The sequence below is a fragment of the Saimiri boliviensis genome, chromosome 18 (assembly GCF_048565385.1).
Source record: "Saimiri boliviensis isolate mSaiBol1 chromosome 18, mSaiBol1.pri, whole genome shotgun sequence".
Classification (NCBI taxonomy): Eukaryota; Metazoa; Chordata; class Mammalia; order Primates; family Cebidae; genus Saimiri; species Saimiri boliviensis.
The window spans coordinates 22181235-22253323 of record NC_133466.1 but is presented as its reverse complement, the minus strand read 5'-3'; positions in this window follow the sequence as shown (position 1 = coordinate 22253323).

The following is a 72089-nucleotide window of genomic DNA, read 5'->3' as shown; positions in this document are numbered from 1 at the left end:
CTACTACTTCCTTTTTCCCCCCTCTCAGCTGCATACACGTGTATGTAACCATGATATATTTTCCCCACAGTATTTCACAAGTGTTACTGGAATTTAAAAGTCTTACTTTGTATATGATAGAGACTGACTGTATTAATGTGAAGTAGACAATAATTTCCTCTCATTTTTCTTGCTCAAAAATATCTCAAGATCAAATTCCTTCTCTAGCTGGATTTTATAATGAGGTACGACTTTTAAATCTGATTTTATCATAGCCTACAAAATAAATCTTAAACCCACAGGGCTAGAAAATGTCATTCGTATTCATCAGATCTATTATTTTGCCTTTAGTCATAATCTTACCCAAACCATCACCTGTAGTGTAGATAGGAGAATATTTCACTTTTCTAAAGTCCTTCAGTTCTACAAACTTCTTTAGGAACTTATTCACATATTTAACAATCTCTCCAGTCAAGAAATTCATTTTCCTATTTCTCCTTTTTTAACCTTGGTTATTTGCCCTTTAAAAATCTCTATAAAACTTTAGCTTAGCCATTTTTTTTTTTTACTCTTTTAGTTGAACTACACATATATTGAACAGAATTAAGTGGAAGAAGGAACTACAGTATCAATTTTAAATTCCTTGAGATTTGATTTGATAATACTAACCTGAATAAAAATGAAAAGATAAATCCAGCATATGGGATAAAATATTTAGAAGGTTTCTTCTCTCCTTTAATTATCCTTCTTTTGAATACAAAAATCATATGAAATTGCTGCAATAATGTAACATGAAGGTTGCATTGCAGTTTCAGACTACATAATTATTAAACCATGAAAAATTATAATGTATCTAAGGTAAGCTAAAATGTATAATTATTTTACTTGTTATGTGCAAAAATGTTGTATCTTCATCTTACATGTCTAAGTTCTATAATAATAATATTTTCTGATTTTCCCTCAATTAAAATGGACACAATCTATTCCAAATAAAAAAGATTAAGTAAATATATGTTAACTGTTTAGGTTTATCTCATACTGAAGGTAAATGAATAGGAAGTTTCCATGTCCAATGGTCTAATTTCATAAAAAAAAAATAACTTGAGATGTCATGTGATTTGCATACTAAAATTTATGTGCAATTTAAATCAGGCAAAAAAAGTCTCATGCTTCCTTGCTGACACAGCAAATCCAATTATTTGTAAATATATTCACATAAATTAAAAAAAAATCCCTGGATTTCATGGAAAGAGCATGAAATACTCAGTCTTCTTTGTTTCACAGCATTATTTGCTTGTATAAATATTTTATGACCATGTAATTCTTGTGTCATTCCTAGAAGAGCCAGTATGGCATTGGAATATTTGGGTAAGCGGTAGGAAATTTAAAGTCGCTAGGGTGAAAAGGCAGAGCTGGAAAACAGCAATGGGCTGTGTGAGAAAGATGACCAGAGAGGGACAGTGATCAGGCAAGTGGTATATCTGCCCTGGTCTACTCCTCACAGTATTGCCCAGAATGCTGACATCTTGTGTACACTGAGGAAGATGGGAAATAAACACGACTTCCACACGCATGGACTTGTCAATTACCAAATCACTAAGAATAATGATTAGCAACATGACATACTGATTATAATGTTTCATGTTATGAAAAAAAAGAGTTTTTTTTCTTATAATAACTAAGTGCTGCAAGTAAATATTTTGTTACCGTTTCAACATTTCATTCTACTGGGTCCCTACTCCAAACTCCGCCACCACCGCATGTACACATATGGAAAATAAATAAAAATTAAAACAACAGAAATTTTAAGCTTATGAGAGGCTACTGTCAGAATACTCTCAATTTCCTAGAACAAGGTATTTGCATAAACGGGATTTCCTATTTTTGCCATAGAAATAATTTTACAGTTAGAGATGAGAAATGAACAATAAATAGACTAAAATAATATTTAACTGGAGAGCTGTGAGTCAGGTTTCCAGGAGTTGTGTATTCCTAGTCACATGGAATGGACTATATTGTTAAGACTATATTGAACCAGACTCAATGTGCTTACCCTGTCATTAGAGCATTGGACAAGATTGAATTTTATTTTTATTGCTCTTGTGGTTTTTCGGTCTATACAGTTTTCTTCTCTTCTCACTTTCCTATGAATGTTAAAAGAAGGTAGGAAGAACATAAACAGAAGCAGAGGGTATGATGAAAACTGTGTCTTAGCCCATCTGGGCTGCTATAACAAAATACCACAAACTCAGTGGCTTATAAACAACAAAAAATTATTTCTCACAGTTCCTAAGGCTGAGAAGTCTATAATCCGGACCCAGTAGATTCAGTATCTGATGAAAGCCTGTTCCTGTTCATAGATGACACCCTCTCTCTGTGTTCTCACATGATGGAAGGAGCCATTTTTTAGAGAAGAAAGTAGTGGCTTTACAGAGATAAGCAACTTGACCATCTTTACACAGCTAAGACATAGTATAGTATGGAACTCATGTCTCTATTACTTCAAAACTTCAGTTTACATGACTTATAATCCAACTCCAGCTAGGGAGGAAGTTAAGATTTATTTACAAATAATAGGTCACATGGAATAGAAAAATGTGGGAAAACTGCTGTGAAAAAGAGGAAATTAAAAAAAAATGAATGTAAAGGAACAAGTACGTTAATTGTTTCCAAGGTAAAAACATTGTAACAGGTTGACAGTTACTATGGAAATGGGACAATCTCGGAGTGGAATCTTACTACTTTGAGACTCAGAGTATGTGAGAATGGTGCTTTCCTGCTTCCCCTCTGCCTCCACCAACCCCATGTACTCATAAGCATCAAAAAGGAGATGTAATAAGAGTTTGTTCCATATGGTCGTTCAGGAATCCAGGATTCTTCCATCTTCTGTGTGTGTGTTTTCTCCTCCTTGGACTCCTTTAATTATTTTTCATCTAATCACTTAATTAGACATGAGAGTACAGTTTGGGTGAGGGAAGCTTTTGTGATCTAAGCCTGCAAATGTCACACTTCATTCACAGTCCATTCCCCACACCAATTTCATGTGAGGCTAAGGTAAGTAGATTAGCTGTGTGTCTGTTTCTACCACTATACTTATAATGTAAGATATCATTTATCATCTAGATCACTTCAACAGCTTACTCACCATACTCCACTCCTCAAATCTTTCCTCTCTCCAACGACACCTTCTCCAAAGGGTATTAAGGTTTGGAAACTTTAACATTGGCCTGTGATTCCCTCTAGGTTCTCTCCTTTTTAATCTCATTTCTTACGACATTGCGCCTGCTTTCCAGAACTTACGACTCTGTGCCCTTCTTGCACATGCTCTTCTTCCACCACAAGTCCTCTATTTCATTGCTTAACTTCTACTAACACTCAAATCACATAAACTAATAATTAGCAAAATTAGGTTATTAATAGTAATAATATATTTGTGGTGCATATACTATTATAATACATGCCAATGCTATATATTTTACAAATATTAACTCATTCGATCCTCACAATAACTCTATGGGCAGGTACTGTTATTCTCCTCATTTGTTGAATGAGTTACCTGAATATTAGTAAAACGAAAAAACTACCAAGGTCACTATACTCATACGGGACAGATCTAGATTCTTGAACACAGGAATTCTGCTCCCTGATTCCAAACTTGCAATAATTATGCCATATTGTCCAAAGGATGATTTTCTTGGGGGAAGTCTTCCTAATACTCCAGTTCAGGACAGATTTCCGTGGTATACATCCTTATGATGCTATACACTTTTGCTTTGTAGCACTAAAGCAAGTCAAATTTTTACTTAGTTGTTTGATTATTTGCTTATTGCCAATCTAACCTCCTAAAGAGTAATTTTTATGGCATCTAAAACCATTAAACACTTTGGCTAACTGGTACTTTCCTGACACATTAGCACAGTGGCTGACACATATAATATATGCACAATAAATCTATCTATACCATAAAAGTAAATCAATTTTCCTATGTTCAAGGTGGGTATCATTTCACTGATTATCAAATTTTAGAATTTTTAAAATTAAAATAACATGTCAGTCAATGAATAATATACAAGAATCACTTGGAAGTCCTGCCTCACTAACCTTTAAAAATATGTCTAAGAATGTATTGTTAAGAACATAACTTTTTATAATTTTATTTAATTTTTATAGTATGGATTGCCATAATTTGTTATTTTATTTATTTATTTTTTTAGGGGGTGCTTGTGCAGGTTTGTTACATGAACATATTGTATAATGGTGAGGTTCTAGTTTGCATTTCTAGTGTACCTCTGATCATAAAAGAGAACATTATACCCAATAGGAAGTTTTTCAACCCTCATTTCCCTTTCTTCCTCTCTTTTTAAGAGTCCCCAGTATCTGTTATTCTCCTCTGTATGTCCATGTGTACCTATTATTCAGTGCCCACTTAGAAGTGAGAACATACACTATTTTATTTTCTGTTCAGAGTTATTTTACTTAGAATAACTGCCTCCAGATCCAACTGTGTGGCTGCACAAGACATAATTTCAGTCGTTTTTATGACTGTATAGTATTCCACAGTGTATATATATATACCACATATTTTTTATCCAGTCATCTGTTGATAGACAGTTGATTCTGGGACTTAGCTATCATGAAATGTGCTGCAATAAACATATGAGTGCAGGTGTCTTTCTGGTATAATGGTTTCCTTTTTGGTGGGGTATGGGGGATACCTAGTAATAGAATTACTGAATTGAAGAATAATTCTATTTTTAGTTTTTGAGAAATTTTTATATTGTTTTTCATAGAGTTTGTACTAATTTACATTCACACCAAGAGTGTGTTTGTTTTCTCTTTTCTCTACATCTTCACCAACACCTGTTGTTTTTTTGACTTTTTAATAGTAGCCATTCTGATTGATGTGAAATGGTATCTCACTGTGGTTTTATTTGCATTTTGTGATGGTTAGTGATGTTGATCATTTTTTCATATGTTTGTTAAGCACTTTTATGTTTTCTTTTGAGAAATGTCTGCTCATGTCCTTTGCCCTCTTTCTAATGTGGTTTGCTTTTATTTGCAGAGTTGTTTCACTTCCTTGTGGATTCTTGATATTAGTATTTTGTTGGATGCATAGGTTGCAAAAATTTGCATAGCAGACACTTTAGTTAAATGGATTTTTCTTATATAATTTTCATAGGAAATTACGATATAGATACAAATTCTTGTTAACCCTTTTTTCCTGATTAGAAAATATGGTTAGTTAGAGTGATTAAATTGTTTAAGTTCACATAGACACTAAGGTAAGAGAGGAAACACAATCAGTATAGCCAAAATCAATGAGGTATTTGCTGCCTATCAGCCTTTACTTGCAAAGATCTAGGAGAGAAGACTGGGTCTCTGGGAACACTTAAAATACAAACAAGGATTTGAGAGTGAAACTTTTGTGGGAGTTAGAACCCACATCACCTAGAACCTAAGCACAATTTCCTCTTCATCCAAGCACACCCCATTTCTTACCACTACTCCTAACCCTGTTTGAAGAGCATTTCCACCTGGGAAGAGGCAGATATTGATACTTGTCAGAACTGGGATAAGAACAGTTTCCCCTTCTACTGGGTTTTGGGGGACTTTTTAAAGCCTCTCACTAATCATACTCATATGCATTCAAGATCTGATCAAATCAAAGTGTAAACAGGAGATTTGTTTCCAGGTCAAGAAGAAAGCACAGGAAAAGCATAAAGATATTTCTCACCCCCTGAATAACATGTATGGTTTGGGTACTCTATTCCACTACTATCCAAGTAGAGAGACATCTCTGGGAAGACTAACAGCTTAAAGACGCTGTCCACTCTGAATATACTGACCACACAGACATGCTTAGAACATAGACTGACAGTCAGACTTGTCTCAGGAAGACCAACCTTTCCTGAAGCATCTCTCTAGAAGCTTTCCTAAAGTTCTCTCCAGAAATTTTAAATGTACTGATTCTAATACATAAACGTTGAAAACTTCATAAAATTCATCATAGCCTTCTCAGATTCATGAACATCTCTGGTATATTGACTCTTTCCTCAATCCCAAAAATCTACATGATGGTGTAGATGGAGGAAACCCTTACCTAATCCTAATGGGTAACTTCTCCATGTTGAAAAATTTAGCATCCCTACTTAGGAGAAGAATAGCATAGGATTACAAAGTTTGGTTCATTTACAAAGTCTCATACTACTTCATCAGTGGAAGTTTTGGGGTATTTACATTTTTGCTGTCCAAAAAAGCATAGCAATTGGCTATGATAAATTAAACTGACTAAATCATACAGATACGTACACACCGAATGTCTTGCACATATTTTCACATTTTATATGAATTCAGCTTACACTCTAAAAATTAAAAAAAAATAGGGTCTCTACTTTAGATTTTTACTTGATTTTTTTGTTTAATACCTCAATATTTAGCTCATCGTTTTATATGAATATTATTTTTTTCATCTTTTTTTAATACAGATACAAATTTTGGCTCCTGACAGATATATATAGTCAAAGTGCCCCATCAGAAGAGATACTTTAACATAATGCCTCAAGGATATTAATTTAGTGAAAACTCACAGGGTCTCATTATTTCTTAGATTTTTAAATGACACATTTGACCTAAAAAAAAAAGACTTTCTTTATATAGAGTTTTAAAACACATATAATTTTACAATAATGTCATTTCTAAATATATATCTAGAACACTTAGTCATCGGATGTACAGTTAATATAGCTCTCTCACATGGATCTTAGAAAGAACTGAAATTGTACGGATTTGCCTAATCTTAAAAATACTCACTGGGTAGCTTTGAGATATGTACAATATCTCAGCTCAAATTTTTACCAGTTCTAAATCGTTAATAGGATTTTTAAACCTACCTTCTTAAATATACACAATTATTGAGGATACATTTATCTAAAATAAGACAGTAATTCTTTAAGGTTAAAAATATTTAAATGTGCAAAAATTAAGCCTCATTTGAGAACAAATTTGAAAAGTTTACAGTGAAAGTTCAAAACCATGTCCTCTCTCTGGTAATGTCTCTCAGAAGGTGAAAGAAATCTCAGAGGCTTTGACTAGATGATGTTCATTGTGTGTGAAAAATGGAAAAAATAGGGAGTGTCATTGCCCCTGAAGAAACTCTACCATTTTTCCTGTATTCAAAAGCAAGAACCAAAGCTGCACAAATACAAGTATAGTTTTCAGTTCATCAGAAGTAATGATTTTCTCTGAACTTTGCAATGGGTTTTTTGCCAAACAAAAATGAGTCATGCAAAGTTTTGTTTTAAAAAGTTTAGGAAAAAAAAAAAAAACAAAACAAAAAACAAAAAGAAACCAAAAAAAACGATAGTCAAAGTAATCATAGGACGTTACTTTGGGTTGGTGGGCAAAGGACCAACATATCTGTGAAGTAGTATTACTTTGAAACTCTATTTTCTCTTGATTACTAAGAGAATTTATATATTACAGTATTATTACTACTCAACCTCTGATGTTCCTCAAATTTTTTCTAGCCAAATATTTCTCAAATGTATCTGCTTATTTTATTCTTCTATTTTCTTGTTTACAATGTTCCTTCTGCCTGAAATACTTTATCTCCTAAAAACCTCACTTTTCTTCTGACATTTTCTATTTAGTGTCTTGTCCTTCTTCCCTAGCCTTTTTAGGAACTTTTTAATTCTTATGAATACAAAAATAGTTATACATATTTATGGAGTCATAGAGCACATGTGATATATTGGTACAAGCACACAATGTGTAATGATAAAATCAGGGTAATTGGGATATCTGGGATCTCAAGCATTTATCATTTCTTTGTGTTTGGAATGTTGCAATTCTATTCTCTTTACCATTTTTGAAATACACAATAAGTTGTTGTTAGCTATAGTCATTCTACTGTGCTGCTGAACACCACACCTTATTTCTTCTAACTGTGTTTTTGTACCCATTGACCAACCGCTCCTTACCCCTGCTTTCCCATTACCTTTCCAAGCCTCTGGTAGCTGTCATTTTATTCTCTATCTCCACGAGTTTGACTTTTTATTTTTTGGCTTCCACATGTGAGTGAGAACATGCAATATTTGTCTTCCGGTGCCTGGATTATTTCACTTAACATGTCTTCCAGTTCTATTAATGTTGCTACAAATGGCGGGATTTTCTTTTCTATGGGTGAATAATATTTCATTGTGGAGGTGTACTGCATTTTCTTTACCCTTTTGTCTGTTGATAGACACTTAGGTTGATTCCATATCTTGGTTATTTGAATAGTGCTGCAATAAACATGGAAGTGCCGACATTTCTTTGATACATTGATTTCCTTTTTTCTTGATATATACACAGTAGTGAAATTGCTGGATCATATGGTAGATCTGTTTTTAGTTTTTTTGAGGAAACTCCATGCTATTTACCATAGTGGCCATAATAATTTACATTTCCACCCATAGTCTATGAGGATTTCCCTTTTCCATATCCTCACCAGTATTCGTTTATTGCCTGTCTTCTGGATAAAAGCCATTTTAAAAGGGATAAATTGATATGACATTCCTTTTTTTATTTGCATTTCTCAGATTGTTAGTAATGTTGAGCATTTTTGCACACACCTGGCCTCTTGGAATGGCTTATGCTTACATTTTCTAAAAAGTCTCTTAATTATGATTAGACTTGTGAATCTTAACTCTCCATGTTGCATTTTGTGTAATCTTTTACAATCTGAATATCCAACTTAACTTTTTATCATTTATTTAAATATTTTGTTTAAGTTATTCTAGGCCTGGGAATATTTTACTTATCTTTATACTCCCACCCAATCCCCATTCCTATAACTCCAAACATACGGTGCACATATTCAATATTTGGTAAATATTTGTTTCCATTTATAGACTAAGTAACAGTTCCTTTTTATTGTCTCTTTTTCATGTGCTGTTTTCTTTTCCTTTCTCTTGTTCCATCACAGTAATTAATATTTTTAATATAAATGTCATATTTAAGGAATGCAAATAACATAGAGACTCTAAGAAGGAAGAGTACTAATTATTAATATGAAAGTTTCAGAAGCAGCGAAGTGACGGGAGTACATTCCCCTTATCAAACAGGGCTGAGATTACAACCAGCAGTTTCCAACTCATCTTGTTCAGATTTACATTTTCATTACATGACTGTGGAAATTTGGTAAGAATAAGTTACTATTCCTTTCTTTCCCTTCATTAGCATGTTCACTCAATACAGTTATGCATACTTCTCTATTAAGCTTGGTATTTGAAACCAATTGTCCCCTGCAGAATCTCAAGTGGACAGACATTTCCCAACAAATACTTTTTATGAAAAGATCAATGTTCTACTATGCTGTACAGAGAAGAAGGATCTAAGTACATTCTGGTTTTTAACAAGCAGTGGGAAAATTACAAACTAAATCAATATGTCCAACAGAAGCCTGCTCATTTGCCACTGACTCAGGCTATTCCTGGAGATTCTTGTGCAGCTGTCTTTTTTCTACATTTTGTTTTCGGAACTGACACATGGAAACTTGAGGACTGAAATACTAAGACTTCAAAGCTCCCACTCTGTGTGGGCAACATCTTTCACTGGCAGCAGGGATGACACAAACACTTTCATCATTGGACTGAATAATAAGCCTTCCTTCAGGGGATAACTGTGGGGAAAGCTTCCTGCACCCATTATGTCAGACTACAATTGAGCAACTTGAGGAATCCTGGTTCACTTGCACATACGATATTTGTATATTTTGCAGGCTTTTGTCCCCGTGATTATCGTAAGGCTGTATTTTGAGGTTAAAAAAAACATAGTCATTGAAATTTCTGTTCTGGGCACTTAAAAAATACTCTGAGTCCTAAAAAATGAAATTATTGTTTTTGTGCTAAAATATGACTCTTAATTTAGATTTTCCTACAGCGACTATTACAACCATAGAAAAATCTATTTCCCAAGCCTTTGAAGCTGAAATATTTAGTTTGTTTTTTCCTTTTATAAAGCATCAGTTTGGTGAAAAACAGATATTTTTAATGCAAATACAACAGCAAAAATGATGCACTACTTCCCATAAACATTTATGTTTATATCACAAATGACAATTAGGGTAATAAGAATTTTCAAGTTGTTATATTGTGTTCACATTTTTGTATTATGCAAATATAGGCACTGCTTTTAAAGAACTACATTCAAATACATTATTCACAAATTTCTCAATAATGTAGCTTTCTATGGACATGGTAAATGCTTTCATTTAAACATTTTGCAGTCACTCTTCAACATTACAATCTTTTATATAAACCTAAGTCTCCAAGGCAGTGGTTTCTGCTACCTTCTTGCCACATAAGCCAATTGCCTGCAAACTCATCATATCTTTGATTCAAGATTGAAAGTATAATCTTGAATTACAATACATAGTCAGTCGCCCTATAGCAGGTGAAGGCTTACCCTTTTACACAAGTCTATCTTATAGATTTATTTACTTGATTTTTTTTTAATCTGAAAGAGAATCAAAAACGGTCCTGGAAGTTCTGGGGCTTGTTTTCTGCAGCAAATATAAGGCTTTTGTAAAACTAGCAAGAGATGAGAAGAGTGCCTGTAATTCTAGTATCATATAAATATTTGATTTACTAACACATTCCTGTTTTAAAAACCACAGAACCATTTCAACGATCTATCAAACTGGAAAACCTTATGGAAACAGTCACTATAGAAAAATAATGCACAAAAGTGAAGAAGTCACTCACCACCTAGAATGAATGAATTAGTGTTTATGAATGGATACAATACAAAATACAAAATTTAAAAATAATAATTCATGTGTTTTGGCTGTTGGATATGATTTGAATGTGACATAATTGGGAACAAATTGATGAAGAGAATGAGTTTTTGGTTGCTGTAAGCAGTAGCAACTGTATACACACACACACACACACACACACACACACATATATATATATATATATATATATATATATGAGAATGGTTTTTCTCCCTGGCTGGAGTACAGTGGCACAATCACAACTCACTACAGCCTTGACCCTCCCTGGTAGTTGCCAAGGGTAAACTTCTCTTTCACCTTTGGAAGTTTTGCTGAAAAATCAATTCACAAAGACAGATTAATAGAAGAAAAGGCATTCAAATGTATTCATGGGAGGGAATTACAGAGTGATTACCCCACCATACAATAGGGGATATATGGTTATATAGCCTCCTTCTTAGAGAATAAGAGGTGGAGCAGTATGGATAATTTTAGGGGGTAGTAAATAATTTTCAGGGGAATTCAATGGGTTTAAACAACATACAGTGGTGTGGGATAAAGTCTGCTGAACTCCATGAGCAGGAAATGATTTGTAACAAAAGTCCATCCAGTTGTTTTAACAGACTTTGGTCTTTCTTCCCTCCATATGATTTCAGTAAATGAAAATTCAGGGAAGAGACCAAAGGTAATTGTTTCCTTATTTAGAATTCCAAACTTGAGGCAGACAAGGAAACTTCAGAGAATAATTTGATCCTGTGATTTGCGAGACACAGAGAATTGAGAACCAGGAAGTGGGGTGTGGTCAGAGAGATCTTGAATGTTTTTCAGTTGAGAATGTCAAATAACTCTATTTTGGGGTATTGTTTTTTGAGCCTCAGCACTAAAAATGGAACTTATTTGAAAATAGGATCTTTACTTTCCTCTTCAAATATAATTAGTTAAGGATCTCAAGATGATATCATACTGGATTTAGGGTTATCCCTGAAGTCAAAAGTTACTTTCAACTACCAGATGCCAGGAGAAAGAGGCTTGGAACGATTTCTCCCTCGGAAACTCCAGAAGGAACCAACCTTGCCAACAGTTTACCTTCAGAATGCCACCTTCTGACCTGTGAGTAAATGTATTTCCTCTTTCGTAAGTCGTCTAGTTTGTGGTAATGTTTTGATGGAAGCCTTAGGAAACTAATACATCATGTAAGTAAAATGAATGCTAATAAAAACTATATTATTCGGTTCTCATGCTGCTATAAAGAACTGCCCAAGGCTGGGTAATTTATAAAGAAAAGATGTTTAATTGATTCACAGTTCCACATTGCCAAGAGGCCTCAGGAAACTTACAGTCAGGGCCAAAGGCATAAGAGAAGCCAGCACCTTCTTCACAGGGTGGCAGGATGGAGTGAGGGTCGAGGGAAATCCCCTTTAAAAGCCATTAGATCTCTTGAGAACTCACTATCACAAGAAAAGCATGGGGGATTCTGATAATTCTGATACAATTATCTCCACCTAGTCCTGCCCTTGACATACAGGGATTATTAAAACTACCATTCAAGATGAGATTTGGATGGGGACACAGCCAAACCATATCAAGAACCAATTAGAGAACCCAGGTAAATATAAAGAAATAAATTTAAATATTAAAAAAGTAGAGCTGTCTATAAGGAACATCAAAATCCATCATTCAGTAATGCAGTAATGTTTTATTTATTTTATATTTTTAAATATTCAACACTAGAATTATATTTCTTAATTAAGGTTTTTAAGTGCAAAAATTATATGTTATTCCAAGCATAAACTATGATGTTTGTTGATAGGTTTTCATAGGTTCATAGAATTTTTGAGTAATAAGATATTTTGTAGTTATCCTCAACTCATAATTTTGGAGAAAGTTCTGTGACTTATTTTTAAATCACACATCTAGACAGTTATAGTACCTAGTTATGAATTCTTACCCTCAATTTCCAGTCCCATAACCATATCATCAATTAAAATAAGCCTGAAAAATTATTCAAGTCTAGCTAGTAAGCAATAACTGTGGTTCTGGTTCTGTTTATATACTAAGGAAGAGCATTTATTTTTTTTACTTTGGGAAAAATAAAATTCATTGGATATTTTTAAGTTTCCATGTTTATTAGTCCATTCATATTCTGCTAATAAAGACATACCAGAGACTGGGTAATTTATAAAGAAAAGAAATTTAAATGGAAACTTATACTCGTGAAAAGCCTCAGGAAACGTGTACTCATGGTGGAAGAGGAAACAAACACGTCCTTCTTCACATGGCAGCAGCAAGGAAAAGTGCAGGGTGAAGGGGGTGGAGAGAAGCCTCTTATAAAACTATCAGATTTTGTGAGAACTCACTATCAGAAGAAAAAGATGGAGGTAACCACCCCCATGATTCAATTACCTTCTGCTGGGTCCCTCTCACAACACATGGGGATGATGGGAACTACAATTCAAAGATAAGATTTGGGTGGGGACACAGCTCAATTATATCACAATGTTTTGTTACTTTTTCCGTGTTTTTTTGTTTGTTTGTTTGTTTGTTTCTCTCTCTCTCTCTCTCTCCCTTTCCTTCTTTCTCTCTTCTATTAAAAAAAAAATCTTTTTACTTCACAGGAAAAACATTTTTCATATTTTTTTAGGACTGCTGAGATTATTATGTTAGTTTGCCTGCTTGGTGGGCCCTTAATCAAAGAGATTTAGGAAGAATAAAGCGACAGCAGGAGACAGTAAAATTACAGGCACAACAATAGATTAGATGGCTACCAATAAGCATGGAATCTGAACTACACAGACGTTTTGCAATCTGATAGACAGTAGTCTGAAGAGGCACAACATCTCAGTTCTAAAGACAAAATACTATGGGCATTACCACAGGTTTTCATTCTCACTCTGTGTAAGTCTGTTCTCATGCTGCTAATAAAGACACACCCAAGACTGGTAATTTATATATAAAAATAAAAAAGCTTTAATGCACTCACAGTTCCACATGGCAGGGGAGGCCTTACAATCATGGTGGAAGAAGAAAGGCATGTATTATATGGGAGCAGGCAAGAGAGTATGAAAGCAAAGAGAAATAAGTTTCTACTTACAAAACCGTCAGAACTCGTGAGACTTGCTACCATAAGAACAGTATGTAGGAACCCTCCCCCATGAGTAAATTATCTCTCACTGGGTCCCTCCCACAATACATGGGAGTTATGGGAGCTGCAGTTCAAGATGAGATTTGGGTGAGGACACAGGCAAACCATATCACACTCAAATTGAAAACATGGATATATAAATTTTCTAGAGAATTGTTTATTGTAATGGCTATACAAAATACACTTCCACTAATTAAGTTTAAATAGGCCCAACCAAATGTGATTCTGCCCTCCTCCTTCAGCCCTATCATTAAAGAAAAGGAAAGATATTGGCGGTCTTGACTGGCATTAACTTTTATGTATTTTTATCTATGAGAATATGCATTCTTCTTGTAGTAATTCTTTTCTGTTGTTATTTAGTTTTTATGTCACAATCACAAACTTAATTCTGCAATCCAGCTAGGCATGGAAGGGAACAAGGAAAACATGGAACCCAAAGGGAACTACAGTGAGAACATAAAGATTATAGACTACTGTGAGCAAATGGGGGTGGAGGAGTGCTTTCCTGAGCTTCAGATGGAAGGGTCTGGTGGTTAAGATTAACACAAGTAAGAGTCTTAAGACACAAGTCAAACTTATTGGAGTTTTCCACAGTTCGCAGTGGTGATATTCTTGCTAGTCTTGCCATTTCTGGATCCAAAGCCCTCCTTGCTCTTCTTTCATCTTGCCAAAGACCATGTCTGCCATTCAACCACTCAGTCTTGGCAGTGCAGATGAAAAACTGGGAACCATTTGTGTTGGCTCCAGCATTTGCTATGGACAAGATGCTGGGACCTGTATTCTTCAGAATGAAGTTCTCATCATCAAATTTCCTCCTGTAGCTGGACTAGCCAACTGCGCCATTATGGTGTGTGAAGTCACCACCCTGACATGTAAACAAATCCTGGAATAATTCTGTGAAAGCAGAAACCCTCACAACGAAATGCTTTCTCTCTGATGCTCAAATCAGGAAAGTTTTCTGCTGTCTTTGGAATCTTGTCTGCAAACAGCTCAAAGGAGATCCAGCCCAAGGCCTCGCCATTGACAGGGACGTCTAAGAACATCATGGGGGTTGACTGTGGGTGATCGTACAGGGCTACTGGCAGCAGTAGCATCTGCAAAGCCATAGCAAATGTTTTAATTTGTCAGCAATAATTAAGTAAAGGTAAACTTGGCATCATTTCTGTTTTATAGGAGAAAACAGAAGCAAAGTTAGGAGGTCGTTTATTTTAATTTTTAAAGATTTTCTAGCCACCATATTTATGGATTGTTTTGCTGTTAATTCAGTCTAAAATATGCTTTGTAGGTTTTATATTCACCATATTATACAGAAATTGCATTGACTGCTGTTTCAAATTAATCACTAAGGTTTTAGAAAACAGATTGTTGCATGAACGTTATTCATATTTAATATTTTAGATAAGCCTCGTTTTGTCTACAAGATGATAAGTAGGAAAGTTATTATTAGAATATTGCAAAATATGGTCTGAAAATTCAGGTTGAGCTGTCCTTTGAATTCATCTCCACAATATCTGCTATATTCATTAACTTCAGATGTAATTGGAAGGCACATAATTAATGCAATGGTTATGAATGTTTATCAAATTACCACCAATCATCACAGTTTCTTGATGATGCTCGGCAACACGGTGCATGGACATCAATAAAATTATAATTATGAATTACTAATTGTGATGACTCCAGGCCTAAAAAAAAGCATCACTGATAAAATTAAATTAAGTTAGTTTTATTGACTTAATTATTGAAAGATGAGCTGTTTCAGGAAGTAAAATTTTCAGCTGACATTTTAAATGATTTCTACTATTATAATGAATGTCAATTCTTCTGAAAGAGAGTACCATAAACAGAAAGATGCTGAGGATAATAGGTCACATGAATGAATACATGTTTGCTTATCAAATGCCATGAAGTGACAGAACTGTTAAAATATGTTCATTCATTTTTATTTTAGCTGTTAATTTTAAAAACAAGAAACATGAAACTATAGAAGCAATGACCTATCATGAATTTCTAGACAAACTTTTTTTACATTCCATGAATGTAAATATACGTAAAATTTATAAAACCAACAACAAAGACTACCACACATTTTCTACAGGTATTGTGTATGGCACTGTTATGCTGAATCTGTGTCTCCCCAGGCTTGAAGTCCTTTGCTTTCCAGTGGTGGGGTGATCATTCTCCAGTAAGTCTATTCATATTATAAACTCTATAAGGGCAATCTTGTAATCAATTAAATTATGAATTTAAGAAACAATTCAAAATTAATTAATTTCAGAGATCACATTGAAACTTGCTTCAGAAACACAGGCAAATCCAAATTGTTTCCAATTTCAAAATATTACTCTTAGTTGGTAACACATGTTAATTATTTAGGTATACCAAAATTAATATCTTAATTAAACTTTTTACATTCTTTCTGACAAGTAGAGTACATTTGCCATAGAAGACATTATCTGTGTTAACAGATACCTTCTGTCTGATGTTCACATACTCAGCTCTCTTCAGAGGTTATTTACTCATGTTGTCTCCAGCTATGAAGCTTTGGGAAGAAATAAGAACAAAACAAACAAGCAATAACTTCAGTACTGACCAGTCTTTGTGGTTTTATTCTTGGCAGTTTCACCACTATCAAAATTAAATAAATATCTTCTAGACCTTGTAAAATTGAAAAAGGCCTCCTAGTTTATATGACAGATGCTAACACCTCCTTCCTCATCTAAATAGTTTTCACATCGCAACAAAGCTACAGTATTTACTGCCTGTATGTGTTCTTAGTGGTGAAATCAGTCTGAGAATAAGAATGTTTGATCTTTCAGATTGAAGTAATCTACTCCTAAAGCTGAACCCATTAGAATTCTGGATCATAGTCTTGGTGATTTCTTAAAGCTTCATTGCAAATTTTTCAAGGCAAGAATTTTGTCTATAGTAAATGTCAGCTGGTATCATCTTTAAAAGCATAAAATTCTTAAACTTCTCAAATATCATATGTCATTTAAAATCTACATTACCCTATTTGCTAATTTGTTACTTCTCTCTTTTGTTGCATCATCTTGGGAGAGAAAGGGAACTCAAATATCCCAAACACAATTGATATCATTATCCCCGACCCTGCTTTTTTTTTTTTTCTCCTTTGTTCACAGAAGGCAATGGGTAAGCTCATGCATATGTCACAACTCCAAAGTAGCCAACCAATCATTGACTCTTGTGTTTCTCTCAACATGTATCATTCCTTACCAATTCTTGTGTTGCAAAGCTTCTAACTATTATTTCTTCTGATCTTTTCTTACAAAAGAGGCTATAATGGTACAAGTTTGCAGAATATCTTAAGCCGTTTGGAAAGATAGGGTTTTCCTGAAGCTTTCTTGAACAGTACTTTACAAGGAGTCCTAGATATTCTTTATTTTAATCTAGGATAGCTTTGGTGTTCTCTCTGAGAGTGGCTTAGGGTGAATTACATTGACTAAGATGGCTTTAAAATTCTGCTTAGCTTGACTGAACTTTATACAGGCTCCTTTCTGCCTCTAGGTAACTGACCTCCCTCTCACTCTGCACCAAACGGGCTAACCACAAAGGATCCTGATCTTTCTTCTCCCTATCCCTTACATAATCCAAGTTGCCAAATCACAGTGGAAAATATTCCAAGCAAGAGGCCTTAATCACAAACTTAGTATATAATTTAATGTACTTGACATACCCCATTGGTCAACCTCCCTGCAACATCCTTCATTACTTTTCCACTAACTTATCACAGCCCTTAAAAACCCTACCATTCTTCCTTAAAGCAGAGATAAGTCCAGACTTAGTTATTGCCTCTCTCCCCATTGCTATAGTCTTGAATAAAATATGATTGCCTATTTAATATTGTCTGTTGGAATTTTCTTTGACAACCATGAGCAAAGGCAATGGTGTTACCATACGTGTTGCATGCAATGCTTGAACAAGGACATACAATATGAAAATTTGAGTGAAACCTTGCCTGTGATCACTTCAACAAATATGAACAATGGTGACTTATTTGGAATAATTTTAATTCATTTTAACAGATAATTGGAAGTTGTATTAATTGCTAGCATTAAAAGATAGAGACTGAGAAAAATACAATAAAGAATAATGGAAATGAGCCAGAAAATAATAAATTTGCCAATTAATAGAAATTATCTATATTAAACTCTCAGAGAATTCTTTAAAAATGTTGAAATGGGAGCTGCAACAACGGAGATGCATGTCAAATAGAATGTCCTGCTGTAAATTTTATTAACTGATCTCTGCAGTTTTGCTCTGCACTATATTGTTCATAATAGGACATCTGTATTCTAATTATTTTTGAAGTTAGAGACATGTCTAATGTAGCCTTTCAACAAACCAGCATACTCTGCGTGGACATGTTCCCTCTGCCTTACTCTACAGTGTTTATAAAATAGGCTTACAACTGAGATTTATTTTTCTCTGTTCAAGTGAAAGACATGTTGTATTCTGATACTAATACTAATGAAGGCTTTGGCTCTATTCACTCTGCAAATGATGCCTCCAGGGTAGACGAGGAAGAATCTTCAATCAATGTATGCCTAGTTTTGCATTTGCTTATTTATTTTACTTTCAGTGGTGTCCATAACTCCTGGCACTATCAGAATATTAAATTATAATTTAGTCCAAAGTGCTATAAAAATAATTTTCTCTAAACTACACTGCATCCTTTGATCTGCACATTATTTTTACAAAATAATTCAATATGTTCCTCTTATGGTTAAGTTGAAAAACAATATGACTTTTTGAGTCTTTGGCAAGTCAATGTATATTTTCTAAAGAAATCTTAATGTATTATTATTTCAAATATAAGTATAATATCCCACAGAAACCCAGGAAGGAATTGGAATAAACTATCAATGAGAAAATGTCAAGGAAAGTACACACTAAAATATTCTAATAAATAAAATATAATCAAATTGTCAAACTGGACAGTCTGACTCCAGAGCCCTTGCTGTTAATCGTTTCATTCAGCAGATACGTTAAGAAAATGGGCTTTCCTTCAAAAAACTCACAGATGGGTAGATAATAAAGATAATGCGTGGTAACAATGAATGGTGGTAAGTGACTATGGGACATTTACATTTGGTAAGCATTATACTAGTTAACTAACAGTAATACTAACATCAAGACTAATAATAGTTCTGGGAATAGTTAAAACTAACATGTGATTAGCACTAATCATGTGCTGGACCTTTTTCTAAATGCTTTCTCTAAAGTATTTTTATGAAATTTTTATTTAATACTTTTTAAAGGCTACGTGAGATTTATGGATGAAAAAATGGAGAAAAGATATGTACTTTGTCCAAGGTCATTTGTAGTCCAAGGAGGCATCTCCTAGATTTTCCATTTATTATTACTACTTTTTGACAGAATATCGATCTCAGGTAGGGCAAAATTTTTACCACACTTTTGTTTCTTTTCCAAAAGTTCTTAATTTGGTGTACAACCACCACCTGGTGTGTGTCTGAAATAATCTTTAAGAATTTCCTCTAGTAAGGAAAAACAAGAATTCACTTGCTGAATTCTATGAAAACATGTTACTGTAAAAAGTTTAAGGAGATTCTTCCTAACAATCTGCTCACATAAAGACACACACACACACACACACACACACACACACACACACACAACATACACCACAACACAAACATACAAACATTTGGCATTCTTCTATCTTTGCATTTAACATAATAGATTGAGCTATTATTTTTATTTTTAAAAGCATTTTTAATATGTAGCATCTAACACAGGGGCACTAAATACATTTACTGGGCCAGGTGCAGCGGCTGATGCCTGTAATCCCAGCACTTTGGGAGGCCGAGGTGGGTTGATCATGAAGTCAGGAGTTCAAGACTAGCCTGGCCAATATGGTAAAATCCCATCTCTACTTAAAATACAAAAATTAGCTGGGTGTGATGGCATGTACCTGCAGTCCCAGCTACTCGGAAGGCTGAGGCAGAAGAATCGCTTGAACCCAGGAGGCAGAGGTTGCAGTGGGCAGAGATTGCACCACTACATTCCAGCCTAGGCAACAGAGCAAGACTCTATCTCAAATAAATAAATAAATACATAAATTTTCTGGACTGAAAAATTGAACTAAAGCTTAGGTGTATTTCACTCAGACTAGAATATCCTCAATGACCCAATGAATTTTGTGGTTGTGCCACTCATCACTTACCATTTTTCTTTAAATGTTTTGGAATCCACTCTAAAAATATACAGATATCATATGCTACAGTAATTTATTCAGCAGATAAGTTTTTAACTTGATCCAACACATTTTAGTTTTAGTGGTTGTTGTCTTGTATAATTTTGGTAAAGGAGTTACCATGAGAATTTATTAGACATTTTTTCTTCTTTTCAGAATTGTTGCAAGCCAGGTTCTCTCATGCTGGCTTATGTTAGTTTTCTCATATTAGGAGAGATCCATAACAGATGTGTTCTGAATTGTATCTTCCCTACTAGCTAGAAATACTTTTGTATCTTAAAGGGGAACAATAACGTTTGCTTTCACAGTATCTATTAAGTCTCTTCTGTGGATGTTACAGGTATTCTAAAGGTACACATTTTGATGCACCATATTAAGGCTAACCTCTCAGAAGCGGAGTTTTATTTTCAAGAAAGCACAGTTTGAAAAGGCAAAGAAATATACCTTCAGTCAAAATGGTTTGATAAAGAGCCAATGATTTTCCTTTTAGTGAAACAATCTGCAAATCTTAGAAAACCACATTCCGAACGTTGACTTGTTATGTTACTATTTATCTCACTCTAATCAACAGACTTTTAAGAATATTTATACTATCCTCTCTACCAGTTTAAACCAATCAGACCTCATTAGTTCCATATATCTAGAGAAATATTAAGCAATGATATGTACGTACACACACACACACACACACAAACACACACACCCATATTTAACTTTTAGGTTCAGGGGTACATGTGAAGGTTTGTTACGTAAAACTCATGTCATGGGGGTTTGTTGTGCAGGTTATTTCATCACACAGGAATTAAGCCCAGTACCCAATAGTTATATTTTCTACTCTTCTCCCTCCTCCTACACGCCACCCTCAAGTACTTGAGGAGATTCCAGTGTCTGTGGCTTTATGTTCATACATTCTCATCATTAACTCCCACTTTTAAGTGAGAACAATGAGCAGGTGCATTTTATCAAACTTAAGATGAAAACTTCTTGTTTTAAAGTATATGCAAACAGTAACTGCATTAATTAATTATGATTAGACCTAAACAGAATCTTTTTATAATTTTCTCTCTGTTTTAATTTGCATTGCCACTTTAAAAATAATTGTTGTTCTCCGTATCCTCGTGTCTGATAGCAAAATTTTTTCTCTTACACTAAAGAAGAGCATATAGAGAATATCCTGCATTTCCAAATGTGTTACTCCATCTTGGGTTCTCAACACCATACCCTCTTGTCACCTTTGTCAAGTGAGAGAGCTGTTAACAGCAGTGGTCTAATAAATGCTGACTGAAATTAAACTTCAAGTACATTTCACAGCTCTTTGTGGTGACAAGTCATTTTTTTTTTTATTTGATGTGCTTGGAAACTGTCAGAGGCCAAAAAGGTAAAGGTTCATTATCTTTTGGATAAAAACTCCTTAATTATTAAACAAAGTGAACAACACCTAGAAATTCATGGCAAGAAGGGAGAGGAAAAGAAAAAAATAAGAACTCTAAATAGAAGAATCTAATGTGGGGTTTTAATTTGAAAGCAAATGACAGGCCAGCATTTTCAATTAGTAAATAATTTTATAACAATAATTCTTTTCTTATAGTATTTGTTTTGGTTGGTCTTACTTGATTGGGAAACAGGAACCTAATAATTATATAAAAATTAAGAACACCTGAAAATGTACACTCCTATTTCACAAGCGGATTTGAGAATTTTGTACATACAGGATTTTTAAAATATATTACATATTTGGGCCCTGTAGCTCGTGCCTGTAATCCCAGCACTTTGGGTGGCTGAGGTGGGTGGATCACCTGAGGTCAGAAGTTTGAGACCAGCCTGACCAACATGGTGAAATCCCATCTCTATTAAACATACAAAAATCAGCCAGGCCTGGTGATGGGCCCCAGTAGTCTTAGCTACTCCAGAGGCTGAGGCAGGAGAATTGTTTGAACCCAGGAGGTGAAGGTTGCAGTGAGCCGAGATTTTGCCATTGCACTCCAGTCTGGGAAATAAGAGAGGAACTCTGTCTAGATAGATAGATAGATAGATAGACAGATAGATAGATAGATATAGATATAGATATATTTAGATATATATGTATTATATGCATATATATGCATAGAAGCTAATTTATCTTTTATAGCTTCTCATTGAATATTCTTCATATTTTTGTCCAAATTATGTCCCATTTAAAAACAAAAAGTATTAAAATCTTTTGAGGTTGCCATATAGATTTATAATTTGAGTTTACACATGTTATAAAGTGATTATTTTGTTTATTTGTTTTGTTTTGGTTTGATGGCCAGTCATGCAGAATATTCTGTGTAGGAAATACCTCTTATAAATTGAGGCTTACTAGGAAATAATATAATCTTAGCACAATAGGCTTAGAATACATGTTTACTTTTCCATCAAGGTCAGTTTTCTCAAGGCCTTGCTAACAAGGGAGATTCAGCCTACAATTGCATAGACAGAAAGCTATCTGTCCTTTTTCATGACATTTTATTATTCAATATTTGAACAGGTAGAAATGCACACGGAATAAATATCAAAAGGCACAAGCAGGGCTATATCAACATGCTGGGGTCTCTTCATCGGTATCCCACAGCTTCTGGATTCCAGTATCATAGATAACTTTTATTATCAATTCCTTTCTATTTTTCCTGACATATGGTACACTTTTACAAACATATGCATAAGTACTGTAATATTTAATACTTTTTAAGTATCATAGCCTAGATATAATATATTATCAGTATGTAGAAAGCTCTGTCATTTATTTTAAAGGGAGCATACTATTTCATTTAAAGAATCAATTTTAATGTGTTCATCATTTTTTTTTTTTTTTTTTTTTTTTTGAGATGGAGTCTCTCTTTGTTGCCCAGGCTAGAGTGCAGTGGAGGGATCTCAGCTCACTGCAACCTCTGCCTGCCAGGTTCAAGCGATTCTCCTGCCTCAGCCTCCTGATTAGCTGGGATTATAGGCACATGCCACCATGCCCTGCTAATTTTTTTTTTTTTGGATTTTTAATAGAGATGGGATTTTGCCATGTTGATCAGGCTGTTCTGGAGCTCCCGACCTCGTGATCTGCAAACCTCCACCTCCCAAAGTACTGGGATTACACTCGTGAGCCATCGTGCCTGGCCCATTAATCTTTATAAATAAATATGTAAATATTTTTTCCCTCAGGAGGCTGAGGCAGGAGAATTACCTGAGCCCAGAAGTTTGAGACCAGCCTGGGCAACATAGAAAGACCCCCATTTATAAATAAAATTAAATAACATGAAATATTTTTGCCAAAATTTTCCTTTTACAGGCAACAGTGAAATAGATAATTGCAAGCTCTACTTTATCTTGGGTACTACCAGAACCTGATAAAAGGGCTAGGGTACAAATAATATATTTGGTGGTCATCCCAGAATCACGTGAAAGGGATTGAGGAAGAGACACAGGGAAATGAGAGAATCTAATAAAGAGTGCAGTTTCAGGACACTTACCACTGTGGGAAACCAAAGCTCAGTCTTGCTGCGGGACTCTGGCAGACAAGGTAGAACATGTATAAGAGTTATTTCAACTCCATGACCAATAAGCTAAGCAGTTATCCAATGATTCCCCATCCGGTCCATCATTAATTAAAGGCTGCCTATAGAAGGTTTGCTCTCTAGTAGCTTAGGATTATGGGACCATGCTCAGACCTTACGCAAATTATTATTTGTTTTTATTTATGGTCTGAGCATGCTCTCATAGCCAGAAAAAAATCCTCAGACATGAAATTCAGACTCTCACATGAAGTGGCCTTCTTCCTGTGAAGATGTATAGAGAATATAAATAGGGCCATTGAAACTATCACCTACATTATTCTTATTGATATCTCTTTTTACAGCGGTAGGTTATGTCTGTTTTTGGTTTTGCAAATGATCCTATGTACTCCCACCAGCAATGTGTGAATCTTTCCATTTATTTTCCAACCATAGAAATTTGATACATTTTTTGATATTTGTTAATCTAATAACTGAAACAAATATTCTTTTACTTTGATTTTAATTTTCAGTAATTTCATTAAGGTTGTGATCAAGCTATTTTTTTTTTTAAGTCTGAGTCACTTTGCTTTTCTATGAACTATCCTGCTCCCATATGTGACAATTTTAAAAATAGGATGGTTGGTCTGTTCCTTACAATTTTTACAAGTTCCTCCCATATTGAATAAATAAAATACTTACAATATAAGAGGAATTACAGTTAACTAGCTTCATTCAAGTGTTTTAGGTGTTTAAGACTGCAGAAAAAGAGCATGGGTTTTCACAAACTGATTGGTAAACGGTTATTATGCAGCTCAGGGGAAAATTTTCAAATTTGTAATATAGAAAGTTCTATCAGTTTGCATTATCTTGAGCAATTTGCATGATTCTAAAAATTATCTCATACTATTTTCCATGTCCTAATTTTTAGAATTTTGTTTTTTAATTGACATATAATAATTGTCCATATTTATGGGATACATAGTGGTATTTTCATACTACTTATATACACGTAAGGATTAGATCAGAGTAATTACTATATTCATCATCTCAAACATTTATCATTTATTTGTGTTGGGAATATTTAATATCCTCCTTCTAGCTATTTAAAACTATATACATCATTGTTAACTATAGTCATATGATAGTGCTATGAAAATTAGAACTATTTCTCCTATCTAACTATAACAGATCTTTCCCTAATCCCGTTTTTCCCTATCTTTCCAGACTCTAGCATATTGTGTTTTACTTTTTACTTCTACAAAATCAACTTTATTTAGCTGCTACATGAGTGAGAATATGAAGTGTTCATTGTGTTCTTGGCTTTTGTATTTAACACAATGTTCTCCAGTTCCATTTCTCTTGTCTCAAATGATAGAATTTTGTTTTTATGGCTACATGGTCTTCATATGTGTTGGATAAATCACATATGTTTCATCTGTTGTTGGATACCTAGGTTGATTCCATATCTCAACTATTGTGACTAGTGCTGCAGTAAACACAGGTGCAGAAATCTCTTTGTTATACTGATTTCCTTTTCTTTGAACCAATGTTCAGTACTTTGGTAGTGGGTGATATGATAGTTCTATTTGTAGCTTGCAGAGGAACCTCCATACTTTTCACCATAGTGGCTGTCTTTATTAGTTTATATTTCCAACCATTGCGTATAAGAGTTCCCTATTCACCACATCCTCACCGGCATTTGTTATTTTTTTTTTCTTTTTATAATATCAATCTTAATTGGGGTGGGTTTATAGCTCATTGTGATTTTGATTTCCATGTCTCTGAAGACTAGTGAAGTTGAGCACTTTGTAATATATTTGTTGGCCGTTCGTGTGTCTTCTTTTGAGACATGTCTGTTCAGATCATTTACCTGTTTTTTAATTGGATGCCTGGTTTGTTTGTATTTTCTTCTTTGAGATGATTGAGTTTCTTGTATGTTCTGGATATTAAATTCTATCAGATTAGTAGTCTGCAAATATTTTATCCCGTTCTGTAAGTTGTCATTTCACTCTGTTGATTGTTTTCCAGGCTTTACAGAAGCTTGTTAGTTTGATATACTCCCATTTGTTTAATTTTGCTTTTGTTGCCTGTGTTTTTGAGGTCTTATTCATAAAATATTTCCCCAGACTGATGTTTTGAAGCCCTAATTAATAATATAAAAAATATTTGACAATTTAATAGACTGCTTACTATTACAATAAAGTGATACTAAAGAATAAATATCATTGCAGAACAACTCAATACAACAGAGACAGGGAGAATAAATAGAGGTTTGTGGCCTGCAAAAGTCTTAGAAGACACTGTGGAAACAGTAAGAATTCAAACACAACTTGAAATAAATAAGATTTAAATGGGAAAATAAAAGTATTTAGAGCATGTCTGTTTTAAGAATAGCACAAGAAAAATCATGACTATAGGAATAAGTATGTTGTACTAGTGAGAAGATTAGTCAGGCATCTATTAAAAATATTGACGAATGATAATTAATTCTGAAGACTTTGACTATATTAATGCTTTGGGTAATGGAAGGTCATTGGAGATTCTTGAATTATGCAGGAGAAAGGTGTTTCAAAGGATGTTCTCCAAAACTAACCTGGGATATCAATGTAATTTGTATTGAAAAAAAGGTGAAATAGGAAATAGAGACACCAGATAAAATAATGTATCATAAAATATCTAGCTTAAAGAATTGTTAAAAAACCAGGTGAGGTAGTGCATGCCTGTAGTCCCAGCTACTTGGCAGGCTGAGGCAGGAGAATTGCTTGAAGTCCAGTCTGGGCAACATAGTGAGACTCAATCTCTTGAAAAAATAATTTTAAAATAAATAATGTACTATATAACTTAATTTTACACTTAAAAATTGTAAAGATGGTAAATGTTATAAGTGTATTTTACCTTAATTAAAACATTGGCTGGGAGTGTAGCTCATGCCTGTAATCCTAGCACTTTGGGAGCCTGAAGAGGGTGGATCACCAGAGCTCAGGAGTTCAAGACCAACCAGGCCAACATGGAAAAACTCCATCTCTACTAAAAATATAAAAAATAACAGAATGTGGTAGCATATACCTGTAATCCCAGTTACTCAAGAGGCTAAGGAAAGAGAATAGCTTGAACTCAGGAAGTGGAGGTTGCAGTGAGCCAGGATGATGGAGTTGTACTCCAGTCTGGGTGACAGAATGAGACTCTATCTCAGAACATACGTACATACACACACACACACACACACACACACACACACACACACACACACACACAAAATAAATAAAAATACCTAAAGATAGTGAAAAGAAAAAAGAGTTGGTAAAGTTCAAGTGGATCCATGATTTGCATATAAAACAATAAACTGGATGTCTTTTAAAATACACATTTAAGAATGATTAGAAAAGATCACATCTTGAGATAATCATTGAATAATTATTAATTTAAACTTTCAGTCAAAAGCCAAAGGATTATTCTAAGAGTATAATTATAGAAAAGCACTAAATATATATTTGTCAGTACCCTTAATATTCCAATATCTCATTGTAAGCATCAAACACTGTTGAAATTTAATACCCAAACTGAGATTTTAGTACCTTTATGCTGATTTGTTTAGGCAGATAAAAATATGTAAACCTTTATAATGCAAATTTTGAGAAGAAGTTTTCTAACCTAATTTTGCCTCTACAACATTCACTCTGCATAGAATTTTGGAATGATTTCAGTAACCTCTTTCTCATTACAGATTGAAATATTCAGTTAACTAGAACATTAAAAGAAAGTACTGTACAACCATTCTGATTTGAGCTGGATTAATGAACAGATCCCCTTTTTCTTATTGAAGTAGCTATGATTGACCCTAACTTTTCTTGCCCTAATAAGAAATCATGGAGATGTGATTTTCAGGACATCTCAATTTGCTGTCTCATTAATTCTCATTTTTACTTGATGGGTTCCTAGGCACTGGTGCCTCTGCTTCTTTTACCGATACTACTCTCTCTTTGACTTGCTCTTGGTGTTGGACACTTGAAATTTCATACCACATGAGTGTTGATGAAAGCTCATGGAAATAAATCAATTCAACAGAACTGTTGTAATCAGATATTCAGCATCAATTTGCTTTTCATGAAAAACTAGTGGATTTGGTAACAAAGTGGTTATGAAAGGCAATGGAATGAGATTTGCAGTTCATATTTCTCATATTTAGCTGAGTGCTTTTTTAAAAGTATGTGTCATTATTGAAAGACCGTGTTCAATTTAAAATTGTCTTTATCATAACTTTGAATATGTGTACCCAGAGACAATGTTCTATTGATGGTGTAATAATTTGTTTAGATGTTAACTTTATGTTTGAGAAAAATAGTAAGAATATTTATATATTTATAGATAATAATACATTATCAACTTGAATAAATAAATATTACAAAGCCACTAGAAAGAATAAAAAATTAAACAGTTGTAGGGGATTTGTTTAATATCAAGTAAGATCCAAGAACTTTGACACAATTCTTTCTGGTGTGGCTAAGATTGCTAGCTAACTTTCAAACCCATTTTTCTTCATTTTTGGTACACGGGCTATATTTTTCATCTTCTCTTATAGTTAAGAGAAGTAATATGTTTAAGTTTTAGCCAATTACTTCTGGCACTGGCAGCTTCCATGTGGTGTAAGCCTTTCAATGCAGACTGCGAAAATTGAGGCTTGGAAGGCTCCACCTAGGTTTCAGAGGGTGTGTGGAAAAGCCTGGATGTCCAGGGGGAATCCTGGAGAATATCTATTAGGGCAGTGCAGAGGGGGAAGCTGTGGTTGGGACACCCACACAAAGTTGATACTGAGGCACTCCCTAGTGGAGCTGTGAAAGAAGGCCATGGTCCTCCAGACTCCAGAATGATAGATTCACCAGCAGCTTGCACCCTGCACCTGGAATAAAATGTAACATGACACACACCAAAAAACTTCCCACAAACCATAATCCACCTCCACCACCACTTAGTGACCTTGGAAGCCAGGCTTTAAAGATGAGAGGGCCAAAAATACAGAGAGTGAACATAAGCCTTAATTTGTCACTGGAAGTCAATCTGCCTGTCGATGCTTATTAATTTTGAGCTCTCCATGAGTGAGAGTTTACATTGTTCTAAACTATTGGGATTTTGCAATTTATGTGTTAAAACAGTTAGTTTAACTTTAATTAAAATACTTAGAAGGAGTAATTAGAAAAGCTGTCATAATATATTTAGGCTGCTTTAACAAAATATCTTGGATGGGGTAATTTGTCAATAATAGAAATGTATTTCTCTTGAGGCTGGGGTGTTCAAGAACAAAGCCCCAGTAGATTTGGTGTCTGGTGAGGGCTTGATCCCGACTTCATAGATGACACCTCTTACTTCATCCTCACATTATAGAAGCGATGAACAGCTCCTTAGTTTCTCTTTTATAAAGTTGTTAATCCCATTCATGAGAGCTTCAGTCCTGTGAAGAGGTCTGCTCCTGCTCTGCCTTCTACCATGAATAAAATCTCTCTGAGACACCCCCAGTCATGCTTCCTGGACAGCCTGTGGAGCTGTGAGCCAATTAAACCTTTTTATTTTTTTATCAGGTACCTGGTCTAAAGACTTTCTTTATAGCAACATAAGAACAGACTAATACAGAAAATTGGTGCCAAGAGTGGGGCGTTACTATAAAGATACTTGAACCTCTTAAGACTATTACATTGGTGATTAAATTTTACACGAAATTTGAGGGGTACATTCAGACCATGGTAAGGTAGAAAAGATGGAGACAAACTTTAAGGGTTAGTAAAGTTGCATTTTCCATCAACCTGGAAAATAGGTGATATGGTTTGAATTTGTGCCCCTGTCCAAATTTCATGTTGAATTGTAATCTCCAATGTTGGAAGCGAGGCCTGGTGGGAAGGGACTGGATCATGGGGCAACACAATAATGAAAAACTGGTACCAAGAGCGGGATGTTGCTCTAAAGATACTTGAAAATGTGGAATCAGCTTTAGAATTTGGTAGCAGGCCGAGGTGGGAAGAGTGTGGAGGGCTCAGAAGAAGATAGGAAAATGAAAACGCACTTGGAAGTTCCTAGAGAATTGTTAAACTGTTGTGATGAAAATTCTGTGATATGGACAATGAAGGCCAGGCTGGGGAGGAGGTCTCATATGGAAATGAGATAATTGTTGGGAACTGGAGAAAGGTCATTTTTGTTATGCATTAGCAAAGAACCTGGCAGCATTGTGCCCCTGCTCTGGGGATCTGATGAATGTCAAGCTGGCCCTGAACATGGAGATCGCCGCCTACGCTTAGCTGCTAGGGGGTGAGCAGAGCTGGCTGGAGTCTGGGATGCAGAATATGAATATTCATACAAAGACCACCAGTGGCTATGCAGGTGGTCTGAGCTCGGCCCATGGCCTCACAAACCTCCATCGCAGCTGGGGCCTGAGCTCTAGCTTTGGCTCTGGTGCAGGCCCTAGCTCCTTCAGCCGCATCAGCTCCACTAGGGCAGTGGTTGTGAGGAAGATTGAGACCCATGATGGGAAACTGGTATCCGAGTCCTCTGAGGTCCTGCCCAGGTGAACAGCTGCAGCAACGCCTCCCAGCCTCCCGCCACTGTGACTGTTCCAGAGCCTGGGAGAGAGGCTGCTATCCAGGGGAGCACAGGAAATTGCAGACCCTCTTGAGGCTCGGACCTAGCCCTCAGCCTACCCGTGGGGGAGTTTACTGCCTAGGGACCTCCCCTTGCTCATGCCTCCACTCCAGCTGCAAAACAATTTAATTGCTTTTTTTCCCATTTTTTTTTTTTCTAAAGCAAAACCTCAGCTAGCTCTGAGAAAAGAAATGTGAAAAATGTGTGGCACTTCAGTCCCTCTCTTCGTCTTGCGCTGGCCACGTGAAGATGTCTGCTCTGGCTTTGCTTTCTGGCATGAGTAAAATTTCCCCGAAACTTCTCAAACTGTGATTCCTGTACAGCCTGCAGAACTGTGAGTCAATTAAACCCTTTTCTTCTAAATTACCCAGCCTCAGGCATTTCTTCATAGCAATGCAAAAAATGGAATAATGCAATAGGTAACTTTAGAATGAAAATGTAGTTAAATGTTAGAACTAAAGGGTTACTGAACGTTAGTTTAAGGAAATGGATTTATGGAATTCACTTTCTGGAGCAATGCTCTTCCTTACTTTTGAGTGTGTTCGACTCTGGGTCAATATGTAAGAAGAAAAAGAAGGAAGACAGGAAGAGAGGAAGGAACGGAGAGAAAGGGAGGGAAACACAGAGTAAGAAAAAGAGAGAGAAGGAAAAGAGGGTAAATAAGAGAAGGAAGATTGTGAGATCAAGAAAAACCAGAACCTTGTATTTCCTTTCATTCTTCTAATCATGATTTATACGGGAAAATAAATTAATTAAGTCTTCCTTCTCAGATTGCTTATAGTCAATGTTTGACATTTTTCCTACTTTTTAAATATAAAATTTTAGTTTATAGCCTTCATGCCTCTATATATGAAATTGGAATTTGAGAGGTTCAGTTGAAGTGAGAAATAGCAAATTCTCTTCACTACCTTAGGTAGGTAAACGCACAATTTCAGGTAAGGATGGCACAGTAAACAAATCTATTTATTCTCATATCCTTTTGGATCTTAAAGAAAAAGAGAATTTAGGCATGTACTTAGGGACATAATATCTTAAGGACAGTCGACATTAGAAAGAACAAGGCATGATCTTGAACTTTGAAAAGAGATAGAGATTAGTAAAGTCAGAGCATACAAGATTCACGAGTGTGCAACCAGTTCAGTCACCAACATCCCACGCATAACAGTGCCCAGTAGTTGGCTTACTGGTCTGTTGTAGCTGTCTTAACATTCTTAGTGATTTTTGAACAAGAGTGCCACATTTTCATTTTGCATTATGTCCTGAAAATTATGAAATTGTAACTTACCATATAATTTGGCAAATCTAGGAAAATTGAATCATATATCCAAAGTGCAGACTGTGAGAAACATATAGATAAATTTTGCATAACCCCAAGGGTTGAGGCATTAGGGTCAACAGAGACCCCAGGTTGGAGGTTGGTTGGTATAAGGTGATAAAAATGTGTAGAAATTGTGTTAAAGAAGCCACCCGAACCCTGATTTCCCTCTTCCATCCAATGCAGAGAGCCACATCCATAGATTGCCTCTTTCTAACATAGGGTATGATTATGGTGTTATTTTCTGGAGAGTAAAAAATAAGATTTGAAGACTGAGAAAACTAGCAAGTTAGTGGGTAAAAGGTAGAAGTATCATATTCCAAGTGCGGGTATGTCAGTTATCCATTCATTGCCTTCAGCTCTAAATGTACACTTCAAGACCTATTCTGCGATAGTGGAGCTGAATCCTGTACACATTTGTTCTTTGCAGTAGGCACAACATTAGACTTTAGCAATAGAGGCTGCTAGAGGTTACACTGAAGCTAAAAAGAGTTTTCTTTTTTGGTTCTGCTGAGCTTCAATTTGATTTTCTTTTTCTCCAAAGCCATAAGCAGCTCAGAAGGGAGATGTCTAGTGATACTCACCCTCAATCAAATCTTAGCAGCATCACACGATGGATGGCTTCTTGGGAAGCTTCAGTATCATCTCCTTATGTGAATTTCTAGTGAATCAACTACAGTGGTCCCCAAAAATCATTTTTGCTGCTTCCCTCTCCTGCACATTAAACGGGTATTTCTTGCTTGTCTAAGCTTCAATATCCTCCCATCTCTATCGTGAATGGGTATTATTGCTAGTTTGGCCGGTGGTTCCCTGCCCACCAGCCTCAACCACCTATACCTCACAGGTGTGTTCTGTTTACCCAGCAACTGTAAACTAGATCTGGCCTATGAAAACCCAGCTTCTCCAGTGATATTGGAACTCCAACCTTGATACACAGGCCTCTCTTCCAAGTTTGTTTCTTTCTTGGGGACAAGATATATTATTTAGAAGTTTCCACCAAGGTGTATTCTTTAGAATTTACCACCATAAAATATTCTTTAGAATTTTCTTTGCCTCTTTATGCTTAACAATGTGTTATAGCTAATATTTTTATATACACACATTTCCTGCTCAAATTACCATGTGCTTTCTGTCTCCTAATTAGACCCTTATTGAAACAATAGGATTAAGTGGATGTTCTCTAAGATACTCACACATAATTCTACAGGATTCCCTAATTGGCAGCAACCATAACTATTCTCTACAGACAGGAAATATCTGAAAGCTCTGCTGGGATATCTAATCAGCCCAGTGACACTGATAGCTAAGTTTCTCAAACTAAATAGTTGAACATTACCCTAAAGTGAGGCACACAGGAGACAAATTACATTCACAAGCCCAGGGTTTAAACTCAGCTTTTCATTCTTCACTTAAAATATAAACAGACAACAAAGGATTACCAAACATCCTAGGAAAACATCCAAAAAAAAAAGAACAAAACAAAGAGAAGACAATTTGAATAAAGTGAAAATTACGTAAAATGGTGAAAAGTTAAAACTAAACTAACATTAATACTATGAGAGATAATAATAGATTGCAACCATGAAAAAAATGTTGCTATCTAAGACATCAAAGGACGTTTTGGTAATTGAATCATAAAACCATAAAGCAAGAGTGAATTAATAAATTAAATGAACAGACTGGAATATGAAGTTGACAAAATTTCCTTGAAAGAGAAAAAAATTTTAAATAACAAAAATTGGGGAGAAAATATTTGATATCAGAAGTCTGCTCCAGGCAACCCACTATTTAAGCATGTGCCATTTCAGAAAGAGAATAGAGAGGGGAGAATAAAATACATAGAATAATTAAAAGATTGTCTCCATAATATAAGAACATAATTTGATATGTCCTGCATAACGTTTGAAAGTAGAACTGCACCAAGGCACATGAAATTCTAGGACATTTTGGACAAAGAGAAAGAAAAAATGCCGTAAGAGATGAGGGGAAAAATAGTCATGTACCAATGATAAAGGATCATAATGCCCTCGAACTCCTCAGCAGTGACACTGGAAGCTACAAGCAGTGAGACAATACCTTCAGAATGTTGGATCAAATTCGCTTTCAATTTTAAATATTACTCCAAAACTAGCCGGGCACGGTGGCTCAAGCCTGTAATCCCAGCACTTTGGGAGGCCGAGGCGGGTGGATCATGAGGTCAAGAGATCGAGACCATCCTGGTCAACATGGTGAAACCCCGTCTCTGCTAAAAATACAAAAATTAGCTGGGCATGGTGGCACGTGCCTGTAATCCCAGCTACTCAGGAGGCTGAGGCAGGAGAATTGCCTGAACCCAGGAGGCGGAGGTTGCAGTGAGCCGAGATCGCGCCATTGCACTCCAGCCTGGGGAACAAGAGCGAAACTCCATCTCAAAAAAAAAAAGAAAAAAATTACTCCGAAACTAAACACTCAGGAAAAAAATAATTATTTGTTTATTTCACATTTCGAAATATTTTTCTCCCATTTGTTCTTTTAGATGGTTCTGGTGTATGTGGTCCAGTAAAACAAAACAGCTAAAGAGAAAGGAGCAATCCTTGGGATATATGAACTAGACATTAAGTCCCCAGGACAATTCTTAAAGGAAATCTCAAGATTTCCTCTGTGCAACAATCATGGAGAGCAACCAATTCAGAATCCATCAGCCCCAAGTGTTCCCAGAGACATCTTTAGAAAGATGAACCTGATGAAATATCTGATGGGTAGGAATGTTGTAAGAAGAGATTTAGGATCTTGTGCAGTGGAGCATATACATTACAAACTAAGCAAATCACCACCAGTAACAACACAAAAGACAACTATGAATTACAGAAATAATAGAAAAAAGTTAGGAAAAAATAAAATCATTTATAATTTACTTCATCACTAGTCATGAATAGTGTTTGCATTGTTTTCATAATATAAACATTGGTCCCACTGTGACCAGGTTACAGAATGCTCTTCCAGGCTCTTGGTCTCTCACTAGCCCAAGAATGTGCAGGAAGACCCCACAGAATGCAGTGCGCTCACAAGTCAATACTGAACCGCAGAGAGTTTTGCAGAAAGTCATTTATTTAGGCAGAGAAAAAGAAAAAGGAGAAAGATAAAGATAATAAAGAGTAGCTTCCGCAATGTTGTGGAAGGGGATCCAGACATGGAGTCCAAAGAGGAGGGAAAGAAGGGGACGTCTAACGTGGGAGAAATTTCTGCCCCTTCAGGTCTTCCGGGCCTATGAAAGGAATCCCGTTAAACATCCTCTGGAGTGATTGATCTTTGATTCCTTCCCTCACATGAAAGTTGAACAAGGACTCAAGGTCCTGGATGGAGAGGTGGGTGGGGTGGGAGGCGCTGGGAAGTTCTTGCCTTTGAAACTACGCCCTCTTGTGGACCCGGGAAGAGAATATCTTCCCTCACAACCAAAATTGCCATGTAACAGAATTAGTAAATCGGGGACCTTTAAGTAAATAAAGGGTGAGGAAAACAAAACAAAAACAAAACAAAAAATATTGATTCTTCTATGTCAAAAATCAATAATGGTTCAAACTTAAAAAATCAAAACTTACCAACCCAATCACAACATTTAGCAGGGAAGAGGTAAATCGAAAGACTGAGCTGATGGAGAAGGAACCATAGAAGAGAAAGGAAAGGAAAAAGAAGTGGAGAAACAGAAGCCATTGTGGTTTTTTTTTTTTTCCTTTCCTTTTCTTTCTTTCTTTTTTTTTTTTTTTTTTTTTTTTTTTTTGAGACAGAATTTTACTCTCGTCACCCAGGCTGGAGTGCAGTGGCTCAATTTCGGCTCACTGCAGCCTCTGCCTCCTAGGTTCAAGCCACCCACGTAGCTGGGATTACAGGCATCCAACACCATGCCTGGCTACTTTTTGTAGATTTAGTAGAGATGGGGTTTCACCATGTTGATGAGGGTGATTTTGAACTCCTGACTTTAAGTGATCCACCCACCTTGGCCTCCCAAAGTGCCGTGATCACAGGTGTGAGCCACCACACCCAGCCACCACTGTTTTCATGAGAAGCCTTCAGGAGTTATTTTACTCTTTAAATTAGGCATACATTAATGTCATAAAAACACTTTAAAATACTAATGTCACTGTATTTGTGGATTAAATTTGAAACATGTGGTTTTAACCATGTCTTAGTTTGTTTCACATTTGTCATGCACTGTGTAGTAGCAGTTGGAAGAAATGAAACATTGATTATGTTGACTAACGAAATATCATATGATATAAAATAATGAAAGAAAAATATACATGTAGTATAGAAATATATTTACCACTTACTGTAAACACATTTTTCTCTACAATTCAATGATAGCTTGGTCATCATTTAGCCAGAATGTTAGGTTCCTTAAAATGTAATGACAGAAAAATATATTTAGCTAATCTTCATAGAATATGGTCATCTTTACTAGAGTTTTACTTTTTGTAAAAAAGAAGGTTCATTTTATTATTAATGTAATACAATTTCATGATAAAATAGGTGATGTTTTCAAGTAGTATGCTTTTCATTTTGATTTTTTAATTTTAATTTTTTTTTTTTTTTTTTTTTTTTTTTTTTTTTTTTTTTTTTGTGATGGAACCTTGGTCTGTGGCTCAGGCTGGAGTGCAGTGGTACAGTGTTGGCTCACTGCAAACTCCACCTCCCAGGTACAAGCAATTCTCCTGCCACAGCCTCCCAAGTAGCTGGGATTACAGGTACCTGCCACTATGCCTGGCTAACTTTTCTATTTTTAGTAGAGACAGGTTTTGCCATGTTAACCAGGCTGGTCTCGAACTCCTTACCTCAAATGATTGACCTGCCTTGGCCTCCCAAAGTGCTAGGATTACAGGAGTGAGCCACCACGCCTGGCCAGGGTATGCTTTTAAATGCCCTTGTTTCAGTCAAATGTTGATGGTATTACATAAATTGGAGACACAAATTTTTTTAAGAGCTGGATATAGTGTGTTTTCATGCCCATTACATAGGTCGGTCATTAATAATTCTGTGGGAGATTAGTGGGTCCAGTGGGTATACCAGCATAGTGGATATATCAGCACACAATTTGTGAATCTCCTCAAACTACTGGTCTGGAATCCACTTATAAATTGCCTCTTTATCTATGGCTGTTTGTGTTTTAAACTTGTTGTCTGGCCAATGAATTAGTAGTCTCTAGTTAAAGATACATACTTTTAATTTGTGCATATGTGGAGACAATGACTGCAGGTAGTAAGTTACTTTAAGATTACAGACGTAAATGCTAAATTTGCTAGGATACTATTTATTATTGCATTTCTTCTGTTTCTTTCTATTTTCTTTTTTCTTTTTGAGCTGGATCTCTGTCACCAGGCTGGAGTGCAGTAGCGCGATCTTGGCTCACTGCAAGCCCAGCCTTCAGGTTCAAGAGATTCTCCTGCCTCAGCCTCCCGAGTGGCTAGGATTACAGGAATGTGCCACCACACCTGGCTACTTTTTGTATTTTTAGTAGAGAAGGGATTTCATCATATTGGCCATGATGGTCTCGATCTCTTGACCTTGTGATCTGCCCAAGTTGGCCTCGCAAAGTGCTGGGATTACAGGCATGAGCCAGTGAGCCCAGCCCTGTTTCTTTTAAACACAACAAAACCTCTATCAATGTGTTGCCTCAAATTAAATTTGGTTGCAGACTAAAATAATTTTTACCAATTAAGTAATGTAAATAGTTTTTGTTTTGTTTTGTTTTGTTTTGTTTCTGTTTAAGAGGAAAGAAAAGACAGTTTTATTGCTCTCTCTTTATCCAGTCACACTTTATCTAGGAAATGGATTTCATGAAAAATACTTCTAGGAAAATAACAGGGGCTTGTTGCCAGTTGTCCCCTTTATAGCTCCTCCTGAATCCAAACTTTTTTTGTCTGCTCCACAGCTATTTCTATTCTGTCCCATTTCTGGCTTCCAGATTTTAAATTAGTAAAAAAAAAAATGATTTTAGCAATTTGGGTTTTTGAGCAATTTAATAAGCTGGCTTAAATATTCTTTATCTCCTTTGCATGGGACTTATTCAAGTAAACATTGGATAATTTTTTTTTTTGGGGGGGGGCGTCAGGAATCTTTAAGGAAGAGTTCCCATATTTGAAAGGTAACCAGATCACAGTAGCTCCAAAATTCCTTCTAATTCCACATTATTATGGTTTTGAAGTTACCAACATTCTTAGAAATATTTCCATATATCAGATGAACCTAACATGATGAGTTCAGGGTGGCCATAAAATCTAGAATTGATGAATATACACAAATGGTTATATTACAAAATGTACACTACAATATAGCTACAATACAGGATAATATTATATGCTCTAGGTTTTCAGACTTTATACTACATCATTTCAATAATAATGACCTTTTAATTTTGTTCGATTAGTACTGTGCAGGATATAGAATAATTGAAAATTCTCAGCCATTATACTTAAGGCTCATTCTACATGAATTTTAGATAATTATGCTGTTTAACTAATTACAACTGTGATCATTGAATTTTGGACATCATTGTCCATGTAAAGCATTTTATAAAGATATAATGGGTCCTAAGATCTTGAGAGCTGTTGGACAAAATCACTGTGGAAAATTCAGTATTTAATCTCACTACAAGCAAAAGCTGGAGGTACAGAATTCCACTGAAAGAACAGCAATATTTAGAGGTTTGTCTGAATAGAGAATCAAACATGATTTTGACCCAAGTTGTGTACATGTAAATGTAACAAGGTCTTGCCACTAACTAGAGACTGGGCAAAATAAATACACATAGTAGGTGAGATTAAATCTCATGTTTGCATTGAGATATGAGCATCTTGGCCTGGAGAAGTTTCAGCAGGACTCGTACTGTTCTGATATCATACAAAGCCTGTGTTCACCTGTTAATCCGCCTGAATATGTCATGGCTTGGTTTTCTTTGTTTATTTGTGTTTTTATGGTGAAGGAAATATGTGAGTTGTTCCCTTTATCTTTCCCTTTTTTTAAAAAAAAGCTAATCAATAGGCCTATCATTTGGTATTTAAACCCTCTCTGTTTTATTAGTCCACAATTTCTTTTTTGTTTGTTTTTTGTTTTTTGAAATGGAGTTTCACTCTTGTTGCCCAGGCTGGAGTGCAATGGCTCTCGGCTCACCTCAACCTCTGCCTCCCAGGTTCAAGCGATTCTCCTGCCTCAGGCTCCTGAGTAGCTGGGATTACAGACATGCAGCTCCGTGCCTGGTTAATTTTGTATTTTTGGTAGAGACAGGGTTTCTCCATGTTGGTCAGGCTGGTCTCAAACTCCCAACCTCAGGTGATGCGCCCCTGCCTAGGCCTCCCAAAGTGCTGGGATTGCAGGTGTGAGCCACTGCACCTGGCCTTCTTTTTTAATATTACAGATGTTTTTGTTTTTCTGTAATGTTCCTTTCAGGGCTATTTCCCCCATTTCATTCATTTCTTACTCCCTCAACCCTCATATTGACGCTGACCATTCTCAAAGGTAAATCACCTGACATCTAAAACTTCTTGGCAGCAAAGACAGCGTTTCTAAAATCTATAAGAACAACATTTTAAATCTTAGAGGATATTCCCCTTCTTTTTGCATAGCAGGAAATCTGGCTGATGTCAGTTTTGGGCTGCTAGTGTCAAAGTAACTTGAAAGACTGCATTCATTAAGTAGTTTTGTTGAGAACAGAGTTCTCTTAATGCATTTTCAAAATGGATAATTGCAACATGCTCAAACAGCAGAAACTAAGTATTATTCTACAGAGAAAATGAACTATTTAGGTAGGAAGAACATGTAAAAATATTGGAGCAAAACAGGTTTAAAAATAAACAATGATGATGCATTCAAACTTTACAGTGGGTCTAGAATGAACTTTGAATATGGGAAATTCTATTGAATTTTCTAACCTTTAGTATTTTGACCAAAGAACTAAGAAGTAGATCTGATAATAAGCAAAGTTTCTTCCAATTCAAGAAGTCGAAAATTCTAAGAATGCTCTCATCTAATAAATCTCATGATATTGAGTCATTATTGGAAGTGTTGAAAATTGTTAACTCTCCTTTTTTACAGATATGCATTATGTTTTGTTAGAAATAAGAAGACGGAAAGACACAAATTTATCTGTAATTCAGCAGATGCTGAGTAACTTATGTGTATCTTCAAGTATCCATGGAAAAGTAGCCCTCCAATAAATCATTAGCAAGGAAAAGAGACAAAAGGTATTTCAAGGTACTTTTTTGTGGCAATGTTGAATATTACAGAGTCAAAAGAATGTTTGGTAGATTTATATTTTAGTTCCTTATTGACAAAAAATATATTAAATAATTTTGAAACCTCTTTTAGTTGAAAGCGAAATGACAGTGGAATATTTAAACCTGTAACTACTCGTATAAATGGTGCTTTAAAAATACCTGATTGCAAAGATATATTTCAAATAAAAGGGATGCCAAATGTTAACTTTATCGAAATGGAGAATAACTGTTAATTTTGTTACATTATTTGTGACATTTATAGTCCAAAATATTTTCTGTGAATTTAGATGTAAAACATTGAGAAGTCCCACTGGAAATTCACACTTAATAATTTGCACCCAAACTCCATATATCTAAAGTTTCCACTAAAGCCACTGAGTTCATTTGTGTTGCTATAAAGGAATACCCATACTAGGTAATTTCTAAAGAAGAAAGGTTTATTTGACTCATGGTCCTACAGGTTGTACAAGAAGCATGGCGCTGATGTCTGCATGTGGTGAGGGCGTCAGACTTCTTCCACCCATGGTAAAGGGAAAGGGGAGCTGGTATGCAGAGATTATATGGCAGGAGCAGAAGCAAGAGAGGGAAGGGAGGTGTCGGCATCTTTTTAACAATCAGTTCTTGTGGTAACAAATAGAGTGATAACTCACTCATTACCACAAGTACAACACCAAGCGATGCATTAGAAATTCACTCCCATGACCTATATACCTCCCCTCTGATACCACTTTTAACATTGGAAATTAGATTTCAACATGAGATTGGAGGTGACAAGTTTCCAAACTATATAACCAACCTTACTTATACTGATATTTGTTTAATTAGAGTCATATTTGTGCCTCTCTTTTAAAGTATATTTGCTTAGTTAAACTGCAGATATTACCTCTGAGATACAAATGTTACTTCTGAGGTCTTAAGTCACTTGTTCAAGGTCATGCAACTAGCACATCATCAAAGTGAGGATATAAGTCCAGGTATCTACCTGATGTTTATGCTCTTAATCACTTAGCTGTACTGTCTCTAATGCATGGATTTAAGAAAAGGAAGTTCAGAGTTTTCAGCCTACATAAACATATCTCAGTATCAAAGTATAATTTGATAATGCACGATTTTATAAATGTAACTATACATCCGGTGAAAAATAACTCACTTTAGAGTAGAAAATCCAAATGCTCAGAAAATATGGGAGGCATTCCAAGGACAATTTAAAACAAAATTAAATACAGATCAAAGTAAATGTTACCTTTAAAGTAAAATTGAAGGTGAATCATCCCTCAAATGAAATGCAAGAATGAAGAAATAATTAGTGATATTCATAAGGTTTAGTCAGGGGTTCTCACTATAGCTGAAGACTTTACTCACAATTCTACAAATAGTGTTAGAAATTTGTCTCTTGGGGAAAAGGTATAGCCAGGTTGTGATTTTTTTTTCTTCAATTTAGAATAAGGCAATGGATGAGGTATTAAAAGTAAAATTAAAAAAAAAAAAAGAATAATTGATGACAGAATTTCCCAGAGCAGGCATTAGCATCAAGAACCTAGGATTCTGGATTATATTTTCAAAGAGTAATAATGAAGAAAAGAAGAATAAGTAAGGGTTGATGAGATAAAGGGGAGCAAATTATAAACTGCTCATGCTTAATATGTGTATGTTCAATTAGTTAAAGCAATGTCTTTCATCCTGTGAAATTGTCATGACAGTGAATTGAGTAATCCTTCACAAAAAAAGAAAAGCCTCTCAATGAATATTCAATTTTTCTCTTGAAAAATGTAAAATCCTTCTGATGTACAATGTTATGGTTAAACCAATAAGTAAGAACAACAAGTGAGAAAGGAATATCAAATTTCCATTCGATGATTGCTTTTAAAAATGTGTGTGAACTATCATATAATAGTTCACTGCTGTCATAGGCATCACTTTGTTCCTATGATTATTTTAAGCAGGTTAAATAAGGTCATCTCTTTACTTGATAATTACCAGCAGTAGACATGACATAGTTATTAAAGAGTCAGCAAGGTTATGTATGAAATCTGACCTCTGTGGAATCCCAAGAGTATTTCCACTCTATTTTTTAAAGTTTGTTTAGCTTCTATTATATAAAAACGTTTTAGAAAAAACTGCTTAATCATTTTTAAAACAACAAATCATGTATGTCATATGACAGAAAAATACATTTCTCACTTTTCCTTGATTTAAGAATAAAAGTATTTATGCAGCATGAGTCAGCGGCATGCTGTAATATAGTAACTATCTGATCAGAGTGAAGTACAGGTGTTTTCATCCTAAGAGCTTGCTCTGTCTGAGCAAAGTGGACTTATATGGTTTTCACTCCTGTGTTGTGGCCATCATTATTAGCCACCATAATTTATAATATGAGCAATTATAATATTTATAATATGTTTGATTTGTTTATATTACCATAACCTTTTAATAGGTTCATTTTGTCACTGCCCAGATACAGCTGATTTATCAAGACAGAGAAATTGCAATGGAGAGTTTAATTGACATAAAGCCAGCTGAACAGGGGACCAGAATTTTACTATTACTCATGTCGGTCTCCCTCAAAATTTAGAGAGTGGAGATTTTAAGAATAATTTGGTTGGTATGGGGCCAGGGAATGAGTGGGGAGTGTAACTGATGGGGTTGGATATAAAATCACAGGAAGTCAAAGCGGTCCTCAAGCACCAAATCAGTTGCTGGGTGGGACCCCAAGACCTCATGAGCCAGTTTAAAGTGTAGTATCCGGAAAAATACCTCAAGCACCAATTCTAGGTTTTGCAATAGTGACTTTTACCCTAGGAGCCATTGAGGAGGTTTTGAATCTTGTGGCCTCTGGCTGCATGACTTCTAAACCATAATATCTACTGTTGTAGCTAATTTGTTAGTCCTACAAAAGCAGTCTGGTCCCCAGGCAAGAATGGGGATTGTTTCAGGAAAGGACACTCATCATCTTTGTTTCAAAGTTAAACTACAAATTAAGTTCCTCCCAAAGTTAGTTCGGTAAGCCCAGCAATGAACAAGGACAGCTTGGAGGTTAGAAGTAAGATAGAGTTGGTTAGGTCAGAGCTTTTTCACTGTCATAATTTTTCACTGTTACAATTTTTGCAAAGGCAATTTCATGACCATCTCTATTTCTTTTTTTTTTTTTTTTTTTTATTTATTTATTTATTTTTTTTAATTTGAGATGGAGTTTCGCTCTTGTTGCCCAGGCTGGAGTGCAATGGCGCGATCTCGGCTCACCGCAACCTCCGCCTCCTGGGTTCAGGCAATTCTCCTGCCTCAGCCTCCTGAGTAGCTGGGATTACAGGCACGCGCCACCATGCCCAGCTAATTTTTTGTATTTTTAGCAGAGACGGGGTTTCACCATGTTGACCAGGATGGTCTCGGTCTCTTGACCTCGTGATCCACCCGTCTCGGCCTCCCAAAGTGCTGGGATTACAGGCTTGAGCCACCGCGCCCGGCGACCATCTCTATTTTTGAAACACAAAACTACATTTTTTAAAAGAGAACATTCTCAAAAATAACTTCTAGTCAGTATTTTTAAGTAAAGATAAGAATCTACATATAGAGTTCAATCTTGTTTGAAATTAAGAATCCAATATTATAAATAGCATGTTTTGTTAATAAATATATGCTCTTGATTAGGTAAGCCCCTACATCTCTAACTTATACAATAGCTTCCCAATTCTTCACATGAAAACTTTATTTTCATTCAAATGAAAAGAGAGCTTACTATAGTTTGGATCAACATTTTCCCCAATCTTGGAAGCTCTGAGGCTACTGTGTCATGAAGCATAGAATCATGCACTCTTTATGTATGCCTCCAAGCAAATTACTGATATTTATTTTTTGAGAAACTATTAGAGAAAGTGTTAATAATGATAAATTACTTAAAATTGTGATTTAAAGGCATACAACATATTATGGATAATAAGAGCTAACACATATCGATTCTTCCTGTGTGACAACTATTCTTTCAAATACATTACATTCATACCTCATGTAATGCCCACAGCAACCCTGTAAGATAAAGTGTTAGTTCCTGTTGTTGCTGTAACAGATTACCATAATATTAATGGCCCAAAATAACACAAATTAATTTTCTTATAGTTTTGGGAGGTCAGAAGTCTAAAATGATTCGTATGGGGCTAAAATCAGGGTGTTGAGAAAGATGCTTTCTTTCTGGAGGCTTCTCTAGAGAATCTGTGACAGGCCTCTTTCAGTTTCCAGACGCTGCCAGCATTCCTTGGCTTCTGGCCACGTACCCAATACTCTGCTACTGTCACATTGCCTTCTCCTCTTTTGTAGTGCAGTCTCCCTCTGTCTCCCTCTTATAAGGACACTGTTGTTGCAATAGGCCCATCCAGATAATCCAGTATAACGTCCCTCTCTCAAGAACCTTAATTTAATCACACCTGGAAAGTCCCTTTTACCATGCAAGGTAGCATATTTACAGATTCTAGGGATTCTGATGTAGACATCTTTGGGGCCCTATTATTCTGTCTATCACAGGTAATTATTATTCTCATTTTACAAGTGAGAAAACTGAAGTTTGGAAAAAGATCAAATAACTTGTTTAAGATTATACGACTAGTGAACTAGTGGAGCCTGAAATCAAATACAGTGAGTCTTCTACCCTTGGCCACTATATCATTCTGCCTTTATGTTAGTTGGAGGAGAATAAAAGCACCAAATATAAAATATTGGATTATCTAGTGTAGCCCTTATTTCCAGAAAAAAAAAAAAAAAAAAAAAAAAGGGTGTCTATCCTAATACAGAGCCCAGCCTGAAATGGACTCACTAGGTGTGAATGACCTGCCACCCTCATTAGTGTGTGCGTTAATAGTAATGTTAATCATGTCTGTGTCAGTTGTCCAAGGCTTCTTTGGTGATACAAACATCTCCCTGGCTCAGGTGTCCTTGATAATGTGCAGCAACGAAGGCCAACATCCTGTGAAACCTTTATTGCTGAGAATCTACTTTGTGTTCCTCTAATAGCAGAGCTGCCTGTTCCCTCTTCTCTTCTCTGCGGTGGCCTTTTCAGCCTCCTGTGTGTGCCCAAATCACCTGGGGGACTTAGTACAAAAGTGACTGTCTGGACCCATAGCAGACCTACTCATTCAGAACATTCATAATCTCCCAATATGGAGCCCAGACAGGGGTGTTATAGCAAGGTTTTCATGTTTATTCTGACGCATACCAAATTTTGATTGTCACTCTAGGATTATGTCTTGATTCCTAATCTAAAGCAGCTGTTCACAATATTTTTCCCAGAGAACATTTGCCAAAATTTTTTGGAGATAATTTTTGCTCTCTCAGATGGGAACATGCTATTGGCACCTAGTGAGTAGAGGCCGGGAATCTTTCTAAACATCGTTCAACACACTGACAAGCCCCTGACAACAAATAGTTACCCTGGCCAAAGGGAACCTTCTTAAAGCATGTGAAGAGATGAGGAGATATTTTATTCTTTAAACTAAATCCAGTATTCTCTGTGTAGATGTGTTTCTTCACATCGATAACCATTTAGTTTTGAAGTCTGAAATGAAAAAAAGGAAAAAAGCAGGGTAAAAATTGAGAAACTTTCTACATGTATGGGGCTAGGGGATAGTAAGCTTCCCAGGCTAATACTTTTTAAATGTTTTATTAAAAGTAGCCCGGTAGTTTACTGTCATCCAAAATTGACTCTAGGAAATAGTTGAGAAATCTTTGCTCCTCTAATTGTGCTTCACTGCCTCTGTATGAATGGTTTCAGGTCTCCGACATAATAAGCAGCAGATTGAGAGTGAGGAAACTTGTATCATTAGTCATCGCCAGAGTACCCCAGTTTGACCCCAACAAGCTGTGTGTCCATGGACAAAATTAATTAACTTCTGCAATCTCAGTTCCCTTATCTACAAAATGAGTGTCAACTCAGGAACTCAAATATCACACAGATTCTTGCACATGTAAATGAAAAAGGTCGGTAATATATATATGGAATGCTATCTCTTTTATTGGGAAGTCTTTATATGTATATATATATGTGTGTGTGTATGTATATGTATATGTATATATTATTGCATTTTAGGTTTTGGGGTACATGTGAAGAACATGCAAGATTGTTGCATAGGTACATGTATGGCAATGTGGTTTGCTGCCTCCGTCTCCATCACCTATATCTGGCATTTCTCCCCATGTTATCCCTCCCCAACTCCCCACCCTGCACTGTCTCTCCCCTAGTCCCCCACAGACCCCAGTATATGATGCTCCCCTCCCTGTGTCCATGTGTTCTCACTGTTCAACACACACCTATGAGTGAGAACATGTGGTGTTTGATTTTTCTGTTCTTGTGTCAGTTTGCTGAGAATGATGGTTTCCATGTTCATCCATGTCCCTAGAAAGAACACAAACTCATCGTTTTTTATTGCTGCATAGTATTCCATGGTGTATATGTGCCTAGTGTTTTTATTGAGAACTTACCATGCACCTAGCACTGTGTTTAAGAATGCACAAGGCCAGGCACTGTGGCTCACACCTGTAATCCTAGATCTCTGGGAGGCCAAGGTGGGTGGATCACAAGGTCAGGAGTTTGGGACCAGCCTGGCCAACATGATGAAACCCTGTCTCTGCAAAAAATACAAAAATGAGCTGGGCATGGTGGTGTGCACCTGTAATCCCAGCTACTTGGGGAGATGAGGCAAGAGAATGGCTTGAATCCAGGAGGTGGAGGTTGCAGGGAGCCGAGATCATGCCACTGCACTCCAGCCTGGGTGACAGAGCAAGACTCCATCTTAGAAAAAAAAAAAGAATGCATAAACATTCCTCTTCCATTTTTCCCCCAGCCTCACTCATTTTTTAAAACAACAAACCTAAGTGAAAGACAGTATTTTTTAAACTAATTCTGAGAAGCTCTACACATGCTCTTGCTTTCAAGAGGTAAAGAGGTATAACATGAAACAGAAAAATATATCTCTGTGCTGCTGACTTTCTGTAGGCAGGACAAGAGAAGACGTTAGCATTTTATATCCTTTGCCACTATCTTACAATACTAAAAACTGAGATCTTCAGTAATGAATATTTACATTTTGAACAGATAAGAGACTAAAGAATCTAGATATATAAAGAAAGTTCATTCATTTAATTAACCAACAACATTTCTATTATTGATTTACATTGTTCTAGACCACTGGAATGTTCGGTTCAGTTTCTCATCTGAGGTAACTAATCTTTTTTCTGAACACCCACAAAAGTACCAGAAGGAAGACAGTAATCCAGGTCTATAGTTTGTGAAAGATAAGAAGAGAGAATTTTGGATTTTGAAATATATATGTTTAAAATCTGTGTATTTTAGCCAGTGTTGCCCTTTTCAATCTAAGGGAACAAAAATAATAATAATAAACTTTTGTTATTCAAAACATATACTAGGTGAATGTACATTAAATAACAACTTTCAGTTTTTTTAAGGTTTTAGTATTTATACTTCTGAAGTTATTCAAACTTAAATCTGCACTAAGACATTTGAAACATGGATGTTACTGTTTTACCCTACTGGCCAGAGTAATCTACTGATAATCAAGTATTGTTCTTGATGGAAGTAGAGTAAAGAAAAGTAGTAGAATGTACTGACATGTATCCAAGCAACCTGGTCACTTAAGCTCGCTATGGATTCCTTCTTATCTGTGACTTTATTTTGACACTTGACTCTAAATAATTTTTTTAAAGCGTAGCATTACCTGTTGTGTCTTTAATAGAAGTAATTATAAGTGATTCTCATCTTTAATTATTTTAGGCTCACAGAAAACCCAAGTACCTGATATACCTAACATTTTATTTATTTTAATTAGGCAGAAGCTGCAATTCATCCTTTGCAAAACTATTCCATAAGCAAAAGCTATTAAAAATCTCTGCAACTCTGCACACCCTACTCTTGTTTGTAAAGGTAGACTATTAAAAGGCAATTTGCTACATGTGGGTTGAATTGCAAGGCACATAATATTTACAAATATGAGCAATTAAATTGAAAACCACTCATTTCTAATATTCAGCCATATGACATTCAGTCTATAAATATAAAACTTAAATTGTATTTAAAGTGCAGTCAAATTTTAGGGTGAAGGGGCAATTGCCCAGAATCCAATTTGAAAGCAAAATTTAGAAAAGTAAACGGGAAAACAGATAAGAAAAACTATTTCTTAAGAAAAATATTCTGCAATTTAAAGTAGGAAATACAGTTATAGTTTACTGTGTGGACCTCAGTGGATTTCAAATACTCTCAGCATAAACGTAAACAGAAGTCATATCCTTATGTTTTAAACACCAGACTGTGGAGAAGAAACTTCAATTTAAGAAATCACAGGAAATTCTTCAGTGCAGCTTTCTTGGTATGGAATCATCCCTTCAAAGTAAAAGACATATTTCTTTTTGTATACTGGTTACAATTATTTAATAATTTTGATAAATTTAATAAGCACTGTGTCTTAATAACTGACAAAAAAAATTCTTATTGAAAAATGTTATCTCATTCTTCCCATCTCATCCTGAATCATACTGGTTGTTAGTTCCAACTCTTAATGTTCACGCTTTTATTTTAATAGAAAATGTTCCTCTTCTTTAAGATGGTGGCGTGTATTATCAAAATTATTGTTGGTAAGATGAAAACCGAGAGATGCTGGAGGTGGAGTAAAGCATCTGCTTCCAAGAATGACTATTATCTTATTTGCACAGTGCTCTCCAAACATCACAATCCCCATGCAGCTCCTGATTGCTCTGTCTTTGCAGAGACGTTCGTTTTACATGTTGAAATATCTGTTGTGTGTGTTTCTCTATCTCCTGTTTGCAATTAAAGGCCATCTCAACAGCATCGACTTTGGAAATGTTGCCTCTTCCACTTTCTCCCGCATCAGACCTGTTAAATGACTGCTACAGGAAATTTTAAAACACTCAGTATTTACCTATATGATAATGGTAATTACACTGTGCTATAAGTAAATATTTATTTATAAACTATTATAAATAATTTTTAAAGTATCGGAATTAAAATTAAATACATTTTAAAATTAAAATAATCTTGAAGGTGAATATTGTTTATGTTTATTAGAATCATTAGCAGTCTATCATAATAGTTGATGCTTGGAAATTTAAGATTAATGATGACATTTTTATTTTTTGCCTTCAATGTTGTTGCATTGCCCAGACATTTAATAATATGCAAATAGGTGTCCATGTAGATAGACGTATCAATGTATATCTGTCTACATAGACACCAATTGTATATGCATATATATATATATATATATGCATAGCCATGTATAGCTACACGCATATATCAGTAAATACATATATATGTCTATTTGTGCCGATATAAAATTATGTATTAAGTAGGCTTTCTTCTGTGCTCAATATTTCTTTTTTGTTCATGTTAAATCAGGATATCTATAGCTAGAAGAATTGTGATGTTGCCAACACAAGGAAAAAATAAATGTTTAAGATGATAGAGACCTCAGCTACCCTGCTTTGATCATTAAGCATTGTATACATACATCAAAATATAACACATGTACCCCCAAAATATGTACAACTATTACATAGCAATGAAAGACCTTGAAGAAATTCAGAATACCTAGCTTATGCTTGATCTTTGAATGTACTTGACAAAAGAAATCAAAAGTATGATTGGAACTCATTTTTAAAATATTAAATAAATTTTAGAAATGTACCATACTGCATATAAAAATTGAATATTCACCTAGATGAGCACATGAATTATTATTTTTCTGCCAGTGAACAAATTTATTCAGTAGGATGAGATGTGTGGGAAATTGCCATTCACTATAAAATTAATGAAACAGAAAAAATTTCCGTTTACAATCTAATGCTTTTTTAACTTAACACAGACATTGAGATTCAAGTTTTTATTAAGTACAGCTTGATCAAGTTTCAGCATGCATACATCACTGCTGTTCATCAATAACTGAAGAATATTTTGTTTACTACATTATTATCAGAGATTTTATGCGAACATGAAAACAGGGAGAATGAGTGTGAGTTGAAATAATACCTCTAGAGGGTGCCAAGCTTTTCATTCTCATAAGCACTTATTTTCAGATGCTTTGAGAAGGTTAAACGATTTTCAAAACTTCATTATAATTGGATTTCAGAAAGCCTAGCCTAGAAATAAACGTTTAAAGTAAATCTTTCTTTTTTTAATTGCATTTGGGCTCTGGGGTACATGTGCACATCCTGCATCCTGCATAGGTACATACATGCCGTGGTGGTTTGCTGTCTCCATTCCCCACTCCCCTCATCACCTACATCAGGCATTTCTCCCAGTGTTATCCCTCCCCATTCTCCCCACTCCTCCTTGCTGTCCCTCCCCTCTCCTGCCCTCCAACACCCCCCACCCAACCCTGTGATTGGTGTTCCCTCCCTGTGCCCAAGTGTTCTCATTATTCATCACCAGCCTATGAGTGAAAACATGTGGTGTTTGGTTTTCTGTTCTTGTGTCAGTTTTCTGATAATGACGGTTTCTAGATTCATCCATGTCTCTATAAAGTTCACAAACTCATCATTTTTTATGGCTGCATAGTATTCCGTGGTGTGTATGTGCCATATATTTTTTGTCCAGTATATCATTGGTGGGCATTTGGGTTGGTTCCAGGTCTTTGCTATTGTAAACAGTGTCACAATGAACATACATGTGCATGTGTCCTTACAATAGAACAATTTATAATCCTTTGGGTATATACTCAGTAATGGGATTGCTTGGTCAAATGGAATTTCTATTTCTAGATCCCTGAGGAATCACCACACTGTCTTCCATAAGGGTTGAACTAATTTATACTCCCATCAACAGTGTAAAAGTGTTCCTTTTTCTCCACATCTTCTCCATCATCTGTTGTCTCCAGATTTTTTAATGATCACCATTCGAACTGGCGTGAGATGATATCTCAATGTGGTTTTGATTTGCATCTCTCTAATGACCAATGATGATGAGAATTTTTTCATGTTTGTTGTTCCTTTCCCTGTTTAGTACTGCATTCAGTAGTTCTTGTAAGTCAGGTCTTGTAGTGACAAAGTCTCTCAGCAATTGCTTGTCCATAAAGGATTTTGTTTCTCCTTCACTTATGAAGCTTAGTTTGGCTGGATGTGAAATTCTGGGTTGAAAGTTCTTTTCTTTAAAGATGTTGAATATTGGCCCCCACTCCCTTCTAGCTTGTAGGGTTTCTGCTGAGAGATCTGCTGCGAGTCTGATGGTCTTTCCTTTGTGGGTGACTCGACCTTTCTCTCTGACTGCCCTTAGGATTTTTTCCTTCATTTCAACTATGGTGAATCTGACAATTATGTGCTTTAGGGTTGCTCTTCTTGAGGAATATCTTTGTGGTGTTCTCTGTATTTCCTGGATTTGAATGTTGGTCTGCCTTGTTAAGTTGGGAAAGTTATCTTGAAGAGTATTTTCCAACTTGGATTCGTCCTCCCCATCACATTCTGGTATGCTGATCAAGCCAAATCAATCAAGCAGAAGAAAGGATATCAGAGATTGAAGATCAAATCAATGAAATAAAATGAGAAGGCAAGATTAGAGAAAAAAGAGTGAAGAAAATGATCAAAGCCTCCAAGAATTATGGGATTATATGAAAAGACCTGATCTACGCTTGCCATGTTTTGTTCAAAAATGAGTCTATGGTCCAATTCGTGACAGTGGATTGTAAAGGTATTTGCTGGAGACTTTAGGAAAGTTTTTTTCTTCTTATTCTCCTCTGGACATTTTCTCCCTCTAGCCCTATGTGAAAATGTTAACAAGTGTTATCATTTTGTTACCACCTGAAGATGAAGTGGGCACTTGGAGAAAATGAGGAAAATAGAGCTAGAGGCGCTAAAAGAAATCAGTTCTCAATCTCAAAAATATTCCAGTACACATACATCGGCATGAAAAAGTTCCTTATGATTTAAGTTAGTTTGAGAAGGATTTTCTGTCAAAGCAAAAAGCATTGTAAATTGTTTGGATTTGCTTTGGATGGTTGCAAATACCTTTACAATCCACTTGCACGAATTGGACCATAGGCTCATTTTTTAAGCAAACGTGACAAATAGTGACCTTACATCCCAGTTTGCCTAAAAGTGTTGTTACCTGTTATTCCGTTACAGTTCAATAATACCTTCTTTCACTTTGAAAATTGTTCCAGTCTAAACAATTAATTCTATCACTATTCCACCTGACATCAATCTAGTCAAACCCTAAAATACAAGATGTGATCAGCCATTTTGGGGTCATTTGTGCAAGATGAAGGAATAAGAGCTGAAAGAAATCAAGGGTCTTCATGAAGGAGAAAAAAATGATGTCTATAACAAATTGGAAATGTCATACATGGAATCTTTTCCAGAATTTCCTCCCAAATTCACATGTTGAAGCCTGACCTCCAATGTGACTATATTTTGAAATAGGGCTTCTGGGGATCTAATAAGGGCGAAGGGAGGTCATGAAGGTAAGATCTTAATCCAATAGAAATGTTGTCTTTATAAGAAAAGAAAGAGAGTCTAAGCTTTTTCTTTCTCCATGTTTACAGAGAAGAGGCCATGTAAGGACATAGTGAGAAGGCAGCTATCTGCAAGCCACAAAGAGAGGCCTCACCAGAAACCAACCCTGCAGGCAACTTGATCTTGGACTTCCAGGCTCCAGACTGTAAGAAAATAAATTTCTGTTGGTTAAGACATCCAGTCTGTAGTAAATTATTATGACAGCCCTGTCAGACTACTACATAGAGTATACAGGCATTTATAGGCACTTACCTGACATGCCGGTGATTTCAATTGTGAGTGCTTGGGAGAAACATGAGCTTTACATTTTTTTTTTCACTCCATCTGCCTCTGTGTTTAGAATTCTCTGTTTTTCTAATTATGGAGCTAACCTCTCAACTCCTTGAATGAAGAGACTGAATGCCACACCAGTCCCCAGGCTTTTAAAATGCCATATGGTATGTGTATATTCTTGGATAATTGTGAACTACTTTAGACTTCCCCTATGCCCCACTTACGGGTTGAATGATATGTGGTAACTTGGATGGGCTCAATATAAAATCGCTCTGGCTTATACAAAGGAAAAACAGAGAAAACAGAGAAGCTTTTAATAAAAGATGAAAGAATACTGAAGAGGGCTTAAAAGGGAAAGATTCAGTCAGAATTATGGTAAACTTCATGGTCCAAATTTGAAAGAGAGATGATTTTTAAAACTAACCCCAGCTTGGATTTTCCTCAGGTTTGTTCTAATATACCTACTTCTATTTAGTTTTTCCTCTCCTAATTGTAAAGTCTTTTTGATGAAAAACATCATTTTTCATGTGCCATTTTTGTTCTTAAATAAACAGAGAACCTCAGGTTAAATTTCCTTAGAGCTATGTCAGATTTGCTCTCCATCAATTTTGTTATTAAGGCGTATTTACCAAGATAGTGAATACCTAATCTAGGCACTCATTTCAAATTTAGTGTACAAGTTCTGGAAAACACAGGGCCGGATGGGGCGGGAAGACATGCTTGGTGTGCATATTTCAGCTGGGCTGATACTGTCCCCACCAAATGGTTAGGGCTGCAGTTCATTCATTTCTAAACATTTGTTTACATATCACTATTGAGGATGCAAAATAGCATTTTTTAAACATGTTCAGGTGAATCTGGGAGAGGAATATGTAAGAAAATGAGTATTTCTGCATTAACACATGAATATTGACCCTAAGTATGCAGAGTTCAAGTCAGCTTTTTCTTCTGAAAGAGCTCAGGTTGGGCAGAATTTGCAGCTGTTTGAGTTGCAAAAGAAGTTTTCATTTTCCTGAGAGTTTTGGATTTCAGAATTGGATAAGGGGTTATAGATCTGCAATATCTTCACATCCCAGATTTATGAGGAAGAAACTGAGACAGAGAGTGAAGTACCATGCTCAGTGCCCCACAGCTGCTACCCGAGGAAGGCATGATTCAAGTGTCTGCAGCTCAGATTCATTATGTCATCTCGGTGAACTGCATAAAAAGCAGGGAAAAGTCTCTCTTTGATAGGGGGAGGAAGATGTCTTAGAGGAGGTGGCATCTGAGCTTTACTCTGTTCGATTTTTACAAGTGTTTTAATTACTCTATGCTTTTTCTTAACAAGTAAATTTAACAGGTTTAGTAAAAGCGTGAAGGAAAAAAATTCAAAGATGACCTTTGAATGAGTTTAACTGGCATAGTTAGAAATAGGACCTGAAAAGAAAAAGGAGCCAAATCTTGGAGTAATGCTTGGAGGTTCAAACACTATTCTGAGGTAACAGGAAAATAATTGAATGATGAAATGATATGGTCATAGTTGCAGGAGGTTAACGAGATAACAATACGGAGAGAGAGAATGGAAGTGATTAATTGAAATGCCCTTACAATATGTAACGTCCATAACTAAAGCAGAATAACTACTACCCTTTACCCTGCTCCATAGGTCATTGCAAAATTCACATGAACTCTTGTTCCTATGTTTCTTTTAACAAAACAGATTTGAACTAGATCCAGGAATATTAAAATAGGGCATGGTCCTCTTCTCGTCAGAGTTGAGTCCAACTGTGATTCAGATTGTGTTAGAGATACAACATGTACTTCTGTAAACTTGTATGTTTAAAACTAATTTGAGAGATATTTTTAATAGAACACTTGTCAACATTTGGTATTAGTTAATACTTTGATAAGTTTGAAGATTCACTATAAAAGAGTTTAGAAATCCCAGCACTTTGGGAGGCTGAGTTGGGTGGATTATGAGGTCAGAAGATCAAGACCACACTGGCTAACCCAGTGAAACCCCATCTCCACTAAAAATACAAAAAGATTTGCCAGCCATGGTGGCATGCTCTTGTAGTCCCAGCTACTCGGGAGGCTGAGGTGGGAGAATAGCTTGAACCCGGGAGGCAGAGGTTGCAGTGAGCTGAGATTGTGCCACTGCACCCCAGCCTGGATGACAGAGAGAGACTCCATCAAGAAAGAAAGGGCGGGGGGAGGGTGGTAGGGAGGGAGTGACGGAAGAGAAATGGCAATATTAAGAAGAAATGTCTCGAGATATATGGTTATCTCACAGTATTCCAAGTTGTAATTTTATAATAAGACACAACCTACTGCATAGAGTCGAGGGTCCTATCTAAAGACATCGCTCATTGAATAAGTATCGTGCACTGAGGTAACTGAAAATGGAATGCTTCTCTAAGAGAAGAAAGGAGGAGAAAGTAATATAATTAAATAGAAAATATCCTTTCTCAATATATTGAAATAAATCAACATTGACTACAGAAAGGGAATCAACAAAATAAGATGTCAAAATCTATAACAAAATATCAAAAAGGCAGAAGTAAATAAAAACATGTTAGTTGCAGGTTACAAGTGATTGTTGCTTTTGTTATCAGTATATGAGAGAATTAACTACAGTAGCACTCAAATGACACCAGGATAATTAAAGTTCTGTCAAGTTCCTTATTATGAAACTCATACTTTCATACTCAGCCATATACCTTGTCTCAAAGCTGAAATTTAGGGCACAGCTGAAGAGTAAGTAATTTTACTTTCTAAATGAATACATTGGATAAAAATGTACAATCTCTACGTATGTAGGTGTGTGTATCTGTGTGTGTGTGTGTATTTCTATATACATATTTACATATAAATGTGAAATAACAATAATTATTTTTAAAAGTTTAGTCTGTTATTAGTCTGTTAGTAGTCAACACTGTGTTTATGAGGTATTGATTCTTTTTTTTTTTTCACTTTTAATTTAACTTTGGGGATACATGTGCAGGCTTGTGATATAGGTAAACTCGTGTCACAGAGGTTAGTTGTAGAGATTATTTCATCACCCAAGTACTAAGCCTAGAACCCAATACTTATTTTTTCTGTTCCTTGTCCTCCTCCCATCTTCCACCCTCAAGTAGTCCCTAGTGTCTATTGTTTCTTTCTTTGTATCCTTGAGTTCTCATCATTTAGCTCCCATTTATAAGTGAGAACATGTGATATTTGGTTTTCCATTCCTGCATTAGTTTGCTAAGAATAATAGCTCCATCCATGTTTCTTCAAAAGACATGATCTCATTGTTTTTGTGGCTGCATAGCATTCCATAGTGTATATATAGCATGTTTTCTTTATACAATCTGTTATTGATGGGCATCTAGGTTGATTCCATGTCTTTGCTATTGTGAATAGTGTTGCAGTGAACATTTACATGCATGTGTCTTTATGGCAGAATAAATTATATTCCTTTGGGTATATACTCAGTAATAAGATTGCTGGGTTGAATGGTAGTTTTGCTTTTAGTGATTTGAGAAATCGCTGTATTGCTTTCCACAGTGGTTGAACTAATTTATCCTCTCACCAACAATAATTAAGTCTTCCCTTTTCTCCACAACCTCATCAGCATCTGATATTTTTTGAGTTTTTAATAATAACCACTTTAATTGGTGCAAGATGGTATCTTTATGTGGCTTTGAATTGCATTTCTCTAATAATAAGTGATACTGAACCTTTTTTCATATCTTGTTGGCTGTATGTATGGTTTCTTTAGAAGGATGTCTGTCCATGTTCTTTGTGCACTTTTTAATGGCTTTTTTTTCTTGTAAACTTGCTTAAGTTTCTTGTAGATGCTGGATGTTAGACCTTTGTCAGATTCGTAATTTGCAATGTATTTTCTCCCATTCTGTAGGTTGTCTATTTACTCTGTTGATAGTTTCTTTAGCTGTGCAGAAGCTCTCGAGTTTAATTAGATCTCATTTGTCAAATTTTGCTTTTATTCATTTTTTTTGTTTTTCATCAGAACAGTTTCTTTTCTGTTATCATTTTCTTTAAACATTACATTTAAAGAAATTTATCATACATGATTTATAGTCATGCTTTTACAGAGTTTTCTATTTACTTATTTCTTATCTCACTTTTCCTTAAAGGGGATTTTTGAGTTTAAATATTTAATTGTAATTATTTTTTAATATTTTAAAGGTGAAGATCATCCACAAAGGCTGACTGCAGCAGACATTGGATTAATCAACCATCAGTCATGCTTATGTGTCATTCATTCAAAGAAATTGTTAGTCCCAATTTTATCTTCATGTGTGTACTTTTTATTATTGTCCTTTGCTACACTGTTTTTTAAAAGTAAAACAGGAAATGCATAAAAAATTAAAAATATAAACTTTAATGGTAAAATTGATATGGGTAAAACAAGAAAAAGGAAGAACAGGCTGCACAGGTTTCCCAGACATTTTTACATTTATTGTACGTCCCAGCCTCTATAAAAGGGATGTTGGAAACAGCAGGAGATTTTTCTATGCAACATTCTTACAGAAACCATGTTTTGCAAAGTTAAGCTACTGATTATGTTGAAATTCGAGTACTAACTAAATATAATTCCCAGATGAGCATATTTATGCATATCATCCATTATTAACTTCTGTACAATATTAAATATAAACCACTTCCAGGCAGCCTGGCATGAATTAAAAATATGAATGCCAGCATACCATTGATTATTGTTCTACATGGTTACACTTTAATATGCATAGTAATGCAAAGTAAATATGCTAAGAATTCTTCAGTAATAAACATGCCATTTCTCTGAAAATGCTAGGATATATGCTGTACGAAATTCATATACTATGTAAACTCTTAAATGAAAGAGTTTGTAAAATGATCTACTATTTCAAATATAGTTCTCTATCACAATATATTTCAAATTATTAGATGTTTTCTCTTTTTAATATTTTACAGATGTTAGAGTAATTACGAGATTTCTGTGATACAGAACGCATACCATTGTTATTATTAATAATACTCTGTACTATAAATCACATCAATCACTGTGTGAGCATTTAGCACATGTAATCTCAAGTTCTCATAGAGAAATACTGTTGGCTAAACAGACTCAGTAATTTCAGTCAGGATACTATTGTTTTAAACCCATCAATATGCAATCTGTTTTGCCACGTGCAAGAGAAACCAAAGAGTAATAAAGTAACTTTAGCGCCTTCTGACCTCAAAAAGACTATCATCCAACTAAGGAGATAGATTACAAACAAACAAGATGTCTACCAATTCAAAGCTTCTCTCTCTATGATGACTGAAATATTTTCATAGTCTGCTACCTAGTTTATTCTTAATTGTCAAAATAAAAGCAGTTTACCTGATAGTAAGACTGTGTGTGAATTCATACACAAACTTAAAAATAATTACATTTATTACTCTTATTAGAATCCATAGATGGAACTATATTAATCTAAAAGAAAAATGAGAATTTCATCAGATTCAATATCAAAGTTAAGTTAATCTTTCTTACATAAAACAAGGCACAAACATTTGGATTTTATAATTGGGGTTTTTGGGCTAAAGAATTACTATAGGGAAGGAATAATTTCTAAATATCACCACCTTCATTTTCAGTCAGAAAGCAATGACTATTTCCAAGTTACATTGGGCTGAATTTCCTGCTAAAAAAATGTAATAATATAGAATTCTATGAAAATTAGTGTTCCAATGAGAGCTCCTAAAATGATGTTCTCAAAAAATAATATTGGTGCATTAAAATAAAGAATCACACAGTAAGTTCAAAGTTAAAACTCTCATAGCATTAGTGCAAAAATAGGCTATGATGTAGTTACTTAATTTTTTTTCCTTTTAAACACTTTTTAGAGTGTTGGAGATGCTTATAGAAATTAATCTATACAAAGATTAAGAATGTGGTGAGGCTCATTTATTAGAAACATTCAGAGGTATTTCAAGAAAATACAATGAAAAATTTCAGAAATATTATTAAATTACCATTATTGATACAAGACAAACCTTTTCACTGTCATTCATTCTATAATAAGTTTCTTGATGAGAGTTTCATGCTATTATGGTACTCTGTTTGATTACACCTGAGCCATTATATGTCAAATTACTTTTGTGTCTCAGAAACCTCCCTCCCTCCCTTCCTCATTCCCTCCCCCCGTCGCTCCCTGTCTTTCTCCCTCCCTCTTCTTTCCCTTCCTTCCTTCCCTCCCTCTCTCCCTCCTTCCTTCCTTCCTTTCTTCCTTCTTTCCTTCCTTTCTCCTTTCTTTCTTTCTTTCTCTTTCTTTCCTTCATTATTTCTGATTTTATTTAGACTTTTAAGGCCTTATTAAGTTTTGTAAGGAATATTCTGTGCAGTTTGGAAATGAGCCAACTGTGAAAAACACATATCTTGCCACTACCCTTACTATACCACTACCAATATGTATGCACATACTTTGGTATAAGTTGATCCTGCTCTTGGATTATGTTTGCATAAAAAGAAAATGAATATAAATTAGTAAACAACTTGTATTAAATATATCAGTCTTGTTTATTATACAAGTATGTACAAGTGGGGTAGGCAGAGAACACGCTGTGGTAGAGCATAATAATCAGCAGCATTATGAGCTACATACGTATGATTCCACCTCTGGTGGAGGGCCCGTATTTAGGCTCCATGTACTGACATGACTGTGTTCTGAATGACCCATGCCCATTTGAATGAATAATGTTCATTTTGATTGGATGATGCCTTGCTTTACAAGTTGTTAAATATTTTGAAATATCACCTCTCCTCTGCTAGGTGATATTGGGCAAACCAGTTATCTCTCAACTTCAGTTTTTCAACTGTGAAATGACATTTGAACTGTAGAGTCTCCAAAGTTTCTTCAGTCACCACAATCTATCATTTTTAGGGCTAAGAACAGTGAAGAGGAGTCATGATGCAGAATGAGGATGCCAGAGAGTAAAGTTTTCAGAATATTTTAACAAAACTAGTGGTTTAGGAAGGTACACTATCAAGTCTTTTTTTAATGGAAGCCATTTTATTGCATTTTTTTTTTTACAACTTTTATTTCAAGTTCAGGGGTACATGTGCAAGATATGCAGTTTTGTTACATAGCAAACATGCGCCATGGTGATTAGTTGCACAGATCCTCCCATCACCTAGGTATTAAGCCCAGCATCCATTAGCTATTTTTCCTGACACAATATCAACATTTAAACTAGCAACTGGGGAGACAATGCAGGGTCTTATGGAGATTATCTTTTCAATTAGTTGACTTGGGCCTACATGGAGCTAGGAGTCTATTGGTTTTGTAAAACCAAGCCTAAATAATATAAAAACTGATGCAAAATATACTATTACTCTACCAGCTTGCCAAGCAAATTCTGCTTTTTTGAAACAGAGCTGCAGACTGGAAATTTCCAAAATAATGTCTACATTTTTGTTTGTATTAGTTTTGCTTAAATAAAAGGATGGAACTTTGACCCCAACTGGTTTAATTGATATGGTACATGTAAAAACATCTTAGTCATAATATAAATACACCAAGTAAACATTACTAAGGTATTATTAGTTGCCATCATTTGTTCAAAAAAGTTTTGAACAATATCGTTCTTGGTTCGTAAACACATGGTGTACCACATCTACTGTATTGCACGCATTGAGTTACCTCTTGGGAACACAAATAAACCACTTGCATTCATGTCTTTTTCTCAGTATCTGCTTCTGAGAAATCCCAACATAAATCAATATGAGTTCATGCATGCACATGCACACTCATACATACATGTACATGCTAATGTGTTGGGGGACAGTGTAAAACAGAAGGACATTATGGGCATCTAGAACACAATGTACGAAAGCATATAAGTGACAAACAAGGAGAGGTTGAGCTATTGGAAGATGTAGTATTTCACAGAAAAACAGAGAATACAACATATACAGGGAGTGCTAAGAGAACATTCTGTGTTGCATTTATGAGGAAGAACTTAAATAGACTTGTATAGCTCATTAAAAGTATGACATAATTTCTTATGAAGGGCATTGGGAGCACACTAAAAAAGGGTTTTCCGATCAAAGGGACTAGGTTAAGTACAAATCCTATTGTTTAAAGAAGTTTTGTATATTATTTAAAAATAACAGAGAGCTCTAAATAGGCTAATGGAAAGATGTTAGATGAGCAATGTATGGATACCGCAGTTATTATAATTGTTTAATATTCATATTTTAAGGTTTATCAACATATATTCATTAATGGGAGGTGGTAAAAACTAAACTTTTGCTCTTTATTCTCATCTTCCAATCCTGCTACACCACTGCCGTGGAATCCCCATCTAAGTCAATAGCAGCTCCATGCCTCCAGCTGCTGTAGATAAGAAATCTGAAGTCATCTTTGACGTCTCTCTTTTACACTCCATCTATCATTTCCCAGCAAATTATATTCTTTCCACATTCAAAATATAGAATAATTTAATTGTTTCTTGCCACTTGCACTGACTCAGCCTGTTCCAATCTCCAATATTTCTCTGTTTGTGTACAAGGGAACGGTGGCTTGGACACCAACAGAGTAGACTTAATTTGTTTTTATTGGAGCAGAACACTTTCTCCAAGAAAGAACATCTCGCTGCTCACACAAGCTAAACCACTGTGTGAGTAATTGCTTGTCTCCTAATTATAACTGTAAAAAATATTGGATACACCTGGTTTTAAATGTCTAGTCCAAATTCAGATATCTACTTAGTTTTGAAAAATTACTATCACAGACTTGGCACTTAAATTTTTTTGAACAATACCATAATACCATGAAGATATTCTTAAGCTGAAATGAAACAGTAAGCAAAAATCTCAGTGAACCACGTAAAATGAATTAATTTCAGCATAGCCCTTAGAGTCTACTTTAAATATTATATCCATTTATAAATGGGCTGCTGAGTTGATGGGAAAATAAGAAATGGCCTCCTAGGCATTTAGAAATAAAACCAAGAATAAAACTCAGCAGCTTTGGTTGAAAATAAGATGTAGTACCACAAAATAATTTCAAAATTTTGTATGAGAAAAAAATTATTTAGGAGATTTTGAATGAAACCTGCAAAATTGTCTTTGCAGTTGTTATGAACCCATATTTTGAGTTATCTTAAAGTAAGCATATAGCAGATACACTTTTTTTTCTTTTCTTTTTTTTTTTTTTTTTTTTTTTTTTTGAGATGGAGTCTCACTGTGTTACCCAAGCTGGAGTGCAGTGATGCAATCTTGGCTCACTGCAACCTCTGCCTCCCAGGTTCAAGTGATTCTCCTGCCTCAGCCTCCCGAGTAGCTGAGATTACAGGTGAACACCACCACACCCGGCTATTTTTTGTATTTTTAGTAGAGACAGGGTTTCAGCATGTTGTCCAGGATGGTCTGGAACTCCTGACCTCATGATCTGCCTGCCTAGGACTCCCAAACTGCTGGGATTACAGGTGTGAACCCTGCCAGCAGATATACTATTACCTGGACTTTTTCTCCATAATCTTACTATTGTACCCTTAAATCTCTGAGTCTGACATTTCTGGAGGAAGAGAGTTCATGAGTATCCTGCAGAAGCACAAATACAGAAGAAAGAGTGCCTACCTTCAACACAACATTAATAGACTCTCGACATTCTGTGTCCAATCCTCCAGGCACTCTCCATGCCTAATTTCGCTGCTCATAATGTCTTCATTCTAAAACAAAGTGGATACTTCCCCAGTTCACTTCCCACTTTTTCCCTAATTATCTACCCACAAAAATATGTTTGAACAACTAGATAGAGCTATAAGAGCAGCACATGCACCTATAAAGACACACACACACAGCCCAAAACCCTTAGGTAAAACAAACAACGTTTAGAGAAACTATGTTACTCTCTTAGGTTTTAAAAGTAAAATAAAAATCTTTGTTGGTTTCATTTTTTTTCCTGACAGTTTCCTAAAGTGGTTAGCACATCATTCACATTTAGGAATCAAAATTATTTATGTTATTGGAATCATATTAGATGTTAGACATGGAAGATGCCTTAGTCAATGACGCAATATCAAATATAATATCCTATCAGTTGTTTCTCAGAGAACTGATGGTAGCAAGATAGTCTATTCAATTTTTATTTCTTTACTATTATTATTATTTTTTAAGAGACCAGGTCTCACTCAGTTGTCCAGGCTGGAGTGCAGAGGTGCAATCATGGCTCACTGGAGCCTTGACCTCGCTGGCTCAAGCGATCCTCCCACCTCAGCCTCCTGAGTAGCTGATACTACAGGCACAAATTCACAGCCAGCTGATTTTTATACTTTTTAGTAGAGATGAGGTCTCGCTTTGTTTCCCAGGCTGGTCTCTAACCCCTGAGCTCAAGCAGTCCTCCCATCTCAGCCTCCCAAAGTGCTGGCTTTACAGGCATGAGCCACTGCACTCAGTCCATTTTAATTTTCCATTTGCAGAACTCTTTTATTCCAAATAAAAAATTATTACTATTATTTTCAACCTACTCACACAGTAATATGTGTTCCCTAATAAAACATACAAAACAAGATTTTGTCTGAAAAGTGTCTGTTCAAATACTTGAAATGTACTATTATTTCTTATATTAACATTTTCTATTAAGCTGATATTCACAATTGAGTAAACTATTTTCACAAAATGTTTCCCTATGAGTTCAGCAAATTAGTGAAACCTTATACTATGCTTAATCCTTATTGCCAAAACAGTTTTTCCTCTCTGGACAGTATCTAGAACTATGTGCATTATTTTTTATTACTTATTTTCTCATTTCATATATTGAAGTAAGCTCCCTACAAAATGAAAATCATCTGCTGTCTTCATGATTGACCACCTAGAATACACAACAATTCTTGGCACATGGTAGATATTCAGGAAATAGTTGTGAAATGAATGAATAAACAGATGTATCCTGTAGCTCCAAATGTTCTTAGGTCACTGTGCACTTAATATAAAACTCTTATTTGATATGTGATACTGAGCCAGAAGAGGATAGTGAAGTATTTTTAAATCACTTAGGTAGTTTTCAGCCAGGTTTGTACTAAAATTAAAGCCAGTTAACTCATTCTAGTGCTTATTGCCTTTCTTCTACACAGCATCTCCCCTGATAACGGGAACCTGGATAAGCTCAGTTAAAATATGACGTTTATAGGCCAGATGCGGTGGCTCACACCTATAATCCCAGCACTTTGGGAGGCTGGATGGGCAGATCACGAGGTCAGGAGCTCAAGACCAGCCTGACCAACATGGTGAAACCCCATCTCGACTAAAAATACAAGAATTAGGCAAGTGTGGTGGCACGCGTATGTAATCCCAGGTACTCGAGAGGCTGAGTCAGGAGAATCGCTTGAACTGGGAACATGGAGGTTACAGTGAGCCAAGATGGTGCCACTAGACTCCAACCTGGGTGACAGAGTGAGACTCCATCTCAAAAATAAATAAATAAAAATAATTCCATATATCATTTTATGCAGCCTGAAATAATCGCCACTATGATTGCAATATTTTTGATATAGTCTTCTGAAATTTTGTGAGTTTTCTTTTAGCAATGTATGTCCTTGTTGCCACATGTTTGTGACTAGCAATCAGGCTATAGTTTTTAACATCATTTGGAGTTTGCGCATTTTCACACTTCATTTATTCCCATTAAGATGATAGCTGTTAGTTCCAACCCATGTTTCCAGGGTACTGAGATAATTCTAAACCTTGAGTCTGACATCTATGATATTAAACAGCAATTTCAGATTTGTGTTAACCACAAACTTGACTAAAATGCATCTTTGCTTAAGGATGCAAAACAAAGTCTCAAGGGCCGAGTTAGATCCACATAAGCATTTTCATTAACTAGTACAGGCATTAAAAAAATATCTATGAAGGTGTATTAATTTCCTGGGGTTGTCATAACAAAATACCAAAAGCTGAGTGCCTTGAAATAACAGAAATTTGTTTGCTTACAGTTTGGAGATTAGAAGTCTGAAAACAAGGTACTAATAGGTCTATGATCAATCTGATTGCTCTTGGGGGGAATTCTTCCTTGCCCCTCCTAGCTTCTGCTGTTTATCTGCAATCCTTGCCTTTTCTTAGCTCATAGATACATGAGTCCACTTGCATGGCCGTCATCTTCTGCCTGTGTGGCTTCGTGTCATTTTCCCTCTGTGTGTGTCATTTTGTGTCCCAGTTTTCCCTCTTTATAAGGGTACTGCTCATATTGGATTGGGGCTTATTTTAATAATCTCATTTTAACATGATTATCTCTGTAAAGACCTTATTTCCAAATAAGATCACATTCTGAGATATTCAGCATTCGGATATTGTAGGTAAGAAAGACACTATTCAGCCCCAAACCAAAAGCATTTGTATTAGTGATTTCTAATCAAAATGGCAGATATAATACAATATTATATGTAATATGTCATATTTATCATATATTATACATACATACCTGTTCTAAAAGCATGATGTCCATATGTATGCACACATATATGACGAGTGTTTTTTTTTTTGTGTGTGTGTGTGTGTGTGTGTGTGTGTGATAGTGCAAACTTGTAAACTTTCTAGTCCCCATAAAATTCTTGCTTTGGCAAAAGCCATCAGTTGGTGATTTCAGGTAGTTGATCAGGACATAGTATCTTAATTGATCAACTTATGTTTTTATTTATGTATTTATTTTGAGATGAAGTCTCACTCTGTCGCCAAGCTGGAGTGCTGTGGCTTGATCTCAGCTCACTGCAACCTCTGCCTCCTAGCTTCAAGCAATTCTGCCTCAGCCTCCAGAGCAGTTGGGACTACAGGCACTTGCCACCACACCTAGCTAATTTTTTTGTATTTTTAGTAGAGACGGGGTTTCATCTTGTTGGCCAGGGTGGTTTTGATCTCTTGCCCTTGTGATCCGTCTGCCTCGGTGTCCCAAAGTGCTGGGATTACAGGCATGAGCCACTGTGCCTGGCCTGATCAACTAATCTTTGAACTCAGTCTGTATGACCTCATTTTATAATAATAATATCAAAATCTAGTGCTTCTTTTCAGTCTCGTAGCAGATGTTAAAGTGGAGGGACTGGAGGGACATTAAAACATCCAACAGAAAACACAAGTTTGTTTGCATGACTTAACTTGAGAGAAAATAATTCATACATGAGTGTGACTGAATCCAGATATTTTCCAGTTAAAATATGTCATTTCTCATTTTACTTATATATAGCTTAATATTTGAAAAAAGCAGAGACCGTCAACTTGCATATATTTCTCAGTTAAAAATATAGTAGAGAAACAGCATATTCAATTAAGACCTTTCTATTCCTCTTACCAATGATGCACATGGGAAAATAGTGCAAAATGGAGCATCAAGTCCTAAATCTCTTAAACAGAATAATATATTTGTCTAATAAATCTGTGAAAAGTATTTTAAATAACATTTGGGTTACCATGGGATTTACTGTGATACGGTAGAATATAATAATATATATGGAAGTCCTACTTGCTGGAAACTTAGTTTAAATTCCAAACATATTTACTTACCTCATAGTCTATTAAAATCAAAGTGCCAATCTGCAATCCTCCCTCCTGGCAGGTGGTTCTCCGTCACATTGTTCAACAGCAGCAACTACTGTCTGCAAAGTCCCCCTCTCATTTCTTCCATTGCATGGATTTCTACCATTTGGTTTTTTTAAAACGTCATTCCAGGGAGAGGTTTTGAATAGGAATTTTGGATTACATTGGTAGAAAAAAGAGATGATCAAAAGATCTTGAAAGCAGATTTCTTTAATAATTTAATGTTTATTGGGTACCTAGAAAAAAAAAACTATCCACTCAAGATTTCCACCTTCTCATTGCTTGTGCCAAACACGGAAACCAGCTTGTGGATAGTTGTATATCGGAAAACCATTTATGACTGCCGTCTCACAGTAGCTACTTTATTGAGAGATATGAAACAGCTGTATGTGGAAGGGACAACAGACTTTATAGAAATGATTACAAACAAAATACACTCTATCATATGTATTTTTATTTAAAGGATATACTTTCCATTTAAAGGTGATTATCACAACTAATACAAGATTTTGGGGAATTACTCATAACTTTATTCTCCTTTCCATTATTTTCAGCATATTAACTTTGAGTTCCAAACATAAACTATACAAATTATCTAAAAATATAATTATTACCTTTTGATATGGTACCTCTCAATGTAAAGAATGACTGCCCTCTGATTTGTATTCCTTGCCAATATTCTTATATAAAATCAATAGCTTTAATTTTTTTAATTTGGATATTCATCTTGTTAGATTCCAACCTTTTGCTTCATCAATATTCATCAATAATGAACATTTATTTATTTGTATTATTATTATTATACTTTAAGTTCTGGGGTACATGTGCAGATCGTGCAGGATTTTTACATAGATATACACATGCCATGACGGTTTGCAGCATCCATCCCCCCGTCACCTACATTAGGTATTTCTCCTAATGTTAGCCTCCCCAATCCCCCCACCTGCTTCTATCTCTCCCCTAGCACCCCCAATCCCCAACGGGGCCTGGAGTGTGATGTTCCCCTCCCTGCGTCCATGTGTTTTCATTGTTCAACACCCACTTATGAGTGAAAACATGTGATGTTTGCTTTTCTGTTCTTGTGTCAGCTTGCTGAGAATGATGGATTCCACCTTCATCCATGTCCTTGCAAAGGACATGAACTCATCCATTTTTATGGCTGCATAGTATTCCATGCTGTATATGTGCCACATCTTCTTTATCCAGTCTATCCTTGGTGAGCACATAGGTTGGTTCCAAGTCTTTGCTATTGTAAACATTGCCACAATGAATATACATGTGCATGTATCTTTATAATCGAATGATTTATAATCTTTTGGGTACATACCCAGTAATAGAATTGCTGGACCAGATGATGTTTCTATTTCTAGATGCTTGAGGAATCACCACACTGTCTTCCAGAATGGCTGAAATAATTTATACTCCCACCAACAGTGTAAAATTGTTCCAAGTTCTCCACATCCTCTACAGCATCTGTTGTCTCCTGATTTTTATGAACATTGATTTCTTTTAGGCAGGATGAAATGAACTTGGAGTATGACTTTAGCTTTAAGAATTTATGTTTAAGAAAAATATATTTAAGCACTTAATATTCTGGAGTTTCTTTCTACCACAGTGGAATTTTCACACCACACATATATAAGGCTTTCATTTTCTGCTTTTACCAAGTTATCATATAGTTAGTTACTTCTGATGGTTTTAAGAAAAAGTTACAGCAGTAGATTCATTATTTATTTTAATGTTATGAGTGTAGTTTGCTGGAAAGATTATTTAATTCACAAGTGTCACTGGTTTACTCATTTATGCATTTTAATATGAAAAATATTTTTCAAAAATAGAGACATGGGTCTCACTTTGTTGCCCAAGCTGGTCTCAAACTCCTGGGCTCCAGCAATCCTCTTTCCTTGACCTCTGGTAAAGTGCTGGGATTACAGGCATGAACCACTGAGCCTGGCCCGAAAATTCTCACATACCAAGTTTTGGGTCAGGTACTGCCCTGCTAGACTAAAACACTAATTCATGTAATCATCTAAAAACCCTAGAAGTCTCTGGAATAATTCGGATTGATTTTGCTTAGCAAATATTCCCTCCCTTCTCCACCCATTGTTAATGAGTATATGATCCCACCCAACTGAAACTGGGCTTGGATTTAAGACTTGCCTTGGCAAGTAAAATGCATTGACCAGAGCAGAGATCTTCAATGTACTTGTATGTTTTAGCATACTTCTTAGGCTCTTAAGACGTATCAGTTGGCCCTGTAGTTTGGGTTCCAGAAAAAAACAAATAAAGACTTGATCCCTACCTCTAAGATCAGAGCCTAGCCACACAGAGCCTTCCAGCCAAACTCATCCCAGGTAACTAAACCTTGTGTAGAATTTCACTAAATATAACTTGAATGGTGCTGCCTGGTCATTTGGCCTCAATCTTATAGTGAAACGGCAAACACCAAAAAAGTTGTCATTCTTACCAATGTAATTGACTCTGGTTATCAAGAGAACAGTGAGTCGTTGTGACATACAATACAGCCAGGAGAGAGTATTGTTGGAATTTAGGTGATTCTTTGGTAACCTTGGCATGTCTATATCTAGTAAAAATCATAAGCAGCCATAGTCTGATAAGGGCTTGGTAACCAAGTTCTCAGTTCCTTGACAATGAAAATCTGGGTTGTTTTATGAGTTGAGGAACCCAAACCTGATCAAGTGTAGAGGAAGAATACATTGAATATTGTTGACAGCCTTAGTACCAACTACAGCAGTGGTTACTCTAGATTGGCCTGCTTCTCCCTTTTTTGTCCCCCTAGAAATTATACCTTTCCACTCACAAAGAAGCCTAGTCAGCACAGAGAATATATTGTGAGACACAGTGGATATAAGGGGGTTATAAGGGATGCCCAACACCCTACCATTAGTGCAGGATAGTCATTACAATTGATGAGCTCATCTTAATATATTATTAGTTAATAACAAAGAAGTATTATTAGTTATAATTATTAGTTAATGATTAATAATAATGTATCAATATTGGTTTATCGATTACAATAAATAAAGTTTATAGTTTGTATTAGGGTTCAATCTTTGTGTTGTATAGTCCATAGATAATGATAAATGTATGCTGACATATATCACCATCACAGGATTATACAGAATAGTTTCACTGTCCTAAAAATCTCCCTTGCTCTGACTGTTCAGTTCTGTCCACTGAACTCTTGGCAACCACTGATCTTCTTCTTATGTCTTGTGCTTTTTCCAGAATGCCATATCGTTGGGCCCACTATTTCCTTATTCTATCTGCTGAAGTGGCTATCACAATGAGTTCAGGAACTCCAGTGGTGCCACCATTTATCTTGGGTTGTAGAGTTGGCTCATCACGGACAGTATTTGGAGGCTTGGTATGAGCAGTTGCAGAAAACTGGAAGAATCTTTTTTTAATCTCCTGCAAGTAAGTTATTCATAGCTTATTAACTGGTTTTATTAGTCTTTAACATTTCAATAGCAGTTGACAATCTGAACAGCTTGTCTCCCTGGGAACAGATATTGAATATATATATATATATATATATATATATATATATATATACACACACACATATATATGTATATATATAATATGTGTGTAAGTGTATCTACAAATCTCAAAATTATAAGTAGAAAAAAATTATAATTAAGAGAATAGTAGAAACCACTACATGTAAACCAAACAGGCCTTTAGGTTTGCTTCAAATAGTGAGTTGAAATTTCTCCTTTTCATAAATACGTAAGTTAAATATTTTATTGTAATATTTTTTCTAAAATATACGTTTCATCAATCTTTCCTAGGGCTGTTCTCCAATATGCCCTGTAGCTGCCCAGCTGAATTGGCCATGGTCATTCTGCTACATGTAAAGTACTTTAATTTTTTTTAGAGTTTTTTGTTGCTGTTGTGTTACTTTAATATATAATTACTATTTTTATTGTTACATTACTTTCACATTTGGAAAAGTATAACCAATAAACTGTGTACCTCTCTCTAGCTTTTTTCATTAGTATTATAACCATAAGCAAATAAAACAGATGTTTTTATAACAAAAGCATTTTGAAAATATGCAAGACAAAGAAGCAACAACAAACACACTGTGAAGTTAGCACCATTTTCTCTAATCCACTAAAGGCAATTATCCAAGAAGGGACTTGTTTATGCTACTCCTATATCCCTAGGGCAGTTGCTAACTGATGACTTATGATAAAAAGAAATTATTTTTCTCTTGTAATACTTAAATCTCAAAAAGCAGGAGTTTTGTATCAATGTCTGACTTTCTGAAGTCACATATTTGGAATAACATGTAATATGTAATTTGAATTGAGTTACTCCAAACATTATCATCAATTATTTTCCAAGAAAAATGCATACATTGCATCTGATACTAATTTCTGAAGTTGGTTGAGTTTAAAAATAACAATTTCAAATATTATTTTCTAAAATATTTTCTAAAATAATTTCAAATATTATTTTCTGTAAAATTAGCCACAAGTTATACCAACAATTTTATATACTATAATATTATTAGGGGAAAAATTTGTCTATACCATTTTGATTGCCTTTGGATAATAATTATATGTTAGAAAGCAAGGTCTAAGGTTAGCAAGGTGTAAGTTACTAATAATAAATTGTGATGTAATAATTTGAATAAAAATTTAAAGTATGAAAATTAGCCATTTTTGACACTACCTATACTTCACTTTGTGAATAAAATCCACATCCATCATATGCAATATATTTACATACAGTGTACCAATCCATGGAGAAATTCACTATCTCTTCATATTTATTACCAATTTTTCTGAAAACTAAATGACTTTCAGATTATAAATTTAATAGTCTACAAGTTTATACTGTTAAATACACTTAATATTTTCTTAGGAAAATTCTTAGAAATAAAACTATCGTCCAAAATTTGATTGTATATTTAAATATTTAGTTCACATGGTGAAAAATCTTTCCATAAAATCTTTAGCAATTGATACACTTTCCAGAGGTCTATAGAGCTCCTGATTCCTCTACAAATATACTGATATTTTGCATTATTATTCTTCAATTAGATTCCAAATTAAGAGATAAACATGTTTTACATTTGGTCAAATCATATTTTCTTTGATTAGAATTTATGCCCATATTATCTGTATATGATTATACTTGTCTATCTATGTGTCTGAATCTATCCATCTATCAGTCTTCATCTATCATCTATCTTGTCTTCATTGCAAAGTGCATGATAATGTTTCCCATTCACTTGTTTCTTACAGTACCTATTTTTACTATTGATTTAAATTAACTCCTGCATTAGTGAGTAAAGCTTTGTATGTCATAAATGTTTCTCCGTTTTTCTCAATTTTTATATACCTTTTAAGTTTGCTTACTTCTTGTTATTTAATGCTCAAAGTTAAAATATTTGTTTGGTTAAATCAGTCAACCTTTTCTTTTATGATTTTTGTATTTGTTGGTAAAGATGGGTTTTAAAACAAGAGTTTTTACTTTTGATAAATTTTTATTGAGCACTTATCACAGCTTAGGAACACAGCGAGTCAACTAAGTCTTGATCCTGCATGTAATTTCAAGCCAGTTGTGGATATAGAAATATAAATGTTCATTCACACAACATTAAGAAATATTTTATCAACAGCAATCTACCAATAAATGCAAATTGATACAGTACAAATTGAGAACATATGTGCCAAGAATAAAGGAATGTATAAATGAATGTATGGAACTTCTCAAGGGGGGGAAATTAGAGATAATAAAAATTCAATGCTTTCAAAATTTTTATGACATCATTTTTCAGTGATTCTTCTATGCATCTATGAATTATTCTACTTTGCATATACTGGAAAAGTTGGATCTTGCTATACACCTTTTATACATTTCTTCTATGACAAGAGGAGTTGAAGTTGATATATTATAAATGCTTAAACACAAAT